This window comes from Pristiophorus japonicus, chromosome 9, assembly GCF_044704955.1.
Source record: "Pristiophorus japonicus isolate sPriJap1 chromosome 9, sPriJap1.hap1, whole genome shotgun sequence".
Lineage (NCBI taxonomy): Eukaryota > Metazoa > Chordata > Chondrichthyes > Pristiophoridae > Pristiophorus > Pristiophorus japonicus.
Genome location: NC_091985.1, coordinates 60424585 through 60496673, shown reverse-complemented (window position 1 = coordinate 60496673; position 72089 = coordinate 60424585). Strand labels below are relative to the sequence as shown.

At 46.9% G+C, this 72089-nt stretch overlaps 1 long non-coding RNA gene across 1 annotated transcript; it reads left to right on the top strand.

Moving 5' to 3' along the window:
• Positions 1-12843: 12843 nt before the first annotated feature.
• On the top strand, positions 12844-59430 carry LOC139272616 (uncharacterized). Its single transcript, XR_011594909.1, has 3 exons — positions 12844-13255; positions 57603-57695; positions 58938-59430. It is a non-coding gene; the product is annotated as an uncharacterized lncRNA (long non-coding RNA).
• The last annotated feature ends 12659 nt before the right edge of the window (positions 59431-72089 follow it).

Genomic DNA, 72089 nt, shown 5'->3' with positions numbered 1-72089 from the left:
AAATCCTGTTAAATGTGCAAACCACTATGTTGCAGAGGAGCACAGATCCACGGCGGATAATGACGAACCAGAGCCTCTAACCAAGGAATGTGTACATGGGGTGCACATATTCACCACAAAGTGTCCCCCGATAATGCTGAATGTGGAACTAAATGGACTCCCGGTGTCAATGGAGTTGGACACGGGCGCGAGCCAGTCCATCATGGGCAAAAAGACTTTCGAAAAATTGTGATGCTACAAGGCTTCAAGGCCAGTCTTAACTCCAATTCGCACAAAACTAAGAACTTACACAAAGGAACTGATTCCCATAATCGGCAGTGCTACCGTAAAGGTCTCCTACGATGGAGCGGTGCACAAACTACCACTCTGGGTGGTACCGGGCGATGGTCCCACGTTGCTCGGCAGGAGCTGACTGGGAAAGATAAGCTGGAACTGGAACGACGTGTGAGTGCTATCGCCCACTGATGACACTTTGTGTGCCCAGGTCTTAAACAAGTTCCTTCCGCTGTTTGAACCAGGCATCGGGAAATTCCAAGGAGCAAAAGTGCAGATCCACCTGTTTCCGGGGGCGCAACCCATTCATCACAAGGCGAGAGCAGTACCGTAATGATGAGAGAAAGGATAGAGATCGAGCTAGACCGGCTGCAAAGAGAGGGCATCATTTCAACGATCGAATTCAACGAGTGGGCCAGTCCGATTGTCCCAGTCCTCAAGGGAGATGGCACCATCAGAATCTGTGGCGATTACAAAGTAACTATCAATTATTTCTCCCTGCAGGACCATTATCCACTACCAAAAGCTGACGACCTCTTTGCAATGCTGGCGGGAGGAAAGACATTCACAAAGCTGGATTTGACTTCAGCTTACATGATGCAGGAGCTAGAAGAATCATCGAAGGGACTTACCTGCATCAACACGAACAAAGGTCTCTTCATTTATAACAGATGCCTATTAGGAATTCAACCAGCGGCGGCGATATTCCAGAGAAACATGGAAAGCTTACTGAAGTCAGTCCCGGGTTCCGTGGTCTTCCAGGACGACATCTTGGTTACAGGTCGGGACACAGATGAGCATCTGCAGAACCTGGAGGAGGTTCTTAGTCAACTCAACTGCTTGGGGCTCAGGTCAAAATGCTCGAAGTGCGTTTTCCTGGCGCCTGAAGTGGAGTTCCTGGGGAGGAGGATCGCGGCGGACGGCATCAGGCCCACCGATTCAAAGACTGAGGCAATCAAGAACGCACCAAGGCTATAGAACGCGACAGAGCTGTGGTCGTTTCTAGAACTGCTGAACTACTTTGGTAACTTCTTACCGGGTCTCAGCACACTGTTAGAACCACTACATGTCTTACTATGTAAAGGGGACGAATGGGTTTGGGGTAAAAGCCAAGAAAATGCCTTTGTAAAAGCAAGAAAATTGTTATGCTCAAACAAATTGCTTGTGTTGTATGATCCATGTAAGCGTTTGGTACTAGCATGTGATGCGCCGTCATATGGCGTCTGGTGGGTATTGCAACAAGCTAATGATTTTGGGAAACTGCAACCGGTTGTGTATGCATCCAGGAGTCTGTCTAAGGCTGAGAGAGCCTACAGCATGATTGAAAAAGAAGCGTTATCATGTGTCTGTGGGGTAAAGAAAATGCATCAATACCTGCTCGGGCTAAAATTTGAATTGGAAACTGACCATAAGCCACTCATAGCCCTGCTCTCAGCAGGCTGCCATTGCCCACCATGGGGGTGGAAATGGCACAGCCCGCAGATTTAGTCATGGTTATGGAAGCATTTGAGAGTGAGCAATCACCCGTCACAGCCCGACAGATTAGAACCTGGACGAGCCAGGACCCCCTTATTGTCCCTAGTCAAAAACTGTGTGCTTCACGGGAGCTGGTGTAGTGTCCCAGTGGAAATGCAGGAAGAGATAAAGCCGTTCCAGCGGCGCAAAGATGAAATGTCTATACAGGCAGACTGCCTTCTGTGGTATAATCGGGTAGTGGTTCCAAAGAAGGGCAGAGACACCTTCATCAGTGACCTCCACAGCACCCACCCAAGCATCGTAATGATGAAAGCGATAGCCAAATCCCACGTGTGGTGGCCAGGTATCGATGCGGACTTAGAGTCCTGTATGCACAGATGTAACACATGCTCGCAGTTAAGTAATGCACCCAGGGAGGCGCCACTAAGTTTATAATCTTGGCCCTCCAAACCGTGGTCTAGGGTCCATGTCGACTATGCAGGCCCGTTCTTGGGTAAAATGTTCCTCATGGTTGTAGATGCCTACTCCAAATGGATTGAATGTGAGATAATGTTGGCAAGCTCGTCCGCTGCTAACCTGCGGGCCATGTTTGCCACGCACGGGCTACCCAATGTCCTGGTGCATGACAATGGGCCCTGTTTTACCAGTACTGAGTTCAAAGAATTCATGACCCGCAACGGGATCAAACATGTCACATCTGCCCCATTTAAACCAGCATCCAATGGTCAGGCAGAGAGAGCAGTACAAACCATCAAGTAGGACTTGAAGAGGGTAACGGAAGGCTCACTGCAGATTCGCCTATCCCGAGTTCTGCTTAGCTACCACACGAGACCCCACTCGCACACTGGGATCCCACCTGCTGCACTGCTCATGAAAAGAGCACTTAAGACAAGACTCTCGTTAGTTCACCTTGATCTACATGAACAGGTAGAGAGCAGGCGGCTTCAACAAAGTACATACCATGATAGCGCAAATGTGTCACGCGAGATTGAAGTCAATGATCCTGTATTTGTATTGAATTATGGACAAGGTCCCAAGTGGCTTCCCGGCACTGTCGTGGCCAAAGAGGGAAGCAGATTATTTCGGGTCAAACTTTCAAATGGACTCATTCACCGGAAACTTTTGGACCAAATCAAACTCAGATTCACGGACTATCCTGAGCAACCCACTTTGGACCCTACTTTCTTTGACCCCCCCATCACACACACCAGTGGCAACCGACACGGCAGTTGACCACAAAGCAGAACCCATCATCCACAGCGGCCCAGCAGGAGTCATCATATCAGGCAGCCCAGCAAGGCCAGCTGCACAGCAATCCAGAGAGGGCCCAAAAGACGATTCACCAATACCATAATTTGCCCCGAGACGATCAACCAGCACAAGAAGGGCCCCAGATCGACTCACCTTGTAAATAGTTATACTGTTGACTTTGGGGGGGGGGGGGGGCGCGGGGGGAAGTGTTGTTATATAAATATAAACTTGTATATACTCTGTACAGCCACCAGAGGGCTCATCCACTGGAGTCCCAAGTGATCCCATAATCCCTTGGGAGCACAGGTATTTAAGGAGACCTCACAGGTTGGAGAGGCACGCTGGAGACCTGAAATAAAAGACTGTCACACTTCACTTTGAGCTCTCAGTATTCAGTCTGACGCCTTCTGCATACATAACACAGAGTCCACCATCAAACGTTAATGCGAGGCAGTTAACACCTTGCCCATCAATGCTGCTTCAAACACTATCCGTGCAAAGGCTGTGAAACAATGGGACACCTCCAGCGAATGTGCAGACGAGCTGCAAACCCTACAAACCACCACGTTGCAGAGAAAGATCGATCCATGGTGGATCAAACTGAACTAGAGACTCGAACCGAGGAGGCTGAAATGTATGGGGTACACACCTTCACCACGAAATGTCCACCGATCATGTTAAAAGTCAAACTGGACGGAATTCCAATATCCATGGAACTGGACACGGGTGCGCATCAGTCTATCATGAGAAAAAGGCCTTCGACAGGCTGTGGTGCAACAAGGCACACAGGCCCAAGCTTAGCCCCATTCATACCAAGCGGAGAACTTACACGAAAGAGCTGATCGCTGTAATTGGCAGCGCAGCAGTAAAAGTCTCCTATGATGGAGCAGTGCACGAACTCCCACTATCGATTGTACCAGGAGATGGCCCCACACTGTTCGGCAGAAACTGGCTGGGGAAAATCCACTGGAACTGGGACGACATCTGAACGCTCTCGTCTATCGACGATGCCTCATGTGCCCAGGTTTTGAGCAAGTTTCCGTCATTGTTTGAGCCAGGCATCGGAAGTTTCTTGGGGGCGAAGGTGCAGATCCACTTGGTTCCCGGTACATGACCCATCCACCACAAGACATATGAGAGAAAGTGGAGATCGAGCGGGACAGGCGGCAGCGAGAAGGCATCATCGCACCAGTGGAGTTCAACGAGTGGGCCAGTCCGCTTGTTCCGGTCCTCAAGGACGATGGTACGGTCAGAATTTGTGGGGACAATAAAGTAACAATGAACTGTTTTTCGCTGCAGGACCAGTACCCGCTACCCAAGGCAAATGATCTATTTGCAACGCTGGCAGGAGGGAAGACGTTCACCAAGTTGGACCTGACCTCGGCCTACATGACGCAGGAGCTGGCGAAATCTTCGAAAGGCCTCATCTGCATCAACATAAAGGTCTGTTCATCTACAATAGATGCCCGTTTGGGATTCGATCGGCCATGGCTATTTTTCAAAGGAACATGGAGAGCCTGTTAAAGTCGGTTCCGCGCACCGTGGTTTTCCAGGACGACATATTGATCACAGGTCAGGACATCATTGAACACTTGAGGAACCCAGAATTGGTCCTAAGTTGGCTAGATCGTGTGGGACTCAGGTTGAAAAGCTCGAAGTATGTTTTCCTGGCGCCAGAGGTCGAGTTCATAGGGAGAAGAATTGCAGCAGACAGCATCAGACCCTCTGACGGAGACTATCAAGAACGCACCGAGACCACAGAACTGCAGTCGTTCCTGGGACTCCTCAATTATTTTTGTAATTTCCAACTTGGGTTAAGCACCTTGCTAGAACCACCTCACATGTGTTGCTATGGAAGGGAGATGACTGGGTATGGGGGAAATCACAAGAGGCTGCTTTTGAGAAAGCCAGAAATCTGTTATGTTCCAACAAACTGCTTGTTCTGTATGACCCATGTAAACGTTTAGTGCTAGCTTGCGATGCGTCTTCGTACGGGGTCACGTGTGTGTTACAACAAGCAAATGAATCGGGAACATTGCAACCAGTTGCGTATGCGTCCAGGAGTTTGTCCAAGACCGAAAAGGCCTACAGCATGATTGAAAAAGAAGCTCTGGCATGCGTTTATGGGGTAAAAAAAAAGCACCAATATCTGTTTGGGCTTAAGTTCGAGTTAGAAACTGACCACAAGCCACTCATATCGCTATTCTCAGAGAGCAAACGTATTAATACCAATGCCTCTGCTCGCATCCAAAGATGGGCACTCACGCTGTCTGCATATAACTATCTAATCTGCCACAGACCAGGCACAGAGAATTGCGCTGATGCTGTCAGTCGGCTACCATTGCCCACCACTGGTGATGGATGCATTTGAAAACGAAAAGTCACCCGTTACGGCCCGCCAGATAAGGATCTGGGCCAGCCAGGATCCTTAACTGTCCCTTGTAAAAAACTGTGTCCTCCATGGGAGCTGGTCCAATGTCCCAGCGGAGTTGCATTAAGAGATCAAGCCGTTCCAGCGGCGCAAAGACGAAATGTCCATGCAAGCGGACTGTATTTTGTGGGGTAATCGCGTGGTTTTGCCTAAGAAAGGCAGGGAAACGTTCATACCGAACTACACAGTACCCACCCAGGCATAGTAATGATGAAAGCTATAGCCAGATCCCATGTGTGGTGGCCCGGCATCGACTCAGATTTGGAGTCTTGCGTGCGCCAATGCAACACTTGCTCTCAACTGAGCAATGCACCCAGGGAGGCATCGCTAAGTTTGTGGTCATGGCCCTCCAAACATTGACTTTGCTGGCCCGTTTCTAGGCAAAATGTTTTTGGTTGTGGTGGATGCTTATTCAAAATGGATTGAGTGTGTAATAATGTCTGTAAGCACGTCCACTGCCACCATCGAAAGCCTACGAGCCATGTTTGCCACGCACGGCCTGCCTGATGTCCTTGTCAGCAACAATGGGCCGTGTTTCATGAGTGCTGAATTCAAAGAATTTATGACCCACATTGGGATCAAGCACATCACATCTGCCCCATACAAGCCCGCATTCAACGGCCAGGCGGAACAGGCAGTCCAAACCATCAAGCAAAGCTTGAAACACATGTCGGAAGGCTCCCTGCAGACCCGCCTGTCCCAAGTCCTGCTCAGCTACTGCACAAGACCCCTCACTCACCGGGGTTCCCCCAGCCAAGCTGCTCATGAAAAGGGTGCTCAAAACAAAGCTCTGTCTTGTCTACCCTGATTTCCATGATCACGTCGAGGACAGGCAGCATCAACAAAGCATGTACCATGATCGCGCAAATTTGTCACACGATATTGAAGTCAATTACCCTGTATTTGTACTCAACTATTGACATGGTTCCAAATAGCTTGCTGGCACTGTCACAGCCAAAGAATGGAGTAGGGTGTTTCAGGTCAAACTCGCAAATGGACTAACTTGCAGAAAACATTTGGACCAAACCAAACTACGATTCACAGACAGCCACGAGCAACCCGAAGAGGACACCACCAACTTCGACCCTCCGACACACACACAAGTGGCAATCAACATCACGGTTGACCACGAAGCTGAACTCACCACCCCCAGCAGCCCAACAAGGCCAGTTGCACAGCAGCCCAGTGAAGAACCAACCAACTCACCTACACCTGCATTTGTACTAAGATGATCGACTAGGCAGAACATTCTGGAGAGGGAGGGTGAACAGCCAGTTGTTGTGGTACATGTAGGTACCAACGATATAGATAAGAAGCGGGAAGAGGTCCTACAAGCTGAATTTAGGGAGCTAGGAGTTAAATTAAAAAGTAGGACCTCAAAGGTAGTAATCTCTGGATTGCTACCAGTGCCACATGCTAATCAGAGTAGAGGGAGCAGGATAGTTAGAATAAATACGTGGTTTGAGCAGTGGTGCAAGAGGGAGGGATTCAAATTCCTGGGACATTGGAACCAGTTCTGGGGGAAGTGGGACCTGTACAAAAGGGACGGTCTGCACTTGGGCAGGACTAGAACTGATATCCTAGGGGTAACATTTGCTAATGCAGTTCGGGAGTGTTTAAACTAATATGGCAGGGGGATGGGAACCTATGCAGCGAGATAGGGCGAAGTAATATGGAATCAGAAACAGATGGTAGAAAGGTAAAAAGCAATAGTGGAAGGCCGAGTAAACAAAGGCAAGAAACAAAAAGGGCCATACTACATCATAATTCTAAAAGGACAAAGGGTGTTAAAAAAAACAAGCCTGAAGGCTTGGTGCAAGGAGTATCCATAAAAATGTGGATGAATTAACTGTGCAAATAGATGTTAACGGATATGATGTGATTGGGATTATGGAGACGTGGCTCCAGGATGATCAGGGCTGGGAACTCAACATCCAAGGGTATTCAACATTCAGGAAGGATAGAATAAAAGGAATAGGAGGTGTGGTAGCATTGCTGGTTAAAGAGGAGATTAATGCAATAGTTAGGAAGGACATTAGCTTGGATGATGTGGAATCTATATGGGTAGAGCTGAAAACACCAAAGGGCAAAAAACGTTAGTGGGAGTTGTGTACAGACCTCTAAACAGTAGTAGTGATGTTGGGGAGCGCATCAAACAGGAAATTAGGGGTGCATGCAATAAAGGTGCAGCAGTTATCATGGGTGACTTTAATATGCATATAGATTGGGCTAACCAAACTGGAAGCAATACGGTGGAGGAGGATTTCCTGGAGTGCATAAGGGATGGTTTTCTAGACCAATATGTCGAGGAATCAACTAGGGGGGAGGCCATCTTAGACTGGGTGTTGTGTAATGAGAGAGGATTAATTAGCATGGTCATGGTACATCAGTCATTGAAGGTTGCCATGCAGGTACAGCAGGTGGTTAAGAAAGCAAATGGCATGTCGGCCTTCATAGCAAGGGGATTTGAATACAGGGGCAGGGAAGTGTTGCTACAGTTGTACAGGGCCTTGGTGAGGCCACACCTGGAGTATCGTGTTCAGGTTTGGTCTCCTAACTTGAGGAAGGACATTCTTGCTATTGAGGGAGTGCAGCAAAGGATCACCAGACTGATTCCCGGGATGGCGGGACTGACATATCAAGAAAGACTGGATCAACTGGGCTTGTATTCACTGGAGTTCAGAAGAATGAGAGGGGATCTCATAGAATCATTTAAAATTCTGACGGATTTAGACAGGTTAGATGCAGGAAGAATGTTCCCAATGTTGGGGAAGTCCAGAACCAGGGGTCACAGTCTAAGGATAAAGGGTAAGCCATTTAGGACCGAGATGAGGAGAAACTTCTTCACCCAGAGAGTAGTGAACCTGTGGAATTCTCTACCACAGAAAGTTGTTGAGGCCAATTCACTAAATATATTCAAAAGGGAGTTAGATGAAGTCCTTACTACTAGGGGGATCAAGGGGTATGGCGAGAAAGCAGGAATGGGGTACTGAAGTTGCATGTTCAGCCATGAACTCATTGAATGACGGTGCAGGCTCGAAGGGCTGAATGGCCTACTCCTGCACCTATTTTCTAAGTTTCTATGTTATGTTTCTATGTAGGGAGCGAAAGGTCCCAGATCGTCTCACCCTGTAAATAAGTGTACTATTGACTTTGGGAGGGAGTGATGTTATGTATGCAGCACCTATGTAACCAGTATTATACCACCACCAGAGGGCTTACATGTTGGAGTCCCAAGGGATCCCAGCAGTATATAAGCAGGTCACCCATGCTGTACCAGCACTCTGGAGTTAGAATAAAGGAACTATGGTCACACTTACTCACATCTACCATACTCAGTTACATTACTTTATTATGAACATAGCACCTATGAAAGCAGTTCCATTGTTCATGATGATCATGATAATCATGATGATTATGCTGGTTCACTACTTCATGGTTCAAGAATGTTTGCACATTTACCCTACTCTTCATTTCTCAAGGACAAATACAACAATTCCCAAACACAACTGGCTTACAACCTCTTCTTCTGCCTGTTCATTATAATTTTTTTCTGACTTTTCATTTCAGTCTTTTGTTTTCTCTCTCTTAATTCACTCTCTTTCTTTCACTCTCTTTATTTATCTTTCTATTTCTAATTTTACTCAAATACGCAATTTCCTTCTCCAGCATTTGCTCTGCTTCTTTCTCTATTAGGGACTTGAGCACATAAATCTAAGCGGACACTCCAGTGCAGTGCTGAGGGAGTGCTGCACTGTCGGAGGTGCCGTCTTTCGGATGAGATGTTAAATGTCTGCTCTTTCAGGTGGACGTAAAATGTCCCTTCGACGAAGAGCAGGGAAGTTATCTCTAGTGTCCTGGCCAATATTTATCTCTCAATCAACATAATTAAACAGATTATCTGGTTATTATCACATTGCTGTTTGTGGGAGCTTGCTGTGCGCAAATTGGAAGCTGCGTTTACCACATTACAACAGTGACTATACTCCAAAAAGTACTTCATTGGCAGTAAAGCACTTTGAGACGTCCGGTGATCATGAAGGGCACTATATAAATGCATGTCTTTCTTTTTTTTATATTCTTTATCATTGGTAAAGGAGATAGACCATTGGGCATGACATTCATAATATTGCCATCGCTGCATCAGTATCAATTTGAAATTCCAGCAATTTGAGGCACAACTGCAGTACAATGTGAAGGGTGAGGTGAAAAGTCCACTTAGCGTTGCACACCACGAGATGCACCATTCCAGCATTTTCTAGGTCATTGAGTGCAATTTCCATCACCCTACGAACAGACACTCCATGCAAAAAAATGTTTCATTACCTCAAAAGGTTGGCTAAAGTAAATGAAGGTACTGTTCCACAAGCACGTCCTTCAGAAATGGTAGTCATAGTTCACCTCCTTATCTCTCTATGTCATTACCTGGGTGACCTGTGAACCTCTGGAAACAATAATGCACCATATTAGCTCCAAACCATTGTATGTAATCATTGCCTGTGACAATGGATTGTGTTGGTCTCGAGGAGAGGTGTTAAAAGGTATCTGCAGCTGAAAGTATAATAATTATGTGATGGATGCAGGCGCCTGAGTGAAGAGATGTGTAATTGCCACTCAGATACCTCTACCATTGTGTTCTCCCCTTGAAAAGGAAAAGATTTCACACAAATACAGACAAAGAAAATCGACTTGTGAAGTAATTGTAGGTAACAGAAAATAGGAGGCAGAGTGCCAAAAGTAGACTAGTGAAAGTAGAGCACCAGGAAACAGTTTATTTTAACGTCATGTGGGAAATGGACATTGACTCAGCCACTGTTTTGTCAAAGAGTCATGTTATTATTCACACAGCTCAATAAGTTTTAATGTTTATAATATCCCAGGTTATGGCTTGGAAGAAGTAAAGTAGCTTCAAGTTAGATAATTCCTACTCATCCTCGCCAACTGTGTAATGACATCTTACGTGTTCCAGCACCAACCCAGAGATATCCACTCGGCAGGAGGTAGTTACTCATCATTATCATCATGAGCAGTCCCTCGGAATCGAGGAAGACTTGCTTCCACTCTAAAAGTGAGTTCTTAGATGACTGTACAGTCCAATACGGGAATTACAGTCTCTGTCACAGGTGGGACAGACAGTCGTTGAAGGAAGGGGTGTGTGGGGAGTCTGGTTTGCCGTACACTCCTTCCACCATCTGCACTTGATTTCTGCATGCTCTCGCCGATGAGACTCGAGGTGCTCAGCGCCCTCCCGGATGCACTTCCTTCACTTAGGGCAATCTTTGGCCAGGGACTCCCAGGTGTTGGTGGGGATGTTGCATTTTATCAAGGAGGCTTTGAGGGTATCCTTGAAATGTTTCCTCTGTCCACCTTTGGCTCGCTTGCTGTGTAGGAGTTCCGAGTAGAGCACTTGCTTGCTTGTGTCAGGCATGCGAACAATGTGGCCTGACCAGCAGAGCGTCGAGTGTGGTCAGTGCTTCGATGCTGGGGATGTTGGCCTGGTCGACGACGTTAACATTGGTGCAGGATCTTGCGGAGACATCGTTGGTGGTTTTTCTCCAGCAATTTGAGGTGTCTACTGTATATGGTCCACATCTCTGAGCCATACAGGAAGGCGGGTATCACTGCAGCCCTGTCGACCATGAGCTTGGTGGCAGGTTTGAGGGCCTGATCTTCAAACACTCTTTTCCTCAGGCGACCGAAGGCTGCACTGGCGCACTGGAGGTGGTGTTGAATCTCGCCGCCGATGTCTGCCCTTGTTGATAATAGGCTCCCAAGGTATGGAAAATGGTCCACGTTGTCCAGGGCTATGCCGTGGATCTTGATGACTGCGGAGGTAGTGCTGTGTGGTGGGGTCAGGCTGGTGGAGGACCTTTGTTTTATGGATGTTTAGTGTAAGGACCATGCTTTCGTACACCTCAGTGAAGATGTTGATTATGACTTGGAGTTCAGTTTCTGAATGTGTGCAGACACAAGCGTCGTCCGCGTACTGTAGTTCGACGACAGAGGTTGGGATAGTCTTAGATCTGGCCTGGAGGAACCTCCTGGACATCGCGCCAACCCTCTTCTCAATCTTCCTCGCTGCAATGCTCCACCTCACACTCAACAAGCTCCCCGCTGGAGTGGAACTAAACTACAGAACCAGTGGGAAACTGTTCACCTGTTCAACCTTTGCCGTCTCCAGATAGTTAGTAAGTCAGAAGGGATATCACAAAGTGAAGCAAAAAACACTAATGAGCAAGAGGAACCTGGAGTGGGAGAGAGGGAGGGTGCTGTAACTCCATAGAGAGTTGAGAGTAGAGAGTTGGTGGAGGAGTCTAGGGACCCAGTAATGATAAAGGAGCATCAATTGCATGTGGAAGCAGTGGAGGTGATTTCCATGTATATAATTGAAATGATGGATAAATGGGAGGAATCTACTATATGGCATCTGCAACACACAGCAGAAAGTTTCTCGTAACAGTCCAGGAGATTCCTGCAGCAAAAAGATGCCAGGAGAATCTCTAAGGACATTGGCAAGTTCCAGTGTGGCAGCAACCACTGCCTCAGGAGATAGCTTTCACCTCAGAATCAACACATCACTTTTGCAGGACTTTTAAGGCTTACTGGGACTATTCAGCCAGTTCTCACACTGAATCAATACCACCCCTGAGCCTGTGCCCAGCACCACTGACCTACAAGGAGTAGTAACAGATGTTCCTGTCTTTCATGAGTGATAATGAACCTACTTCCAATGCCAGCACATGAGGGAGCTTCAGGTCTTGGCCCAGCACCCTTTGACGTGGCAAGTGAAAATGTGGCCCTCAGGGACAGCAGCTTCACCTCAGTCCTTGAAAGCTGCAGGGGATATGTCACAGCCACCCACCTCTCAATCTCATGTCGCTCAGGAAGCACCAGGTAGAAGTAAGAGGTTAGGAACGCAAGTTAGTAAGAATTTAGGTACAAGGAATAGAAAAAATAGTGGTTAGTCTTTGAAATTCTTGTTTAAATTTGGAAACTATTATACTGAAAAGGAAAAATTGTTTGATGACCTACATGGACGGCAGAGTTCATTTTTTTGTATATATGCAATTTAGAGGGTTAAGTAGATGAAATGAGAGAATGTAAGATTTCTATACCTGAGGCAAGGTATAGTTGCCTTTGGGAATTCAGATCTTTTATGAGGCAGTTGGGGTTATCAGGCAGACCAGCCATGAGTTTTATTTCTCTGTACAACATTTTCTATTGAAAGCAATCAGCAATAAGATGCTGGGGCCGAAATTCATGCCCGCCAGAAAGCTGCCACACATTGCATTTTTTTTAAGTTCTTATCGATCGGGTCCGATGATGCTGACTCTCGATCGATTTTCATCTGTTTGTCCTTTTTTTCAGAGCGGACCGGAAGCCGGTCATAATGGGGGCAGAAGTGCGGAGGTAAGTGCTGGTGAGGAGCAGATGTGGGGACGGGATGGATTCTCCGCCACCGTCACTCAGCAGCGGAGCAGTGGTGACATCATTGTGCGTCAGCGTCACCACATATCTTGCCTGCTTTAAAGGGGAGATAATCGGCGAATATTTAGGATCAGCCACTGGGCCACCAGGGAGGGTTTCAGCCGGGCCAGCGGCTGCCTGTTTGTGGTCCAGCCGAACCCAGGGGCACAATAGTCCAATCGACATGGAATTCGGCCGGCAAAAAAATAAAATTGTGACCGTGGCAGTGCGCCCTCACCTTTAATGGCTGCCATGCAGCCAGGGCTCGCAGTGAGAAGAGAAGGTGCACCGACAGAAAAAGCTAGCCGGGGAACCACTTGGCGGGGATTCGATTTTTTGGGCTAAATATGGATGGAGGTAGGTGATCCCGGCGGTGTGCGCACTGATGATGCACTTACGGTCGCTCGGCAGCGGTGGGGCGGAAGTGGCGACTGCCAGAAAAAAAACCCTGCCTAATTTAGCTTGCGGCGGCCATTCGCCCAGAAATCGGCAGCCATTGGATGGCAAAACGGTGGTAACGGGCCTTATCTGGACCCTGATTTTCAGCCCCGCTGTCTCCTTTCTTTGATTACGTCTTCTATCGATCCTGTAAAAGCTCCTTCTGCTGTGCGATGGAGGCTGATCTCCCTCTTCTTCATCACCATCCTCTTCAGCTTCAGGAAGTAGTAATCCTTTCTGGATTGCAACATTATGCAGCATGCAGCAAATTTCTATATTCCTGGACACTTGCTGTGCTGTGCTGCAGGGCTCCAGCAGGAACATCGATGAGACTTCAGAATGCCAATGATCTGCTCTATCAACTTATTGCAGTTCCATAGGCCTCATTAGACTTTTTATGCAGTATTGGAGTCATTAATTATGTCTACAGGAAAAGAGAGAGAATCCCATTGGGAAATCCATTGCCCCAATTCAAAAATTAATTTTCAGCTGTACTCACTATGAATGGCAGAAGAAGTCTTTGTAAAAGCTCCATAGTACCAAACAGCAAAAATTGAATTTTAAGAACATAAGAACATAGAAATAGGATCAGGAGGAGACCCTATGGCACATCGAGCCTGCTCTGCCATTCAATAAGGTCATGGCTGATCATCGACCTGAACTCCACTTTCCCGTCCAATCTCCTTATCCCTTGATTCCCCTAGACTTCAAAAGTCGATCTATGTCAGCCTTGAATATACTCAGAGACTCAGCATCCACAGCCTTCTGGGCCAGAGAATTCCAAAGATTCACAACCCTCTGAGTGAAGACATTTCTCTTCATCTCTTTCTTAAATAGAAACATAGAAACATAGAAACATAGAAAATAGGTGCAGGAGTAGGCCATTCGGCCCTTCTAGCCTGCACCGCCATTCAATGAGTTCATGGCTGAACATTCAACTTCAGTACCCCATTCCTGCTTTCTCGCCATACCCCTTGATCCCCCTAGTAGTAAGGACCTCATCTAACTCCTTTTTGAATATATTTAGTGAATTGGCCTACCTCTTACCCTGAGACTGTTCCCCCTAGTTCTAGACATTCAGCCAGGGGAAACAACCTCTCAGCATCTATCCTGTCAATCCCCTTCAGAAACTTGTATGTTTCAATGAGATCACCTCTCATTCTTCTAAACTCCAGAGAGTATAGGCCCATTCTACACAATCTCTCATCATAAGACAGCCCTCTCATCCCAGAAATCAATCTAGTGAACCTCCAAGGCAAGTATATCCTTCCTTAGATAAGGAGACCAAAACTGTGCACAGTACTCCAGGTGTGGTCTCGCCAAGGCCCTGTACAATTGTAGTGAGACTTCCTCACTCTTAAACTGCAACCCCCTTACAATAAAGGACAACATGCCATTTGCCTTCCTTATTGCTTGCTGTACCTGCATGCTAGCTTTCTGTGTTTCTTGCACAAGGACACCCAAATCTCTCTGAACACCAACATTTAAAAGTTTCTCACCATTTAAAAAATATTCTGTTTTTCTGTTCTTCCTACCAAAGTGAATAACCTCACATTTCCTGACATTATACTCCATCTACCCCCTTACTGCCCACTCATTTAGTCTATCTATATCCTTCTGCAGACGCTTTGTGTTCTCCTCACAGCTTACTGTCCCACCTAGCATTGTATCATCAGCAAACTTGGATACATTACACTCGGTCCCTTCATCTAGATCATTAATATAGATTGTAAATAGCTGTGGCCCCAGCATTGATCCTTGCGACACCCCACAGGTTACAGCCTGCCAACCTGAAAAAGATACGTTTATCCCTACTCTCTGTTTTCTGTCCGTTAACCAATCCTCTATCCATGCAGTACATTACCTCCAATCGCATGATCCCTTATCTTGTGTAATAATCTTTTATGTTGCACCTTATTAAATGCCTTTTGAAAATCCAAATATACTACATCCATTGGTTCCCCTTTATCTACTCTGCTAGTTGCATCCTCAAAAAACTCTAATAAATTTGTCAAACATGATTTCCCTTTCATAAAATCATGTTGACTCTGCCTAATCATGTTATGATTATCTAAGTGCTGTGATACCACTTCCTTAACAATGGATTCCAGCATTTTCCCGATGCCTGATGTCAGGCTAACTGGCCTGTTGTTCCCTGTTTTCTCTCTCCCTCCTTTCTTGAATAGCAGTGTTACATTTGCTACCTTCCAATCCGCTGGGACCATTCTAGAATCTAGGGAATTTTGAAAGATCAGAACCAATCCATCCACTATCTCTGCAGCCACCTCTTTTTGAACCCTAGGATGTAGGCCGTCAGGTCCAGGGGATTTGTCGGCTTTTAGTCCCAGTAGTTTCTCCAGTACTTTTTCTCTATTTATATTAATTACATGAAGTTCCTCACTCTTATTAGACCCTTAATTCCCCACTATTTTAAGTAAGCTTTTTGCATCTTCTACTCTGAAGACAGATACAAAATATTTGTTTAATCTTCCTGCCATTTCCTTATTGCCCATAATAATTTCTCCTGCCTCAGCCACTAAGGGACCAATGTTTACTTTTGCTGCTCTCTTCCTTTTTGCATACATGTAGAAGCTCTTACAATCTGTTTTTATATTTCTTGCTAGTTTTCTCTCATAGTCTATTTTTTTCCTTTTTGGTCACCCTTTGCTGGTTTCTGAAACTCTGCCAATCCTCAGGCTTACTACTATTCTTCACAACATTATAAGCTTCTGCTTCCAATCTAATGCTATCCTTAACTTCTTAAATTTTAGGCAAAGTCTCACAACGTTTTCGATACATCACCAGAGATGGTCTCCTCAATGCTGAATCTGCCTCAAGGATACAACTGTGTGCTTCATCCCACCAATTGTATTGTGGCAAAGTTTCCTGATGTTGGATTAAGTGCAACAATTGGGGAAATTGCAGAGAGACCATGGCCATGCCCATGTGATGGGATGGGGTGGGGTCAAGGTGGGTGGTAATAGTGACTTGTGGATTTTCCAAGGAAAATTTTAGTAAGCAAGTTTTGGGATGAGATTATGGCAGTAAACCACACTACCAGGTTTTTTTTGCTTTTTGTTAGCCACAAAATGACCCCAAAACAAGCAGTTGCAGGAAAGGTAATGTAGCCTTTAATGTCTTAACCCCTCCTCTTTGCATTTATGAGAGGAGCAACTTACTTGATCATCTTAGAAGTCAGCCGTGTAAGTGCTACAAGTAGCATAGCTTCCAAAGTATTGCTAGTTTTACACTGAATAAAATGACAGAAATGGCTATCACAAAGTCAGATAAAAATAGCAAGTACAAAAAATATAAGAACATAAGAACATAAGAATTAGGGACAAGAGTAGGCCATCTAGCCCCTCGAGCCTGCTCCGCCATTCAACAAGATCATGGCTGATCTGGCCGTGGACTCAGCTCCACTTACCCGCTCGCTCCCCATAACCCTTAATTCCCTTATTGGTTAAAAATCTATTTATCTGTGATTTGAATACATTCAATGAGCTAGCCTCAACTGCTTCCTTGGGCAGAGAATTCCACAGATTCACAACCCTCTGGGAGAAGAAATTCCTTCTCAACTCGGTTTTAAATTGGCTCCCCCTTATTTTGAGGCTGTGCCCCCTAGTTCTAGTCTCCCCGACCAGTGGAAACAACCTCTCTGCCTCTATCTTGTCTATCCCTTTCATTATTTTAAATGTTTCTATAAGATCACCCCTCATTCTTCTGAACTCCAACGAGTAAAGACCCAGTCTACTCAATCTATCATCATAAGGTAACCCCCTCATCTCCGGAATCAGCCTAGTGAATCGTCTCTGTAGCCCCTCCAAATCTAGTATATCCTTCCTTAAGTAAGGTGACCAGGTGTGGCCTCACCAATACCCTGTACAGTTGCAGCAGGACCTCCCTGCTTTTGTACTCCATCCCTCTCGCAATGAAGGCCAACATTCCATTTGCCTTCCTGATTACCTGCTGCACCTGCAAACTAACTTTTTGGGATTCATGCACAAGGACCCCCAGGTCCCTCTGCACCGCAGCATGTTGTAATTTCTCCCCATTCAAATAATATTCCCTTTTACTGTTTTTTTTTCCCAAGGTGGATGACCTCACATTTTCCGACATTGTATTCCATCTGCCAAACCTTAGCCCATTCGCTTAACCTATCTAAATCTCTTTGCAGCCTCTCTGTGTCCTCTACACAACCTGCTTTCCCACTAACCTTTGTGTCATCTGAAAATTTTGTTACGCTACACTCTGTCCCCTCTTCCAGGTCATCTATGTATATTGTAAACAGTTGTAGTCCCAGCACCGATCCCTGTGGCACACCACTAACCACCGATTTCCAACCCGAAAAGGACCCATTTATCCCGACTCTCTGCTTTCTGTTCGCCAGCCAATTCTCGATCCATGCTAATACATTTCCTCTGACTCCGCGTACCTTTATCTTCTGCAATAACCTTTTGTGTGGCACCGTATCGAATGCCTTTTGGAAATCTAAATACACCACATCCATCGGTACACCTCTATCCACCATGCTCGTTATATCCTCAAAGAATTCCTGTAAATTAGTTAAACATGATTTCCCCTTCATGAATCCATGTTGCATCTGCTTGATTGCACTATTCCTATCTAGATGTCCCGCTATTTCTTCCTTAATGATAGCTTCAAGCATTTTCCCCACTACAGATGTTAAACTAACCGGCCTATAGTTACCTGCCTTTTGTCTGCCCCCTTTTTTAAACAGAGGCGTTACATTAGCTGCTTTCCAATCCGCTGGTACCTCCCAAGAGTCCAGAGAATTTTGATAGATTATAACGAATGCATCTGCTATAACTTCCGCCATCTCTTTTAATACCCTGGGATGCATTTCATCAGGACCAGGGGACTTGTCTACCTTGAGTCCCATTAGCCTGTCCAGCACTACCTCCCTAGTGATAATGATTGTCTCAAGGTCCTCCCTTCCCACATTCCCGTAACCAGCAATTTTTGGCATGGTTTTTGTGTCTTCCACTGTGAAGACCGAAGCAAAATAATTGTTTAAGATCTCAGTCATTTCCACATTTCCCATTATTAAATCCCCCTTCTCATCTTCTAAGGGACCAACATTTACTTTAGTCACTCTCTTCCGTTTTATATATTGGTAAAAGCTTTTACTATCTGTTTTTATGTTTTGCGCAAGTTTACTTTCGTAATCTATCTTTCCTTTCTTTATTGCGCTCTTACTCATTCTTTGCTGTCGTTTAAAATTTTCCCAATCTTCTCGTTTCCCACTAACCTTGGCCACCTTATATGCATCGGTTTTTAATTTGATACTCTCCTTTATTTCCTTGGTTTCCACGGCTGGTTATCCCTTCTCTTACCGCTCTTCTTTTTCACTGGAATATATTTTTGTTGAGCATTATGAAAGAGCTCCTTAAAAGCCTTCCACTGTTCCTCAATTGTGCCATCGTTTAGTCTGTGTTCCCAGTCTATTTTAGCCAACTCTGCCCTCATCCCACTGTCGGCCCCTTTGTTTAAGCATAGTACGCTCGTTTGAGACACTACTTCCTCACCCTCAATCTGTATTACAAATTCAACCATACTGTGATCACTCATTCCGAGAGGATCTTTTACTCGGAGATCTTATCCTGCAGATTCTTCAGCAACTGAAAGAAAATTCTTTATGATGCCCTCATAACCTTGTTTTATTTTGCCAATGCTGGCAGATCTGCTGTGCACATTCAATCTTTTCTCTTTTCTCTTTTCATTTCAGATTTCCTGCATTCATAGTTTGATTGTATTTCCACAAAAAGTGATAGTTTATTTACACATCTACACAACAGCAGTTCCCAATAGGACAGCATTATAAATCATAATTTTTTTAAAATTGCTTAAAAAGTATTTCTTTATATATTTAAGATTGGTAACTTGGTGCAATTTGATTTATACAGCTGAAAATGGGATAGAATAAAAAAATAAGCATTTTTAATCACAGTGTTAATCCACCACCTGAGAGTAACCTGATTTTAACTTATCTGGTTATCTATCTCTTTGGTGTTTATAGATCTTTGCTGTGAGGGAAATCGCCATACCTGCTGAGTCTTTCCAGTATTTTCTGTTATTATTATAGCAGTTCAACCTAACTGCACTTTACTTCACGAAACAAATGGATAGCATAGCTGTCAAGATCATGGAACTGTCAGGAATGAGATTTCTAAAATCTTAATCTTATTTTGGAGTGAGAAGGCATTATCTGAAGGCTAGGTATGAGAACACATGCTCATATATCCAGAGTTCGGGGCCTAACTTAATTTGAGAAAGAAGAACAAACTTACATTTATATAGGGTCTTTCATGACCTTAGGATGTCCCAAAACGTTTCACAGCCAATGATGCACTTTTGAAGTATAGTCACTGTTGTAAAGTAGGGAAATGTGGCAGCCAATTTACACACAGCAAAGAGCAACAAACAGCAATGAGATAGATAACCAGATAATCAGGGGATAGAGTTTCTGCTCAGTTGCACTCGTTTTATCAGCGCAATTCCACTGAAATCGGCGTATCCTGCAGAAAAGGTTGCGGAATTTTAAGCACAAATTACATTCAGCGCAAATTGAATTTCCGTGATCTTTTGCACTAGTTTAAAAAACACTTCGCTAGAAGCTGATCCCGCCCACAGAACTAGCCATGCCCCCAGGATGAATTAGTTTCCGCTAATGTTTGTTGCAGGCCTTCGAGGAGGCTCTAAAAATACAACTGCTTCTTTTGGGCACAAGGACACTAACAGGCACGTTCTAAAAGCTTTTGGATTTATTTTTTTTTATTTACTAAGTAATTACCCAAATATAAATAGCAAATGGTTCTGTATATTTTTTTTAAACTCATTTTCAGTCATTTAAAATCGGGATACTGACAGGTGGTGGATTAACACTGTCATTAAAAATGCTTATTTTTTATGCTTAACCCATTTTCAGCATATAAATCAAACTGCACCAAGTTACAACTCATAAATATATCAAGAAATACTTTTAAAAGCAATTAAAAACAAAATACAGTTTCAAATGCTGTCCGCTTGTGCTGGTTCATGGCAGATTTTGCTTGCGGCGATATGCAAATGAGTTTGAGCGTAAAGTCAAGAAAAATAAACACTTCTCAAAACGAGCGCAATTAATGGACTATTTCGTCCAAAGCGGAAACTGTTGCTTCAAGTGATATTAGTTGAGGGATTGATACTTGCCAGGACACCGGGGAGAACTCCCCTGCTCTACTTACTACCATGGAATCTTTATCATGCTCCTGACAGGACAGACAGGGCCTCGGTTTAGCACCTCATCCAAAAGATGGCACTTCCAACAATGCAGCAATTCCTCAGTACTGCACTGAAATATCAGCCTAGATTATGTGCTCAAGTCTCTGGAGTGGGGCTTTTGAACCCACAACCTTCTGCCTCATAGGCAAGAGTGTGCCACTGAATCAAGGCTGATACTCAGTTTGGCTTGGAGCCTCTTCAACATGATATTGAGTTTCTGCGTGTGCAATACCATAAAAAAGGAGTGAGATCAATTAGAATAGGTAACATTATTAAATCAAAATGGAGGTAACACTGCCAATGAATAATATTTGAAACTTGAAAATGTAACTATATTAAATTTGGTCAGAGCTCAGCAGCATTGCCAGTATAATGACCTATAGCCTACTAATCTTTCAATGCAGCACTGGCAGGCTCACTGCTGCTTGTCAATGTGGAGCATGTTGCTAAGGTCACAAAGTCATGGAGGATATTCACTTCAAGCTCTGAATTGTTGTTCATTGGAAAGGACTGGTTAGGTGCATCGTAAAACTCTTGCTGGTCTGCCACAACAATCTATCTTAATCCCAACCTTAGAAGCCCCTAGCTGCATCAGTATGAATGATGGGAAATTTTGTTCTGTGGATTTACTGCTATTATTAACTGGGTTGAGACTGAGGAATACCTTTCATATAGGAGTCTTACAACCCCTGAGGTGAAAGGCACTGTGCTTTTACCTCTGGAGTATAGATTCAATCCAGATAACAGACTGAGCTGGATTCAACCAATGCCCCAGAGATCAAAGGACACTAGGGACCCTGAACGAGCAATTTCCTGAGCTGCAATCTCTGTACGCATTGCTTCCAGCTAGGTCTGCCTGATGGCAGAATCATCCTTCGAGTTCGAATCAATAGGTTTGCAAACTGGACCTTAAAGAGTCTACAAGGGAAATTCCAAGGGTGGGGGTCATCAGATTCCTATCCTTCTCTCATCATATTTCTATAATTGTTGACTTATTGACATATAGGGCTCAAAATTTGGCCCCGCCATTTTTGAGGCGGTGTCACTGGCTGAGTGCTGATTTTAATGCCAGGCGGTAGCTGCCACCTCAAACTGCAAGATTCAGTTTTGCTGCCCAAAGGTGAGAGAGCAGTGCTAAAAGAGGTGGTGCACAATTATCCTCGGGCGCCAACCAAGCGTCAGCTCAGGAGGCCCATTGAATTTCCCGACCGTAGGTTGCCGGCATGCACGTTTAAAAAAATGGAAAAAAAAAGTTTCAGACACTTTCCCTCACCCACAGCCACACTTCCCCACTGATCCCATCAATACCTGAATACAAAAAAATTAAACCCCGATGTCCCACCACCTTTCCCAGGCTGTACAGATACCTGCCGGTAAGGCCACTGTACTCACCAAATATCGCATCGGCTGCGGCAAGGGGGCGTTGCAAGCTCGATGACATCACCACGTGTGTGGCGGGCCAAGCACATCGCGGTACGTCTTGCCGCTGCTCCCACCACCCAACTAAATTTCCCGACAGCCCAGGAACCCGGTCGCCGCCGACAGTAAGTACTTAGCTGCCTGTTAACCGCCCCTCTCCGGCAGTAATGGGCAGCGTAAGAAACCAAATTTCAACCCCATTGGCTGGAAATTTGCCAGCGCTCAGAGGACGGGAACGGTGGCGGGTCAGTTGTTAAATTTAAAATGATTGACCACACTACTTTCCCAGATGTCGGGTCTGTCACCGCTGAACAGACCCGACACACAACGGCGGGGAGGCAGTTTAGGTCATTATGACCTTGTTAAGAGCCAATTAAAAAGAATTTTGAGCTGAACTTACCAGGTACTCCACAAGGTTCACATTGCTTGGGGATCACGTCAGGTAAGGACTTCAGGAGTTGTGTGACCATGAATTAATTTCTTTACTTTACAGCTGCAATTGTGCTATAAAAGCTTCCAACTCACAGCTGTTCACTTTCCAAGATCAAAAGCTCTTGCTTACTGCATTTGGAAGGCATAATGATCTTTATGCAGGTTGGAAATGTTTGGAGCAATCTCTCTATGCAGTGTCAACTCTGTCATCTCAAGTTCACCTGCCATCTATTACATTAACATTGGTGCCCTTGAAACTATCTCACCTTGGTTCTCAGAATCCCACCACATGCAGCCGAAACACCAGCAGCACCAGGATCCAGCAACAACACCAACCTTCTCCGCAAGCAACTGATGCTGCACAGGACAAAGGGCATCAGCACCAGACCACATTGCTGCCCGGGATGGCAGGAATGGCCTCATGGGCAGATTTACTTCACTTGATGCTGTACATCCTGGCTGCCAGGTTGGCATCACCCCACACCAGCTCCATAAAGCATCCCTACAATGCCCAAGCCATTCCTTTCACACTCACCACCATTGCGTGGGGTGACGTTATGCCTCACCATTCACTGCAACTCAAAAAACACTTCCAAAGGTGTACATAAATTTGTCCAAGAATGCAAAGTGTTGAAATTAAAGGCTTGACAGTACATTAACAGAAACTTGATATGAACATTGGCAAAAACACTCAAGTGCCTACCCTTGTGTGTTGTTAGTTGGTATGATTGCACTAGGATGAGGGTGAGTGTGAGGGGTGGCTAGTGAGATGGGAAAGTGATAATGTAGATCGAGAGGGATGGCTGGAGGTGCAATTTAAGTTGGTGTGCGTAAGAATGTGCAGGGTAGGGAAGGCAGAGTGATGGGGATGTGATGAGTGTGGCTTTGCAGTAACGTTTTGTGATCCACTAAGATAATTGAAAGGTTTGCACCACTGCAAACATCCCTGCTTGTGTCCTCCTGTCCAATGTGCAACCAGGCTGCGTTGATCTCCTGTGTTGATCTTCCGTCCATTGGAAGGGAAGAGAATCTCCCTGCGTGTTGTGGCTCCCTCCATAAGCAGCGTGCCTTTTGCCTGTTCTAACGCTCCTACAAAGTGCTACCCCATTGTCTGCAGCATGACTTTCAGTGGGAGACTGCAGATGGCCTTGCAGAATGACCTCAAGCACCTCTGGGCCGAGAAGGCCCGGCTGCAGACTGCACCACCTCGGCATGGACGGCAACAGTCTTGGCTGGCTGGCTGACAGGCAACAGCAAGGTGATGGGAGAACGAATGCTGTCATCCTGAGAGGGGACTGCAGGTTTGTCCTCCACTTAGCCACTGCTCCCCCCCGCCCCCCTCCCCCCCTCCCCCCAACCACCCTCCTCAAGGCAGTGCCTCAGCATTCCTAGCCTTCTGTTGGAGGACAGATTGCTGGAATGCTGTGACACACTGCCAGCCCCTTTCCGCACTGGTAAACCCAGCCACGATGACAGCAAGCTAAGCTTCAACTGCAGCACTCAGACATAGAGTGGCTTGTGCTGCAATGGAAGCTGAGACATCAGCCATCAGACGCTGCATGAGGGTTGGGTCCAAAAGTGCGCTAATTGATCTGCTCACCCCTCCCATGCTGGAAAGGATCGGCTCCAAACTCTGTGTAAAGCCCTGTGCAAGGTTGGTGCCGGACTCCTCCAAGCTCCTTAACATTGCATCCATTTCTGTCAGGCTTGCCAATGCACCAAGCAATTTGTTGTGCATACCCATCAGCGTTTTCTGCAGGCCACTCCATCAAACTCCTCATCTGACCCTGTGGAGATGCCGCCTCTAAGCTACCCTCTAAACCCTGTGCATGGCCAGTACCTGAGCTGGTACCTACGACTTTCAGTTCAAGTGACTGTGTTTCTTCATCTTCATCACTCTCCTCTCCCTCTTCTTCTACAAGGACTGGCTTGTTAGGTTGGATTTCTTGGATGTCTGAAATGAGAAAGGCACAAGGTTGGGTTGTGGTGAAGGGCGAGATGGAAAGCAAGAGGTACACACTTACATCGTGTAAATCAGAAGTGAATGTGGGATGTGGGGGAAGTGGGATGTGAGAAGGAGGATAACGTATGATGATACCGGCATCTTGTATTCTTTCAGCCCCGCCACAGACCACGGGCTCAGCCATGCCCCTCCCAAGAATGGCCAGCACTGTCTCCTCCATGGGGTGAGGTGATGCAGGCAAGCTTGTGCCTCGCCGGTTGGGTCTGCTGGTGCAAGTTTTGCGCCACCTTTTCCTGCAAAGGAAAGGGAAGTATCAGTGAGTGTGGTGCAATGTGTTTGGGTGATGTGCCTGTCATGGTTGAATAGCTGACAGTGTGTTCAAGCTGTGAGATGTGGGTGTGAGGCTTGCAGCAATGCTAAGTGTGTGAGGGCGAGATGGAGCATGTGAATGTGAGCTATGAGTCGTGATTGATAGAAATTGTTGGTAGGTGAGTGATGGAGGTATGGTGCTTTGAGCAGTGCGTGAAGCTACTGGTGTAGTTTGTCGGATATTACATTTGAAGATGAATTGACTGACCTTGACCACTCACATGAGGTCATTAAACTTCTTCCTGCGCTGTGTCCATGTCCCCGGGGCTACACTGCTGTGGTTTACTACAGCATCCATTGGCTCCCACTGCACTTCGGACTGTTCGCTGTGGAACGAGGACCTCTCTCTTCCTATTGACCTCCTGTACCAGGGCCTCCAGTGCTGTATCAGAGAACCTTGGTGCATGCTCTCTCCCCTGTTGTGTCATCATTCATTGATATTTTTTCTCAGCCAGTTGAATGATCTGCTGCAGGCAGAATGCAATTCCCCTTTAAGAGATGCAGACTGCCTTTAAGTAGTGCAGGCTAGCTTTAATTGCTGCTAGCCTTGCACGAACTTGGGCACCCTGCTGAGCATTCAGCCACTCAGCAGCACATTCAGCAGTGGATTGAATGCCACCATCATAGAAATGTGTAGGCACCATGAAGTTCGTGTGCTGCCTACAGTCCTCCAAACAGGCATGGGTTGCTAGTGCATTGCGATCCCTGACCCCATTTTTGGGGCAAACAAATTTCTCGGCCTTAGTGTCAGTTAAAGTAGCAATTTAATTCCAAACTAATAAATTATAGTAAATTTCGAAGCACAGCATCTTTAAGATTATGAAGTGGCATGATAGGATAGACATAGTGAAGATGTTTCCACTAGTGAGTCCAAAACTAAGGGCCATAAATATAAGATAGTCACAATAAATCCAATATGGAGTTCGGAGAATCTTCTTTACTCAGAGTGTGGTCAGAATATGAAACTCACTACCACATGGAGTGGTTGAGTCGATTAGCATAGATGCATTTAAGGGGAAGCTAGGTAAATACATGAAGGAAAAAGGACTAGAAGGATATGTTGATAGAGTGAGATGAAGTGGGGTGGGAGGCGGTTCATGTGGAGTTTAAACAACGGCATAGACCTTTTGGGCCCAATAGCCTATTTCTGTGCTGTAAATTCTATGTAAAAAAAAATACATTAGATTTCTCATGACAATCATTATTGATTCTTTAAATTTAGAAATATGTTAATTTATTCTTTAGAAACATATGCTTTCCTCGCTCAGATAATGACAATTGCACATTGTATAACATTGGCCACATAAATTATGCAGGAACAAACTAAACCAATGTACCACATGATACAAATGTTTTAAAGCAAAATCAGATTTCACAATCATTTGGCTAGCTAGAAAGATTTATAGAGTGCCATAGCCATATCCAATTATTTTACTGATTATAATTTTACATAGCAATATGTCAAGAACTTAGCTTCAGGAATACAGAAAACTAGGTCTGGAAAATGAAGTATTCTTGCAGTGAAAAATGTGCTGTTAACTTGCACAAATCACATTATCAATTCAGAAAATCACATATTAGGTCAGAGCACAGAGTCAAAAAGGAATTATACATTTTCTACAACACCACAATATATCAAATTATGAAGGTAATTAACTCAAAAAGTTGATTGCTAAGTTAATTACTATTTATCTGCTCTGAAAATATAAGCCAGTATTCCATCACAGAAGCATGTTGTGAACTACCAAAAATAAGGTCAGATGTTTAAAGGGGAATTGCTAATATAATAGAGGGGTGGCTGCAGACAATTAGTTTTTATATTCTAGTTTTGCGCAACCTAAGGAACATGATGTCATTTTTGCAGTACATTGCTGCATTCGCCAGGTGACCGATGCCCTCCACGGCAAATGAGTGGATTATATCAAGGTCAGCATGTCAAGGGTGTTATGTATGAAGAAAGAGTCTGACTGGATACTGTGAGCTCAAAGTAAAGTGTGACCTTAGCCTTTTATTGCAGGTCTCCAGAGTGCCTCTCCAACCTGTGAGGCCTCCTTAAGTACCTGTGCTCCCAAGGGATTATGGAATCCTTTGGGATTCCAGGAGATGGCTGTACAGGGTATATACAAGTTTACATATATAACACTCCCCCCGCAACCCCCCCCCCCCCGCCCAAAGTCAACAGTGTAACTATTTACAAGATGAGTCGATCTGGGGCCCTTCTTGCCCTGGTTGATTGTCTCGGGGCAAATGCTGGTATTGTTGAATCATCTGTTGGGCTCTCACTGGGCTGCTGTGCAGCTGGCCTTGCTGGGCTGCCTGGTGTGGTGAGTCCTGCTGGGCTGCTGTGGATGATGGGTTCTGCTTCGTGGCCAACCGCTGTGTCAGTTGCCACTGGTGTGTATGTTGTGGGGGGGGGGTCAAAGAAAGTAGGGTCCAATGTGGATTGCTCAAGATAGTCCATGAATCTGAGTTTGATTTGGTCCAAGTGTTTCCGGTGAATGAGTCCATTTGAAAGTTTGACCCGAAACACCCTGCTTCCCTCTTTGGCCACGACAGTGCCGGGAAGCCACTTAAGACCTTGTCCATAATTCAATACAAATACAGGATCATTGACTTCAATCTCGCATGACACATTGGCGCGATCATGACATGTACTCTGTTGAAGCCGCCTGCTCTCTACCTGTTCATATAGATCATGGTGAACTACAAAAGCCTTGTCTTAAGTGCCCTTTTCATGAGTAGTTCAGCGGGTGGGATCACAGTGAGCGAGTGGGTCTCGTGTGGTAGCTAAGCAGGACTTGGGATAGGCGAATCTGCAGTGAGCCTTCCGTTACCCTATTCAGGCCCTGCTTGATGGTTTGCACTGCTCTCTCTGCCTGACCATTGGATGCTGGTTTAAATGGGGCAGATGTGACATGTTTGATCCCGTTGCATGTCATGAATTCTTTGAACTCAGCACTGGTAAAAAACATGGCCCGTTGTCACTCACAAGGACATCGGGCAGGCTGTGCGTGGCAAACATGGCCCGCAGGCTTTCAGTGGTGGCAGCGGACGTGCTTGCCGACATTATCTCACATTCAATCCATTTGGAGTACGCATCTACAACCACAAGGAACATTTTACCCAAGAACGGGCCTGCATCGTCGACATGGACCCTAGACCACGGTTTGGAGGGCCAAGATTATAAACTTAGCAGCGCCTCCCTGGGTGCATTGCTTAACTGCGAGCATGTGTTACTTTTGTGAACGCAGGACTCTAAGTCCGCATCAATACCGGGCCACCACATGTGGGATCTGGCTATCGCTTTCATCATTATGATGCCTGGGTGGGTACTGTGGAGGTCACTGATGAAGGTGTCTCTGCCCTTCTTGGGGACCACTACCCAATTGCCCCACAGAAGGCAAGCTGTCTGTACAGACATTTCATCTTTATGCCGCTGGTACGGCTTTATCTCTTCCTGCATTTCCACTGGGACACTGGACCAGCTCCCGTGAAACACACAGTTTTTAACTAGGGACAATAAGGGGGTCCTGGCTCGTCCAGGTTTTAATCTGTCGGGCTGTGACGGGTGATTGCTCACTCTCAAATGCTTCCATAACCATGACTAAATCTGCGGGCTGCGCCATTTCCAACCCCGTGGTGGGCAATGGCAGCCTACTGAGAGCATCGGCACAGTTTTCTCTGCCTGGCCTGTGGCGGATGGCGTAGTTGTATGCGGACAACGTGAGCGCCCATCTCTGGATGCGGGCCGATGCATAAGTATTTATCCCCTTACTCTCAGAAAACAGGGATATAAATGGCTTATGGTCAGTTTCCAATTCAAATTTTAGCCCAAACATGTATTGATGCATTTTCTTTACTCCATAGACACATGCTAACGCTTCTTTTTCAATCATGCTGTGGGCTCTCTCAGCCTTAGACAGACTTCTGGATGACTAAACAGCCAGTTGTAATTTCCCCAAATCATTAGCTTGTTGCAATCCACACCCGACACTACACGACGACGCATCACATGCTAGTACCAAACACTTACATGGATCATACAACACAAGCAATTTGTTTGAGCATAACAATTTTCTAGCTTTTACAAAGGCATTTTCTTGGCTTTTCCCCATACCCATTCGTCCCTTTATGCAGTAAGGTGTGCAGTGGTTCTAACAGTGTGTAAGAAGTTACCAAAGTAATTCAGCAGTCCTAGAAACAACCGCAGCTCCGTAACGTTCTGTGGCCTCGGTGCGCTGTCGATTGCCTGAGTCTTTGAATCGGTGGGCCTGATGCCGTCCGCCGCGATCCTCCTTCCCAGGAACTCCACTTCAGGTGCCAGGAAAACGCACTTCAAGCGTTTTAACGTGAGCCGCATGCGGTTGAGTCGACTAAGAACGTCCTCCAGGTTCTGCAGATGCTCTAATGTGTCCCGACTTGTAACCAAGATGTCGTCCTGGAAGACCATCGTTCACGGGACCGACTTCAGTAAGCTTTCCATGTTTCTCTGGAAAATCGTCGTGGCTGATCGAATTCCAAATAGGCATCTGTTATAAAAGAAGAGACCTTTGTGAATGTTGATGCAGGTGAGGCCCTTCGATGATTCCTCTGACTCCTGCGTCATGTAGGCTGAGGTCAAGTCCAGCTTCGAGAACGTCTTTCCTCCCGTCAGCATTGCAAAGAGGTCATCGGCCTTTGGTAGTGGGTATTGGTCCTGCAGGGAGAAACTATTGATAGTTACTTTGTAATCACCACAGATTCTGATGGTGGCATCTCCCTTGAGGACTGGAACGATCGGGCTGGCCCACTCGTTGAATTCGATCGGTGAAATGATGCCCTCTCTTTACAGCCGGTCTAGCTCGATCTCTACCCTTTCTCTCATCATGTATGGTACTGCTCTCGCCTTGTGATGAATGGGTCATGCCCCCGGAATTAGGTGGATCTGCACTTTTGCTCCTTGGAATTTCCCAATGCCTGGTTCGAACAGCGAAGGGAACTTGTTTAAGACCTGGGCACACGAAGTGTCATCAGCGGGCGATAGCACTTGGACATCGTCCCAGTTCCAGCGTATCTTTCCCAGCCAGCTCCTGCCAAGCAGCATGGGATCATCGCCTGGTACCACCCAGAGTGGTAGCTTGTGCACCGCTCCATCGTAGGAGACCTTTACAGTAGCACTGCCAATTACGGGAATCAGTTCCTTTGTGTAAGTTCTTAGTTTCATGTGAATGGGAGTCAAGACTGGCCTTGAGGCCTTGCTGCACCACAATTTTTCGGAAGTCTTTTTGCCCATGATGGACTTGCTCGTGCCCGTGTCCAGCTCCATTGACACCGGGAGTCCATTTAGTTTAACATTCAGCATTATCGGGGGACACTTTGTGGTAAATGTGTGCACCCCATATACCTCTGTCTCCTCAACCTGAGGCTCTGGTTCATCGTGGTTCTCCGTGGATCAGTCCTCCTCTGCAACATGGTGATTTGCAGGATTAACAGGATTTGCAGCTCGCCTGCACATACGTTGGAGATGTCCCATTGTTCCACAGCCCTTGCAAACGTACCCTTTGAAGCGGCATGAATGGTAACGATGATCACCCCTGCAGCGCCAACAAAGTGTTTATGGCTTTGCATTCATCACCCTTGATGGTGGACTCTGAGACATCTGCGGACATGCAGCTGCAGGCATGTGTAACCTGCCCTGTACGCTGCAATTTGAAAACAACATCATTTTGTTCACAGTACTTGTAGCAGCACTTGTGTGCTGAGACATTTGTTTAGTATTGTCACTGGTGGCAATGAACGCCTGGGCTATCACTATGGCCTTACTCAAGGTTGGGGTCTCTACAGTCAAAAGTTTGTGAAGTATCATTTCGTGGCCAATGCCAAGTACGAAAAAGTCTCTGAGCATGTGCTCCAAATGTCCTTCAAATTCGCAATGTCCTGCAAGGCATCTTAGCTCAGCGACATAACTCGCCACTTCCTGGCCTTCAGACCTTTTGTATGTGTAGAACCGATACCTCACCATCAGAATGCTGTCCTTCGATTTCAAATGCTCCCGGACCAGTGTGCACAAATCATCGTACGATCTCTCTGTGGGTTTCGATGGAGCAAGCAGATTTTTCATGAGGCCATACATTGGTGCCCTGCAGACGGTGAGGAGAATCGCCCTTCATTTGGCAGCATTCGCTTCTCCTTCCAGCTCGTTGGCCACGAAATATTTGTCGAGTCACTCCACAAAGATTTCCCAATCATCTCCCTCCGAGAATTTCTCCAGGATGCCCACTGTTCTTTACATCGTTGGGTTCGTTATCTGTATCTTATCGCCAGTTGTTATGTATGAAGAAAGAGTCTGATTGGATACTACGAGCTCAAAGTAAAGTGTGACCTTAGTTTCTTATTGCAGGTCTCCAGAGTGCCTCTCCAACCTGTGAGGCCTCCTTAAGTACCTGTGCTCCCGAGAGATTATGGGATCCCTTAGGACTCCAGGAGATGAGCCCTCTGGTGGCTGTACAGGGTATTTACAAGTTTACATATATAACAAAGGGAAGACCAGGATGAGCGCACCCGTTACTTTGCCAGGATACTGGGCTTCCCCAAGGTTCAGGGAGCCATTGATTGTACGTATGTGGCATCGAGGGCCCTGCCCCACATTGGAGAGATCTTTTGGAATCGCAAGGGATTCTACTCCCTCAATGTACAGCTGGTGTGTGATCACAGGCAGATGATCCTCGCTGTCAATACCCAACATCCTGGCAGCTGCCAAGATGCCTTCATTCTGCGGGAGACCACTGTGCCACGACTCTTCAAGCCACCGCATGAAGGCCATGGCTGGCTCCTGGGAGACAAAGGATATGGGGTAACCCCCTGGCTGATGACACTCCTCCGCAATCCCACCACACCTGCCGAGCAACGCTACAACACCAGCCACACCACAACCCGGGCCATTATCGAGCAAACTATAGGGGTTCTGAAGCAGCGTTTCTGCTGCCTTGACCAGTCTAGAGGGGCATTCCAGTACTCACCTGATAGAGTCTCTGTGTTCACCGTTGTCTGCTGCATGCTGCACAAAATGGCCATTATGAGGGGCAGCATTACCACCAGTGATGGATGTACCACCTCAGGAGGACGATGATGATGAGGAGGAAGACAAGGAGCCTCAGCCAAGGAGGAGGCAGCGTGACACTGCTGCGGCTGGAAGGGCTGCCCCTCAGAAACTCATCACTTTTCGATTCCAATGAATCATTCTTGACGTGACGAATGGCCAGCCTATACGCGTGGGCATCAACTCAACACATTGCTACACACCCTGCAGCCTTCCATCTTTAATAATCACTGCATCATCATGTGAACAATCCAAACTTGGTTGATTGAAAACATAAATCATGTGAGCTGATAAGAATCACAAGACACCAACTTCATCACCAACACATCAACATACCCACAAAACCCCTTGAAACATTCTCATAGACATCCAAGTTGACATCAGTTCATTTTGTAACAAGGTAGGCATCTCTGGCAACTACCAAACAATTGTTGTATTGTTCATCCAAGTGCAACAATTTACATGAGCTCACATTGCAACAACCTAGCCATCTCTGTTAACTATCAAGCAAGTGCTTGATGGGTCATACAGGTGCAACTTGTTTTAAAAGCTCATACCTTTCAAGGTGACCTTCACCCAGGTCTTTACTCTGTCTTAAAGAGGGCTTTACCACCCCTTCCCTTCTCCTCCCTCCCACGCCTACTGCTCCTCTTCAGAGTCTTCAGCGAGGCTGGTAGTCGGTTGCTGACTTGGAGCCGCAGCCACACATGATGGCCTAGCAGGACGTCCCCGACCAGCTTTGGCCTTGGATGACCCGGCTGCGGACTGCATAATCACAGCATTAGAACATAAGAAATAGGAACAGGAGTAGGCCATACGGCCCCTTGAGCCTGCTCCGCCATTCAATAAGATCATGGCTGATCTGATCATGGACTCAGATCCACTTCCCCACCCGTCCCCCATAATCCCTTATTCCCTTATCGTTTAAGAAACTGTCTATTTCTGTCTTAAATTTATTCAATGTCCCAGCTTTCACAGCTCTCTGAGGCAGCGAATTCCACAGATTTACAACCCTCTAAAGAGAAGAAATTTCTCCTCATCTCTGTTTTATTCTAAGATCATGCCCTCTGGATCTAATCTCCCCCATCAGTGGGAACATCCTCTCTGCATCCACCTTATCAAGCCCCCTCATAATCTTATACATTTTGATAAGTTCATTCTTCTGAATTCCAATGAGTAGAGGCCCAACCTACTCAACCTTTCCTCATAAGTCAACCCCCTCATCCCCAGAATCCACCAAGTGAACCTTCTCTGAACTGCCAAAGCAAGTATATCCTTTCATAAATATGGAAACCAAAACTGCACACAGTATTCCAGGTGTGGCCTCACCAATATCTTGTATAGCTGTATCAAGACCTCCCTGCTTTTATACTCCATCCCCTTTGCAATAAAGGCCAAGATACCATTGGCCTTCCTGATCACTTGCTGTACCTGCATACTATCCGTTTGTGTTTCATGCACAAGTACCCCCAGGTCCCGCTGTACTGCAGCACTTTGCAATCTTTCTTCATTTAAATAATAACTTGCTCTTTGATTTTTTTTTCTGCCAAAGTGCATGACTTCGCACTTTCCAACATTATACTCCATCTGCCAAATTTTTGCCCACTCACTTAGCCTGTCTATGTCCTTTTGCAGATTTTTTGTGTCCTCCTCACACATTGCTTTTCCTCCCATCTTTGTAGCATCAGCAAACTTGGCTACGTTACACTTAGTCCCTTCTTCTAAATCGTTAATATAGATTGTAAATAGTTGGGGTCCCAGCACTGATCCCTGCGGCATCCCACTAGTTACTTGTTGCTAACCAGAGAATGGGCGGAAGCACTCTGTTGTTGAAGGGTTGCAGAGAGCAGCAGCTATGAAGGCAATAAGATGTAGTTGTCAGAAACAACATATCATCCCAATTGGTAAACAGGCTGATACTCCCCTGGGGCAGAGCATCATCATCTGCAGAAATCTGGGTGAGGTCAGATTCATGCCCTGGTTCAACAAGGTTAGGTCCCCGTTGAACTAATGGGGCCCCAGATCGGATGGCAGCAGTCAGTGCGTCCATTGAATTTATTTGCCTCTGCATCAAGAGCGTCTGTGACTGCAGTATGCCAGAGAGCTAACTCAGGACACCACGCACCAATGACATTTGAGTATGCAGGCCTATAATAGCATCGGCCTGGTGCTCAATGGCCACGGCAATGTCAGCCATAACCCGTGACACCACGTCTGGGAACCCATGGTCACTGTTTGCACCCAGCATCCATTGGCATCTACCAAGGATGGGATCGATGGGTTGCTGAGAGGCATGAGAAACAGTGGCGGTGGACTCCTCCACCCTCATAGCTAGTGCATCAAGACTCTGGGGCACCCTTGTTATTGCACTCAGCAGATCGCTATGCAACTGCAGGGATTGTCTTGCGACAACCTCTAGGCCGGGCTCATCGTCGGAGTGCTGCTGAGCATCACTCAAGCGCGCACTCAGCCTCCGGGGACTGGCCCTCATGGCGTTGCTGGAGGCCACTGGATCCTGGAGCATCACCCACCTCCGCCTCCCACACAACCCCTTCGTCAACAGCGCTGCTGGCCCCACTCTCAGATTGTGCAGCCTCCTTTGTGATGTCGAAGGAGGTGTCGTCCTCCTGCTCCTCCTCTTCATCATCACCACCATCTACACCCCATGGAAAGTGCCCAAGAAGGCCCCGGTGCATCTGGCTGGTCATCTGAAAGCACAAGCACAGAAGAGCAGTCACCAGAGAGAGCCAGGAATGGGAAAAGGTATTCGTGAATGGCAGTCTCATGGAAAGAGCTGCACGATGATGGTGTGAGGGCCAAGTGTCCTGCAGGTCACTGCAGAGGAACTCAACATACCGCCATCACATCAACTTGGATGCCCATCAGGGCAGCTATCCGTTCCTCCAAAAGGAGTGAGCACTTGGAGGTCTGGCTCCTCTCCACCCTTCCGCATTTGAGAAAGTCAAAGTTAGAGGCCTTCTATCAGTGTGCCCCAAGTGCCTTACATTTAGAAATAAACTATAGAACCAATGGGAACTTGTTCAAGCTACCTCACCTCTAGGCTAGATCCAAGTTTGGCCCATTCTCTGTCATTGAACTACAGTATGCGGACAATGCCTGTGCCTGCGCACACTCAGAGGCCGAACTCCAAGCCATCATCAACACCTTCACCGAGGCATACGAAAGCATGGGCCTTACACTAAACATCCATAAGACAAAAGTCCTCCACCAACCTGACCCCACCACAAAACACTGCCCCTAGGTCATAAAAATCCACGGTACGGCCTTGGACAACGTAGACCATTTTCCATACCTCAGGAGCCTACTACTATTAGCAAGGACAGACATCGATGACAAGGTCCAACACCGCCTCCAGTGTGCCAGCGCAGCCTTCGGTTGCCTGAGGAAGAGAGTGTTTGAAGACCAGGACCTCAAATCTGGCACCAAGCTCATGGTTTACAGGGCTGTAGTGATACCCACCCTCCTATATGGCTCAGAGACGTGGACTATATACAGCAGACACCTCAAAGCCCTGGAGAAGTACCACCAGCGCTGCCTCCGCAAGATCCTGCAAATCCACTGGGGAGATAGATGCACCAACGTCAGTGTTCTCGCTCAGGCCAACATCCACAGCATCGAAGCACTGACCACATTCGATCAGCTCCGTTGGGTGGGCCACATCATCCGCATGCCCGACACGAGACTCCCCAAGCAAGTGCTGTACTCGGAACTCCTACACAGCAAGCGAGCCCAGGTGGGCAGAGGAAATGCTTCAAGGACACCCTCAAAGCCTCCTTGATAAAGTGTAACATCCCTGCGGGCATCTGGAAATCCCTGGTCCAAGACTGCTCAAAGTGGAGGAAGAGCATTCGGGAGCGCGCTGAGCACCTCGAGTCTCATCGCCGAGAGTATGCAGAAACCAAGCGCAGACAGCGGAAGGAGCGTGCGGCAAACCAGGCTCCCCACTCACCCTTTCCTTTAACCACTGTCTGCCCCACCTGTTACAAAGACTATAATTCCCGCATTGGACTGTACAACCACCTGAGAACGCACTTTTAGAGTGGAAGCAAGTCGATTTTGAGGGACTGCCTATGATGTTGACATGTTCTGGTACATTTTACTCGATGAGTCTTCACAGTTCGATGTAACCACCATTTACTGTGTGGACTTTTTATGACAATGGTGGGATTAGAGTGGCAGGACCTAACAGTAACGGGGACACTACCATCTTCGAGATGCATATGAAGGCTGAGGAGTCAACAACATGAGGGGTGGGTCTGCAGAACTAAGTAGCAAGATTAACAGCGCATGCAGGCCCTTGCAGTGGGTGAGGCTTCAAATGGGAACCTTGACTGTGGCCTCACCCACATAGAGCATGGATTCCGAGACATTACATTGAGCAGCGAGTGCACAGTGAGGTCAGAGCATAGCGTGTTGAAGTTTGAAATTAAAGATACTCGCCCTCACTAGCCACGTCAGGGCGTTGCACTTTTTTCTACATTCCATATCTGTCCTTGGCACCGTGTCATGCACAGACACTTGCTCTGCTATTTCTCTCCATAGCCTTCAGTATGTTTAGGGTTGTGGTCTTCTCCCAGCCTCTGTCCTCAGCACCTGCCGACGCCTCTCCAGGGCATCAAGGAGTGTACCCAGTGCGGCAACCATGAACCAATGGGCACTCTGATGAGCTGCTGCTGCTGCTGGGTCTGCCATGCTCACAGTCTGAGTGAGTGAGTAGGAAGCGAATATAACCACGAGGCATTGAGGCACCCAATCAACACCTCAATTCAATCCAGGTGGTGCCACAATGTGTGTGGCGCAGCTCCAAATGTTGCCTAACTCCCGAATGTTGAGCCCATGCTTAACGGCCCAATAGTGTAGTGTAGCATCTCCAGGTAAGTGTGCAATGCCATGATTTTACGCTGCTATCCACTATTTACACGTCAACACGGAACTTTGCACTTGGGGACTGCGCCTGAAGTGAGGCACTAAAAGTTTATCTCATGCGGTGACACCGCCTCAAAATGGCGGTACCGAATTTCAACCCCTTTATGTCTAATAACAGCATATGACGAGAAGCGGTCAGACACAAAAGGAGAACGTTTCCAAGTCCCAAGGACAATGACTTGCATGCAGGTCGAGGCTTATTGGAAACTTTGTGATTTTCCTTCCTTAGACATTAAAGGACATCAGCATTTTCCATCAAGCGCCCCCCCCCCCCCCTGCATGTTTGAGGGGGTCTTGAAAATGCCAGCCAATTGATAATCAGGCCCGCTGTCCCAGCTTCCTTTGGGAACAGAGCCTGTTACAGTTAGCATCAGTGTCCCTGTTTTAGGGAAAGAGAAATTTGCCCAGCTTTCCATTTCTAATTGCTTTCAGCATCCCTGCTGGGAGTGCACATGTGAAGACTTTGGTTGAGAATGGGATTGAGCTTGGCTGAGATGCATCTATGGTTGAATACCTTGCTAACATTCAATACCTAGGGACAGAACTTACTGTCACCAGTGAATGAATGGTGGCCACCATTCGTTCAAGTTGCCCTTGCACGTTTAATTTCCAAGAGACTTTGCACTGCAAGTTGCTGTAAATGTGAGATGAAAATGCCATGGCGCCTTCTACAGGGCATCTGGGATCTGAGTGAAAAGGGCAAGCTGTAACTGTGTGTCTCCTTAACCAACCAGATTGAAGTATTGTTGATGAAGTGAAGAGTCCGAACTAGGAACCGTAAGTTAGAATAGTGAATTCGATGTCAAATCAGGTACAGAAAACAAAATAAAGAGAAGGAAAGAAAGAGTGGAATCAGAGAGAAAAAAGGCAGAATTAAATCAGTTTTTTTTAAATTTTTGAATCTTCAACAACAATTAAAAGCTGAAGGAGTGAGACTCCACGCTTGTAATAGTTAACTTTCAGTGACAGAGATTGCTTGGCAGTAATTAAGACTTATTGAGCCAATAATATAGGTTCTTAGACTGACATGGAGAAGCCCTAACTTTCTGTGTCCAGTTTAGTTCGTAACTACCAGGCAGGCATAGGAACTTCACGTCGTTCAATGCATTTCAATGGTGAGGCAGGCAGCGAGATGCCGTTTTCACAAGCATCTCAGACAGCAATCCGGATTTTCGTGTTGAAGTTGCTAGGTGATTTGTGAGTGCTGTTAGACTCGCCGTTGTTCTGATAGTAAATGCTGGCCCTATGTCTCACACATGATTGACAGCTGCGTGGGTTTGAAACCATACACAACCAAAAAACTAATGTCATCGGGAGAGGAGAAGGGAAAAACGGCAGAAAGTGGAGAAAGAATAAATAAAAAAATGAATAAATAAATGAATAAAAGTTGTCTGTATCAACTTGAAATAAAGTTTTTTATGATGGAAATCCATGAAATTGGACCACAAGAACCAAGCCTTTGTTATACTATTGCAAATAAATTATAAATAACTTACAGCGTACCTACTGTTAAAGTAGTATAAAATTAAAAGTTGAAGATTGTCGTTTCGAACAAGGAGCTGGAAGTTTCATCTAACAGAGGTGATTTCATCAGCAGTACCAGTTTTCCCTCTGTAACCCATGATATACATTCCTTACATTGCACCAACACAGGTTGTATAGATACTAATTCCATATATTTTCTTCCTATGTTCTCCCCTTCTCTCTTAAATGGGCAGTAATCTATACTGGAGTAGCATTAAACAGACAACCACTCTCCCTCCCCCACCCTCACCAAACCTCACCGAAGTGACTATTTTGCATGTCCAAATGTTGACAGTGAGTGCAAACAAGCTATCTTTCTTATTTTCCTTTTCTTAAAGCATGAATTCTGTGGTGAAGTGTAGTTTTTTTTTTTATTCGTTCCTGGTAAGGCCAGCATTTATTGCCCATCCCTGATTGCCCTTGAGAAGGTGATGGTGAGCCGCCTTCTTGAACCGCTGCAGTCCGTGTAGTGAAGGTACTCCCACAGTATTGTTAGGGAGGGAGCTCCAGGATTTTGACCCAACGATGATGAAGGAACAGTGATGTAGTGTTCTTTATTATTACCCCAGCTAACGCAGCACCGACTGGAAATTAAAGCTTCTGGTCAGTATTGCTCAGATACCAATCAAGCCATCATGTTGCTCAGTGACCTGAATAAAACCTTAGTTCCAATGTGACTTAGTACATTTTTGACAATCAAAGAAAGTAGAGCACTGCCAGTCTGATTTAATCCCCTCTCTCTAATTATTAGATTAATTGCTGTTTTTATTACTGTGAAATTGAGGTTTAGGGTCAAGATCCTTGATTCAGACATTGCAAAGCTTGATAAGGTTTGGAGAGAAGACAAATCAAAAAAACTTGGGTTTAAAAGTCTGTAGATTGTAGAAGGAAGGAATAAGGAGTTCCACAGGAAAATAGGAACAGAAGTAGGCCATTCAACCCGTCGTACCTGCACTGCCATTCAATGAGGTCATGGCTGATCTGCGACCGAACTCCATATACCCATCTTTGGCCCATATCCCTTAATACCTTTGGTTAACAGAAAGCTATCAATCTCCGATATAAAATTAACAATTTGCCTCCTATCAATTGCCGTTTGCGGAAGAGAGTTAAAAACTTCTTCCACCATTTGGCTGAGATCTTGTCACCCGTGGTGAGTCCTGTGCGGCCGGCATCAGTAGTGTGTGGGGAATCCGCTCCTCTCTGCTGCCCGCCCTCTCGAAACAATCGTCCCTAGATTGGGCTTGTTAAGCCCACGCTGCAAGGTTCCCAGTCAATTAACAGGAAGCGGGTCTGATGACATCAGTTGATGATGCATCATCAGCTGATCTCCTTAAAGGGACCATGCCCACATTCATTTTGCCAGTTGTTATGTCTGTGGTCTACAGCATTGAGGTGCTGCAAACACTGACAAACACTGCACAGAGGTGCACGGCTGCACCCAGGCTCTCCTATCACTCCCTCCAGACGCTTATGGAGTCACAGGATGCAGGGAGGTCCTCTTTACGCATATTGCACAGGAGGGCACAAGCAGGGATGTCATCAGGAGGACCTGGCTGCAGAGGTACAAACCGTTCAATGATCGCAGTAGATCACAAAACATTACTGTAAAGCCACACTCAACCTCATCCTGCTGTGCCACTCATCACAACCCATCACTCTGCCTTCCCAACCCTACTCCTGCACATCTTTACTCACATCCGTCTCTCTCTAATTACATTATCACATCCCCATCTCACTAGCCACCCCTCACACTCACCCTCTTCCTTGTCCAATCATACCAACTAACAACACACAAGGGTAGGCACTTGGGTGTTTTTGCAAATGATCATGTCAAGTTTATGATGCTATGTTGTCAAACATTAGAAACTTTATTTTCAACATTTTGCATTCTTGGACATGTTTGTGTGCATCTTTGCAAGTAGCTTAGTGAGTTGTAGTGAATGGTGAGACATAACGGTACCCCTCACAATGGTGATGAGTGTGAAAGGAATGGCTTGGGCATTGTAGGGATAATTTATGGTGTTGGTGTGGGGTGGTGCCAAACTGGCGCATCATGAAGCAGCCAGGGTGTACAGCGTCAAGTGAAGTAAATCTAGCCTTGGTGAGGCCATCCCTGGCGTCCCGGGCAGCAATGTGGTCAGGTGCTGGTGCCCTGTGCAGCATCAGGTGATTGCGGAGAAGGTTGGTGGTGTTGTTGGTGATACTGGTGTATTTAGTGATGTTGGTGTTGGGGCTGATTGTGGTGGGATTCTGAGGACCAAGGTGAGAGTTTTTCAAGGGCAGCTGGAATAGATGACAGGTGAGATTGAGATGACAGAAGCGATCTGTCAATGGTAAGAGAGGTTGCTCCAAGGAGATGACAGTGGATAGAGAGTTCACTGCAAACACTTCCAAATGGCACACAGCTCAAAAGGGTATTCCAAATCCTGATGGCTTCAGTTTATGATATTGGATTGTGAAATGGTAGCTTCATTCCACTTCTGCAGCTATGAACTAGTCAAAGCAATGGAGAATCATTGAGAACCGGAAACAGTTACCTGGTGTGATCCCCGAGGGACGACAAACTCGTCAAAAACTTGGCACCTGGTTAAAATCCTTTTTAAATACCTTTAAATTACCTTTCAAGCATCCGCACACAGACCCAGCACTTGAGAAACATAGGTGCGGGAGTACGCCATTCGGTCATTCGAGCCTGCACCACCATTCAATATGATCATGGCTGATCATGCAACTTCAGTACCCCATTCCTGCTTTCTCTCCATACCCCTTGTTCCCTTTAGCCGTAAGGACCACATCTAACTTTCTTTTGAATATATCTAACGAACTGGCCTCAACAACTTTCTGTGGTAGAGAATTCCACAGGTTCACAATTCTCTGAGTGAGGAAGTTTCTCCTCATCTCAGTCCTAAAACATAGAAACATAGAAAATAGGTGCAGGAGTAGGCCATTTGGCCCTTCGAGCCTGCACCGCCATTCAATGAGTTCATGGCTGAACATGCAACTTCAGTACCCCATTCCTGCTTTCTCGCCATACCCCTTGATCCCCCTAGTAGTAAGGACTACATCTAACTCCTTTTTGAATATATTTAGTGAATTGGCCTCAACAACTTTCTGTGGTAGAGAATTCCACAGGCTCACCACTCTCTGGGTGAAGAAGTTTCTCCTCATCTCAGTCCTAAATGGCTTACCCCTTATCCTTAGACTGTGACCCCTGGTTCTGGACTTCCCCAACATTGGGAACATTCTTCCTGCATCTAACCTGTCTTAAACCCGTCAGAATTTTAAACGTTTCTTGAGATCCCCTCTCATTCTTCTGAACTCCAGTGAATACAAGCCCAGTTGATCCAGTCTTTCTTGATATGTCAGTCCCGCCATCCCGGGAATCAGTCTGGTGAACCTTTGCTGCACTCCCTCAATAGCAAGAATGTCCTTCCTCAAGTTAGGAGACCAAAACTGTACACAATACTCCAGGTGTGGCCTCACCAAGGCCCTGTACAACTGTAGTAACACCTCCCTGCCCCTGTACTCAAATCGCCTCGCTATGAAGGCCAATATGCCATTTGCTTTCTTAACCGCCTGCTGTACCTGCATGCCAACCTTCAATGACTGATGTACCATGACACCCAGGTCTCGTTGCACCTCCCCTTTTCCTAATCTGTCACCATTCAGATAATAGTCTGTCTCTCTGTTTTTACCACCAAAGTGGATAACCTCACATTTATCCACATTATACTTCATCTGCCATGCATTTGCCCACTCACCTAACCTATCCAAGTCACTCTGCAGCCTCATAGCATCCACCTCGCAGCTCACACTGCCACCCAACTTAGTGTCATCTGCAAATTTGGAGATACTACATTTAATCCCCTCGTCTAAATCATTAATGTAAAATGTAAACAGCTGGGGACCCAGCACAGAACCTTGCGGTACCCCACTAGTCACTGCCTGCCATTCTGAAAAGTACCCATTTACTCCTACTCTTTGCTTCCTGTCTGCCAACCAGTTCTCAATCCACGTCAGCACACTACCCCCAATCTCATGTGCTTTAACTTTGCACATTAATCTCTTGTGTGGGACCTTGTCGAAAGCCTTCTGAAAGTCCAAATATACCACATCAACTGGTTCACCCTTGTCCACTCTACTGGAAACATCCTCAAAAAATTCCAGAAGATTTGTCAAGCATGATTTCCCTTTCACAAATCCATGCTGACTTGGACCTATCATGTCACCTCTTTCCAAATGCGCTGCTATGACATCCTTAATAATTGCTTCCATCATTTTACCCACTACCAATGTCAGGCTGACCGGTCTATAATTCCCCGTTTTCTCTCTCCCTCCTTTTTTAAAAAGTGGGTTACATTGGCTACCCTCCACTCCATAGGAACTGAGCCAGAGTCTATGGAATGTTGGAAAATGACTGTCAATGCGTGCACTATTTCCAAGGCCACCTCCTTAAGTAGTCTGGCTTACCCCTTATCCTTCGACTGTGACCCCTGGTTCTGGACTTCTCCAACATCAGGAACAGTCTTCCTGCATCTAACCTGTCCAATCCCATCAGAATTTTATATATTTCTATGAGATCCCCTCACATTCTTCTAAATTCCAGTGTATATAAGCCTAGTTGATCCAGTCTTTTTTCGTATGTCAGTCCTGCCATCCCGTGAATCAGTCTGGTGAACCTTCGCTGCACTCCCTCAATAGCAAGAATGTCCTTCCTCAGATTAGGAGACCAAAACTGTACACAATATTCAAGGTGTGGCCTCACCAAGGCCCTGTACAACTGCAGTAAGATCTCCCTGCTCCTGTACTCAAATCCTCTTCACCGCCTGCTGTACCTGCATGCCAACTTTCAATGACTGATATACCATGACACCCAGGTTACCTTTTCCTAATCTGTCACCATTCAGATTGTCATGTATGTAACCTTTACGTAACAACACTGCAATACTGTATATGCTTGAGAAATGCACACATTGACCACAGGGGGTGAACTTGTGGGAGACACTCCTCACCTGGTCATCCAGGTATATAAAGGGAGGTCCCACGCAGGGTCATCACTTCTTGGTCCTGTGAATAAAGGTGCAGGTCACAGAGTGACCTTGTCCATAGAATGTGCCTCGTGGTATTGTGTAAGGACTTTACAGTGGCGACGAGAAACGGAAATCAACGACCCACGAGAACGGCCACCGGTAGCACAGAGGAACAGTACTGTGTTGGTGAGGACTGGGACGACTTCATTGAGAGGCTTCAGCAGAGCTTTGTCACGAAGGACTGGATGGGAGATGCAGCGGCTGACAAGCAAAGGGCTCATCTACTGACCAGCTGTGGATTTAAGACTTTCGCGCTCATGAAAGACCTGCTAGCACACGAGAAACCGGCGGACAAAACCTTTGAAGAGCTCAGCAAGCTAATCAGTGCGCACCTCAAACCGGTGAGCAGCATACATATGGCCCGGCACAGATTTTATACCCACCGATGTCGGGAAGGACAGAGCATACCGGACTTTGTTGCGGACCTCCGGCGCTTGGCCAGCCTCTGTAAGTTCACAGATGCCTGCAGGGGGGAGATGCTAAGGGATTTCTTTATTGAGGGCATCGGTCATGCCGAGATTTTCAGAAAGTTAATCGAGACCAAGGACTTGACCTTGGAAGCGGCGACGTTACTGGCTCAGACTTTTATGGCGGGGGAGGAGGAAACCAAGATAATATAAGCGCGCAATTCTGCCTCCAACGTGGCGATGGATCAGGGAGTCAATATCATAAACGTGACTCAGAGCCCAGCAGGCAGGCAAGAGCAGTTAGACACACCCCAGGCAGCAATAGACCCCAGAACAGGTTTTCAACACAGACAATGGCAGGCTGAACGGACATTTAAGCCATCACGGTGGACAATGCGTTCTGGGATGGGGCCATTGACACCCACTAACAGGGTGCTCAAGAGCAGTCAAAGGGACAATCAGCGAGGAATGCCTGGTAACAGCTCTTCTGTTCACAACAATGGGAATCTTAGTTCATGCTGGAGATGTGGGGGCAGACATGGTGCTCGGACTTGCAGGTTTCAACAGTTCGCCTGCAGAAATTGCAACCTCACTGGCCATTTAGCTCAAATGTGCAGGAAGCCTGCGACCAGGCTAATTTACGAGGCAGATGGACTAGAAGAGGGGTCTGCGAGGCAGGATGATGAGTGGGGCAAACCAATGGACGCTGAAGTTCAGCGGGTTTATATAGCAAACATTCACAGCTCATATATCAAAACGCCACCTATGATGATGAAGGTCCCATTAAACGGCATGGACACGGGGGCCAGCCAGTCACTCATGAGTGTTCAACAATTCAAAAAGCTATGGCCACTCAAAGCCAGCAGACCCAAACTAGGACGCAACGAGACTCAATTACGGACGTACACCAAAGAAATCATTCAAGTGCTAGGCAGTGCAATGTTGGCTGTCACACACAATGGATCAGTGAACCGGCTGCCGCTCTGGATTGTCCTGGGCAATGGTCCCGCACTGTTGGGGAGGAGCTGGTTAGCTTGAGATGAACTGGAAATGGGGGGATGTGCACGCAGTGTCATCTGTGGAGCGAAGTTCATGCTCACAGGTCCTACAGCAATTTGAATCGCTATTCCAACCTAGCGTCGGGACTTTCAAAGGCACTAAAGTAGTGATACACATCACCCCAGACGCCAGACCAGTGCACCACAAAGCCAGAGCTGTGCCGTATGTGATGCGGGAGAAAACTGAAAGTGAATTGGACCGTTCGCTGAGAGAGGGCATCATCTCGCCCATTGAATTCAGCGACTGGGCGAGCCCCATTGTTCCCGTCCTAAAAGCGAATGGCTCGCTCAGGATCTGTGGCGACTACAAGGCCACTATCAACCGGGTGTCCCTACAAGACCAATACCCACTTCCGAGAGCGGAGGATCCTTTTGTCACGCTGGCAGGCGGCAAGCTGTTCACCAAGTTGGCCAACATGACTCAAGAACTGGCCGACGAATCCAAACTACTGACCACAATCACCATGCACAAGGGACTGTTTGTTTACAACAGGTGCCCGTTTGGTATTCGATCAGCGGCCACAATCTTTCAAAGAAACATGGAAAGCCTGCTCAAATCCATTCCTGAAACGATCGTATTCCAGGACGATATCCTCATCATGGGTCGGAACACCGAGGAACACCTCCACAACCTGGAGGAGGTGCTACGCCAACTGGACCGGGCAGGCCTGCGACTCAAGAAGCCTAAGTGTGTGTTTTTGGCTCCCGAAGTCGAGTTTCTGGGCAGGAGGGTTGCTGCAGAAGGGATTCGGCCTACCGAATCCAAAACAGAGGCGATTCGACGAGCACCCAGGCCCTGCAACACATCGGAGTTGCATTCATTTCTGGGACTCTTGAACTATTTCGGGAACTTTCTGCCAAACTTAAGCACATTGTTGGAGCCACTACACGTGCTCCTGCGTAAGGGTTGTGATTGGTTTTGGGGGGACTGTCAAGAACGGGCTTTCAATCGGGCGCGGAACCTACTCTGTTCAAATAAGTAGTTGACCCTGTTTAACCCCTGTAAGAAATTGGTTCTGACATGTGATGCATCATCCTATGGGGTTGGGTGCGTGTTGCAGCAGCGCAATGCTGAGGGTCAACTACAACCTGTGGCTTATGCCTCCAGGTCGCTCTCTCAAGCAGCACGTGGATATGGGATGGTTGAGAAGGAAGCACTCGCATGTGTCTATGGGGTGAAAAAGATGCACCAGTATCTCTTTGGCAGGAGGTTCGAATTAGAAACGGATCACAAGCCATTAACATCCCTGCTGTCAGACAGCAAAGATATCAATGCCAATGCATCAGCTCGCATACAGCGATGGGCCCTCATGCTGGCTGCGTATGATTACACCATCCGGCACCGGCTGGGCACTGATTATTGCGCTGACGCGCTCAGCAGGCTTCCATTGGCCACCACTGAGAGGGCAGCGGAGCTAAGCGCTGAGATGGTCATGGCTGTCGATGCCTTTGACAGCGCAGGCTTCCCCATCACAGCCCGCCAGATCAAAATCTGGACCAACAGAGAATCCCCTCCTATCCCTGATTAAGAAATGTGTCCTGACTGGGGATTGGGCGCCCGCACACGGAGCATGCCCTGAGGAGGTCAGACCGTTTCACAGGCGGATGTTTGAGCTCTCCATCCAAGCCGACTGCCTACTGTGGGGCAGCTGGGTAGTCATGCCCCAGAGGGGCAGGGAAGCTTTCATCAAGGAACTCCACAGTGAGCACTCAGGCATCGTGCTGATGAAGACCATTGCCCGGTCACACGTTTGGTGGCCGGGAATTGATTCAGACCTGGAACACTGTGTTCGCAGGTGCACGACATGTGCTCAGCTGGGAAATGCCCGCAGGAAGGCCCTGCTCAGCCCGTGGCCCTGGCCCACCAGGCCATGGTCACGTATTCACGTAGACTACACGGGCCCGTTCATGGGGAAAATATTTCTCATCGTGGTTGATGCGTACTCGAAATGGATTGAGTGCATCATTTTGAATTCGTGCACGACATCCACCACTGTGGAGAGTCTACACGCGGTCTTTGCGACCCATGGTTTGCCGGACATCCTTGTTAGCGATAATGGCCCATGTTTCACTAGCTACAAATTCCAGGAGTTCATGTTGGGTAATGGCATCAACCATGTCAGGACAGCACCATTCAAGCCGGCCTCCAATGGCCAGGCGGAATGTGCGGTCCAAATCATAAAACAAGGCATGCTCAGGATTCACGGTCCCTCCCTTCAATGCCGCCTTTCGCGCCTCCTGCTGGCCAATAGATCACAATCGCACTCGCTCACGGGGTCCCCGCCCTTGGAGCTCCTTATGAAACGTACACTCAAAACTCGGCTGTCCCTCATTCATCCTGTCTTGTCCGACATTGTTGAAGGCAAGCGCCAGTCCCAAAATGAGTACCATGACCATAATTCAAGGGGGAGATGTATAAAAATTGATGACCCCGTATTTATTCTCAATCACGCTTTGGGGCCCAAATGGCTTGAAGGTACTGTAATAGACAAAGAGAAGAATAGGGTCACCATGGTTAAACTTAACAATGGACAGATATGCCGCAAGCATCTGGACCAAGTAAAAAAAAGGTTCAGCATGGACTCTGAGGAACCTGAGGAAGATCATGAGATGGTATTCACACCACCGCCAGTGAGCGAGCAACAAGAACATTCAGCAGCATGCACAATCCCTGCGGTCAGCCCGGACAGGCCGGAATCACCACAGGGGACAGACACGCAGGCCAAGGCTCAACAGCCAGAGTCCCAACTGCGGCGCTCCATGAGGGAGCGCAGACCACCCGAAAGACTTAACCTGTGATCCCAATAAGACGTTGGGGGGGAGGTGATGTCATGTATGTAACCTTCATGTAACAACACTGCAATATGGTGTATACTTGAGAAATGCACACATTGACCACAGGGGGTGAACTTGTGGGAGACACTCCTCACCTGGTCATCCAGGTATATAAAGGGAGGTCCCACGCAGGGTCATCACTTCTTGGTCCTGTGAATAAAGGTGCAGGTCACAGAGTGACCTTGTCCATAGAATGTGCCTCGTGTGGATTTGTGGTATTGTGTAAGGATTTTACACAGATAATATTCTGCCTTCCTGTTTTTGCCACCAAAGTGGATAAACATTTATCTACATTATACTGCATCTGCCATGCATTTGCCCACTCACCTAACCTGTCCAAGTCACCCTGCAGCCTCCTAGCATCCTCCTCACAGCTCACACTGCCACCCAGCTTAGTGTCATCTGCAAACTTGGAGATATTACATTTTAAACTGACACGGAGGCAGGTTCAGAGCGGACTTCTGGTCCGCTGTCAATCAGGGCCATTTTGACAGCGGGCCTGCCTCCAAACCCACACTTGCAGGGCTAATAAGGTTCCGGTCTTCGTGTGTAGAATTAAAATCCTGGGAAAGAATGAGTTAGAAAAGGAGCCAATGCAGCAAGTCTTGACAACAACACGGTAAGGGCTGGTGGAAAAAAATCACACTAATGGAACATTTGTCGTTCATGAAAAACAAGAGGGAACATTTGACTTATCTTATGAAAGCTACGTTTAATAGTATGTGGACACTGCAGGTTGAGGATAATGGCCATCAGTGCTGGATGTCCACCAGTAGAAACATGCTGCATTCCATGATGAATACATTTTTTAAATAGGTCTATATTATCACTGTTTTAGTCACCTCTGCAATTGCTGATACATGAGTACTATTGGTTGTCAAGGTCAAACTAATTGTCAGATTTAGAGCAAGTCTATTCACATCACAAGGACTCCATAAATGGGAAGATGCTGACCAAAATGCATTTGCCTTCTTATAAAGCAACACTGAAAGTTTTCCAGCCTCCAATAATTGTGTGATTAGGCTGCCAGGCAACAGCAGCAGTTTGCAAAAGAACAGCAGGCGATTGCAGAATGGCTTAAAAAAAACAGAGGTTCTGACTGACTGATTAAAGTAAAAATGCACAGCCAGCAGCACATGTGAGGAAATGAAATGAAAAAACAAAAGCCAGTATTGAGTGATTCGGAACACTGTGATTGTAGCCATATGTTGGCTAATAACAGAAGCAGATTGCAGAATGTTATTTGTGATTGATAAAATACAAAGCTAGCATTATGTAATATCTAGGAGCAAAGTATTTTAATTATTGACTAGACATATGTTAAATGAATCTAACAATATAGAGGTATAATGGGGCCAAGTTTCGGGCCACGCCTAAAACGGCGCAGCCCGGACCTGGACGCCCGTTTACGCGCCAGAAAGGGCGCCTAAAAAAACTTACCTATTCTCCGGCTCCCTGGAGGCCCTCTGGAGCTGGGTGCGGCGCAGCATGAGCTGTAGGGGGCGGAGCCAGGTCCCTGCGCTGAAAACAGTGCCGGGACCTCTGCACATGCGCTACATTGGGCGCGCATGTGCAGTAGTTCCAGGCGCCCAAAACTGTGTGGGAGGGGCCCGAAGCACGCAGCCCCTAGCCCTGGCCGAATGGCCTCATAAGGCTCCTCCCACCCGACTGGACCCGACCTGACCCCCGCTCCCCCCCAGACCTCCGCGACTCTCTCTTCTCCCTCCCACTCCCGGACCTCCGCGAATCTCCCCCCGCCCTGGACCTCCATGATCCCCCCCGAGACCCGATGCCACCTACCTGTAAATCCAGCCCGAGGTCTTGGGCCCGGCCGTTCAGCCTCCTTCTCTCCCTTCCCCCCCCCACTCTCCTTCCCTCCCTCCCTCCTTCTCCTTCCCTCCCTCCCTCCTCTCTCCTTCCCTCCCTCCCTCCTCCCTCCTCCCTCCTCTCTCCTTCCCTCCCTCCCCTCCCTCCTCTCTCCTTCCCTCCCTCCCTCCTCTCTCCTTCCCTTCCTCCCTCCCTCCCTCCTCTCTCCTTCCCTCCCTCCCTCCTCTCTCCTTCCCTCCCTCCCTCGCTCCTCTCTTCTTCCCTCCCTCCCTCCCTCCTCTCTCCTTCCCTCCCTCTCTCCCTCCTCTTTCTCCTTCCCTCCCTCCCTCCCTCCCCTCTCCTTCCCTCCCTTCCTCCTCTCTCCTTCCCTCCCTCCTTCTCTTCTTCCCTCCCTTCCTCTCTCCTTCCCTCCCTCCCTCCCTCTCTCCTTCCCTCCCTCCCTTCCTCTCTCCTTCCCTCCCTCCCTCCCTCCCTCTCTCCTCTCTCCTTCCCTCCCTCTCCTTCCCTCCCCTCTCCTTCCCTCCCTCCCTCCATCCTCTCTCCTTCCCTCCCTCCCTCCTCTCTCCTTCCCTCCCTCCCTCCTCTCTCCTTCCCTCCTCTCTCCTTCCCTCCCTCCCTCCTCTCTCCTTCTCTCCCTCCCTCCCTCCTCTCTCCTTCCCTCCCTCCCTCCCTCCTTTCTCCCTTCTCCCCCCCCCACCCCCTCCCCCTCCCCTCGATGTCAGAAACACAGACACTGACAGACAGAGAGTGAGAGACACACACACACACACAGACAGAGAGATAGAAACACTGACAGAGACACACTGGGGAGGCCGTCCCAGAACGCTGTTGGAGGACTCCCGGTGCTGCAGTCGGTAAGTAGAAAATGTTTTATTTATTGATTTTTTAAATTTTTTTTCTTTTTTATTAATTTTTTTTATTGATTTATTGGTTGATTTATTGATGTATTTTTCATTTATTATTGATGATAGCTCTTTATTTGTAAAACTGAAGTGTTTAGTGTTTGTAAACTTCCCTTTAAACTCCCCCCCCCCATTCCTTACGCCTGATTTGTAACCTATGCCTGATTTTCTAAAGTGTAGACAAGGTTTTTTCGAGTGTACAAAAATCTTCACTTACTCCATTCTAAGTTAGTTTGGAGTAAGTTTTCACTGCCTAAACTTTGAAAACAGGCGTAAGTGGCCGGACACGCCCCCTTTTGAAAAGAAAATTCTGTTCCAAAGTGAAACTGTTCTAACTGACGAGAACTGGAGCAAACTAAATGCCGAGAATTCAAATTTCTAAGATACTCCATTTTAAACCAGTTGCTCCAAAAAACAGGAGCAACTCAGGCCGAAACTTGGCCCCAAGGTGTTGAATTGGATCCACTATATTACACCCTTTAGTATGTTGTAAGAATCGGACTGAACAAAGCCATTTAGTCTCTCCACCTCAATCGAACTGAAATCATGGATTTGTTGGCTGATGAATTGTTCTATCTCCAACCTGCCGCAGGTTCTAAGCCAATATTCTTTCCTCGAGCCCCAAAACCTGCACCTCTGCATCCAGCCCCAAAGCATGCAGTCCTCCCTCCAGTCCCAATACCTGTACCTTTCCACTCCATCCCTTAACAGGAATTTGCCAATTTGCTTTTTAAAGAGTCATGGGTTGAACACTGATGGGGGCTGAAATTGCCCCTCTCCTTAAGGCTAGTTACCGCCGCAAATCGGCGGCCACGCTATGGAGTGGCGAGGCCGCTGACTTTTCTTGGAATGGCCGCTGATAGCCCAATTGCCCTTCCGAGGTTTCCCGGCGGTGCCCCGATCCCCCCCCACCCCCACCGCTCCGCTGCTGCCGATCCGTCTTAAGTGCTTCATTCCCGTGTCCACCGCCGATCTATCGCGCCGCCCCCCCCGGCGACCCCTCTGAAAATATTCGGCCCGCCTGCCCGGCAGTGCCAAAGCCTGTTTTTTCCCGGTGGTCCAGTGAGGCTGTGGCCTTCTGCAACAGTGGTGCAGCTTCCCTTAATAGGGAGGATGCACTGTGCTGCCGCCATGTTTTTTTTGTCGGCCGACTGCCATGTCAGCCCGTCAATTATGCTCCAGGGTTCGGCCCGGCCGACAACAGGCAGCCTGACACCCCTTCTTGGGTGCCAGGCTGCTGAACCGGCTGGTGGACCAGTGGACCGAAGTTTTTAAATCGCGAAGGCTCTCCCCTTTAAGTGAAGGAGAGAGCCGTGGGGACGCGACGCTGTGATGACATCACCGCGGCGGTCACTCTTCACCGCCCCCAACTTCCGCCCCTCAGGTGTTGCCACCACCGCGTATCCACCTCTCTCGGGTAGTTACCGCTCCCATTAAGAGCGACTTCCGGACCCAAATAAAAAAAAACAAAGAGCGCAATTTTGCTCAAGAGGCGACCTCAACCACCGCTGTGGTAAAAACCACTGAAAGGGGGTGCGCGCAACCCGTTTCAGGCGGGGGGCAATTTTGGCCCCGTGATGTTTAGAGGCATTTTACTCTGGTTATGTTTGAAAACTAGCACATGCAGCAACATTAATCAGGTTTGAAAACTACCAATTCAACAGCTGAGAAAACAGCTCTTTTGTTCTCAGGGGAGAAAAAAAGTGGTTTAAAAAAATTATATTATATACAGCAAGATTATAGTTCCACAAAACAGGAATCTTTTTATGTTGCAGTGAAACTCTTCTTTTCCAATTAGCTGCCCCATTATATCAATAATGCTGCTTAAGAAGCTACCATGTCACATGATGTGGAACTGCATGAAAAAATGTGTCAGCTATTAGCAACACTTATACATATCTGAATGTGAACGGTGTGAAACCGCATTGATTATAAAATTGAAAAGAATTGCAGTAGCCATGTTTCTGCTGCACTGTTTCTAAAACTATTCCGCAGCATAAACTGTCATTTCAATAACAGGAGGGAGAAACTTCAAATGTTCAGTTGCGTAAGCAGAGTATAATACCGCTTTAATACAAGTAACATTTGCTTCCGTCTTCGAATCGGTGAGCCTGATGCCGTCCGCCGCGATTCTTCTCCCCAGGAACTCCACTTCAAGCGCCAGGAAAACGCACTTTGAGCATTTTAATCTGAGCCCCATGCGATTAAGCCGACTAAGAACCTCCTCCAGGTTCTGCAGATGCTCGACGGTGTCCCGACCTGTAACCAAGATGTCGTCCTGGAAGACCACGGTGCACGGGGCCGACTTCAGCAAGCTTTCCATGTTCCTTTGGAATATCACCGTGGCCGATCGAATCGCAAATGGGCATCTGCTGTAAATGAAGAGACCTTTGTGCGTGTTGATGCAGGTGAGGCCTTTCGATGATTCCTCCAGCTCCTGCGTCATGTAGGCTGAGGTCAAGTCCAGCTTCGTGAATGTTTTCCCTCCTGCCAGCGTCGCAAATAGGTCATCTGCCTTTGGTAGTGGGTATTGATCCTGCAGTGAGAAACGATTGATAGTTACTTTGTAATCACCACAGATTCTGATGGTGCCGTTTCCCTTGAGGACTAGAACAATCGGCCCACTCATTGAATTCGATCGGCGAAATGATGTCCTCTCGTTGCAGCCTGTCCAGCTCGATTTCCACCCTCTCTCTCATCATGTAAGGTACTGCTCTCGCCTTGTGATGGATGGGTCGGGCCCCCGGAATCAAATGAAGCAGCACTTTTGCTCCTTGGAACTTCCCGATGCCTGGTTCGAACAGCGAGGGGAACTTGCTTAGGACCTGGGCACATGAGGTGTCGTCGACGGACGAAAGCGCTCGGACGTCATCCCAGTTTCAGCGTACCTTTCCCAGCCAGCCCCTGCCGAACAGCATGGGGCCATCGCCCGGTACCACCCAGAGTGGTAACTCGTGCACTGTTCCATTGTAGGAGACCTTTATGGTAACAATACCAACTACGGGAATCAGTTCATTAGTGTATGCTCAGTTTAGTACAAATGGGAGTCAGAACTGGTCTTGAAGCCTTACTGCACCACAATTTATCGAAAGTCTTTTTGTTCATTATGAACTGGCTTGTGCCCGTGTCCAGCTCCATGGACACCGGGAGTCCATTTAATTCAATCTTCAGCATTATCGGGGGACACTTTGTGGTAAAAGTGTGCACCCCATATACCTCTGCCGCCTCGGTCTGAGGCTCTGGTTCGTCGTGATCCACCGTGGATCTGTCCTCCTCTGCAACATGGTGGTTTGCAGGATTATTAGGGTTTGCAGCTCGCCTGCACATACATTGGAGGTGTCCCATTGTTCCACAGCCCTTGCAAACGTATCCTTTGAAGCGGCATGAATGGAAACCCCTGCAGCGCCAACAAGGTGTTAATTGCCTTGTATTCACCACCCTTGATGGTGGACTCTGAGTCATCTGCGGACGTGCAGCTGCAGGCGTGTAAGTCCTGCCATGTACATTTCGATTCGAAAACAACGTTACTTTGTTCACAGTACTTGCAGCAGTACTAGTGTGCTGAGAAATTTGTTTGGTATTGTCACTGGTGGCGATAAACGCCTGAGCTACCGCTATGGCTTTACTCAAGGTTGGGGTCTCTACAGTCAAACGTTTGCGAAGTATTACTTCAAGGCCAATGCCAAGTACAAAGAAGTCCCTGAGCATGTGCTCCAAGTGTCCTTCAAATTCACAATGTCCTGCAAGGCGCATTAGCTCAGCGACATAGCTCACCACTTCCTGGCCTTCAGACCTCTTGTACGTGTTGAACCGATACCTCGCCATCAGAACGCTTTCCTTCGGGTTTCGATGCTCCCGGACCAGTGTGCACAACTCAACATATGACTTGTCTGTGGGTTTCGCTGGAGCGAGCTCATTTTTCATGAGGCTATACGTTGGTGCCCCGTAAACAGTAAAGAGGATCGCCCTGCGTTTGGCAGCATTCGCTTCTCCTTCCAGCTCATTGGCCACAAAGTATTGGTCAAGTCGCTCCACAAAGATTTCCCAATCATCTCCCTCCAAAATTTCTTCACAATGCCCACAGTTCTCTGCATTGTTGCGGTGGGGTTCGTCACCTGTATCTCGTCGCCAGTTGTTATGTCTTGAATAAAGAGTCAAACTAGGTACTACAAGCTCAAAGTAAGGTGTGACCGCAGTCCTTTATTACAGATCTCAGAGTGCCTCTCCAGCCTGTGAGGCCTCTTTATATACAGGTGCTCCCAAGGGATTGTGGGATCCCTTGGGACTCCATTGGATAAGCCCTCTGGTAGTTAGACATGGTATTTACAGGTTTAGATACATAACACCCATGGTACAAGGCTCCATTGTTTGCACACATATGGCAATGCGGGTGCCATATATAAATGGTGAGATGTACCATAACCGAAACGGGTACCATTCATTTAATGTGCAGTTGATGATGAATGTCTGGTCATGATGCCTTCATCCTGTGCCAAGGACTCTTCGCTCTACACCTGGCTGATGACTCTCCTCCGCAATCCGACATTTCTGGCAGCAATTGTATAAAGACAGCCATGCTGCCGCGAGGAACATCATTGAGCAGACCATTGGGGTGCTGAAGCAATGGTTCGGCTGCTTTGACCGGTCGGAAGGAGTCCTCCAGTACTCACCGGAGCGGGTGGCCCAATTAGTGGTGATCTGCTGCATCTTCCACAATTTGGCCACCATGAGGGCACAGTCCTTGCCACCATGGGTTCCACGACCACCTCAGGAGGAGGAGGAGGAGAAAGAGGAGGAAGAGGAAGGGAGGAGACAGCCAGCAAATCCCTGTTCCGGACGGTGTATCCGTGAGCGCATCATCAGACTCCGGTTCCCCTGGAATGAAACCCCAGATCCCTGTTGCTCAACACTTCCCCATCTTACCATCCCTCTGTCACGGAACATCATAGTGTCTTCTTGGCCACAATGCTGAAATGAAAGCCACCACAAAATAAAACACTCCAAACAATTTATAAATGAATAATTCAAAAACTACGTTACAAAGTCAACTAATCACCCTTATGCATACCCTTATGTCTGTCTTTTGTGAGCCTTTGCTTATTCTAGCGCTCCTACGAAGTGCTATCCCAGTGACTGCGACATGGCTGGTGGAATACTGTTGACTTTCCGTGAGAGCGACTGCAGTTGGCTTTGCAGGATGACCTCAAGCAGCTCTGAGCCTAGAAGTTCCGGCTGTAGACTGCACCACCTCAGCATGGGTAGCAACAATCTGGGCTGGCTGGCTGGCTCAGCAAGGGTACTGGCAGAGTGGCAATGATGGGAGTATGAATGCTGTCATTCTGAGAGAGCCACTCCTACTCCTAATTCTTATGTTCTTATGTTGTCTTTGACTGGCCTACCAATGCACCAAGCATTTCTGTGTGCATGCCCGTCACCCCTCTTCTGAAGGCTGCCCAATTGAAGTCTTCATCTGAGTCCTCTGTAGCAGAACCCATGTGCGGCCTCCCCTCCAGGGAGCTGGCACCTGCGCTACCCTACCCCACTGGCCTGGCTGCAGCCTATGCATGCCCGATGATTCACCATGTGCGGATCCCGCCCCATACTACCCTCTAAAGTTCGCGCTGTGCCATTTTCTGAGCAGGTGCCTGGGAGTGTCAGATCAAGTGACAGTGTATCTTCTTCTGTATCACTCTCCTCCTCTTGTTCATCCACAGGCTGGGCTTGTTGGAGTTCTTGGATATCTGAAAGAAGAAAGGCACAAGGGTAGGGTTGTGGTGAGGGGAGGAGGGAAAAACAAGATGTGCATGCTTACATCATTAGCAGCTTGTAAGTGAGAAGGGACTGTGGGATGAGGGGCAAGTAGGATGTGAGAAGAAGGATTAGATATGAGCATACCGTCATCATCAATGCGTTCAGCCTCTCCGATCGCCACGGCTTCAGTGATGGCCCCTCCAATGATCTCCAGAACTATCTCCTCCAGCTGGGTCAGGTACTAAAGACGGGCTTACCCTTCCCCACCTGTTACCTGCTGCTGATGCTGGTTATACGCCTCCTTAGCCTGCAAGAGAAAGGGAAGTGTGTCAGTGAATGTGGTGCAATGTGTTAAATAGCTGGCATTATGTGCAAGCTCTGAGTTGTGGGTGGAAGGCTTTCAACAGTGGTAAGTGTGTGAGGGTGAGGTGAAGCTATGATTGTGAGGTATGAGTTGTGATTGATAGAGATAGGTGAGTAATGGGGGTGTGCTGCATTGAGCAGTGTGTGAGGATAGTGGTGCAGTTGGTGGGATATATCATTTGAAGATGTATTTACTGACCTTGACCACTCGTGTGAGCTAATTAAACTTCTTTCGACACTGGGTCCGTGTCCTGGAGAAAAGATTGGTGGCGCTCTGCTCCCATTGCCTTCGTACAGTCTGTCTGGAGGGCCTGCTGGAAGTCAACAGTGCAATCAGTGTACTCTATCTTTCCCCTCAGGGACCTGGGTTCAAACTCAGTTCATACTGATTGGATGAAAGTCTTCTTTGTCTGCTGGCTATAAATGTCCCATGTGAAATGAATTTGGGATGTCTCACTTTAATTTTTACTGCACAAAACAACCTCACTCAGATGGTTGATGTGGGAAATAGAAAAAGTTCCACACTGGGTGCTAATTTGAGACAAGGGGCCGTAAATTGTGGCCTCTCCGGGTGCATACGATGTGCGCACACATCCAAAGAAGCCCCTTATGTTTTAGGTTTAGGCGCATCCCCGGGAGAAGGACCTTCACGGGCAGAGAGTTGGACTATTCGCCCAACTCCTGCCCAGCGAATGTCCTTAAAACTCTTACGCCTGGTAAAAGCAGTATCAGCGAAAGAGTTTTAAAAGATAGAAAAATTAAATTTTATCACTAATTTTTATATTAAAAACCTTGTCCATTAAAATAAGTTTATTTTTAACTCTATTAAAACATATTTAAAAACATTTCAAACAAAAAAGATTTTTCCAAAACATTTAATTTAATTCAATTTCAATTAATTTTAAATATGTGAGGTGTTTTTTAAATTTATATATTGTGTTTCTGTGTTTTGGGGGGTATTCTCAGTAATTGGAGCTCTGTACAAATGGAACTCACCATTACTATCAATCCCAGGTTGCCCGTACACTCCTGGGAAACGTGGACCTCTGAGCTGGGCTACGCATCTAGGCCTCGGAGCCAAAGTGTTCATTCTTCCGGGACCTCCAGGTAATCTTCCGGGACCTCCAGGTACTTTCGTTAAAAAAAATTTGGTCAGAAACGTCCAACCACAATTTCTGGCCCTAAGTCACACTACAACTGCACTATACACCTGGGTGAGAGCTTGCAGCTAACATTAGGTGCCTGAAATGGAAAGCATTCTATTACCCAACACTAATAGCCCCTCATTGGATATATTCAAGAGGGAGTTAGATATGGCCCTTACGGCTAAAGGGATCAAGGGGTATGGAGAGAAAGCAGGAAAGGGATACTGAGGTGAATGATCAGCCATGATCTTATTGAATGGTGATGCAGGCTCGAAGGGCCGAATGGTCTCCTCCTGCACCTATTTTCTATGTTTCTATGTTTCTACATAGAAAAACAAAATACTGTGAATGCTGCAAATCTGAAATAAAAAAAGAATATGCTGGAAACACTCAGCAGGTCAGGCAACATCTGTAGAGAGGGAAACAGTGTTAACATTTCAGATCGATGACATTTCATCAGAACTGGAAAACAGAAATGCAACAGATTTTAAGCAAGTACAGAGGCAGGGAAAGGGGTGAGGAGAGGAACGAGCAAAAGTAAGATCTGTGATAGGGTGGAAGGCAGGAGACCAAAGGGATGATGGTGCAAGGCGAAAGGAGACAGTAATGGGGCAATAAAGAGACAAAAGATGGGTTGAGAGAAGGTGTAAATGGGAATATTGGAATCATCAGCAACAACTGCCATCTAAAGAAATGGGGGCAGAAGTTATGATTTGAAATTGTTGATCTCTATGTTGAGTTTGGAAGTGCCTAATAGAAAGATGAGGTGCTGTTCCTCAAGCTTACTTTGAGCTTCATTGGAATAGTATAGGAGGCTAAGGACAGAGAGGTCAGAGTCGGAGTGGAGTGGTGAATTAAAATGACAGGCGGCTGTAAGCTTTCAATCAAATTGATCATTCAATCTGTGTTTGGTCTCCCCAATGTAGAGGAGACCACATCGTGAGCAGCGAATATAGTATACTAAATTGAAAGAAGTACAAATAAATCACCATGCTAATGTCCTCATACCTTGGGCTCAATATTCCCCAGTGATTTGCGTCGTTCTTTTGGCACGCACCGCTTATTTTAGCATTAATTTAAAAATCCAAGTTTCCCCAAAGATTGTGCGCCAGCATAACTCAGTTAGTTACGTTTTTTTAGGTTAGTTTTGTCTGTGCCAGTTTTTCACAATTATGCAAGTTTTGCCAACTTATATTTCTCCTAGACGGCATATGTGACCACTCCCAAAAAACCTTCTGGGCACTAAGAAAAACCAACGCACATCAAAAAAATCAGTGCAGAAAGACGCCATTGTTTTCGCTGAAGTTTTGGAGAGAGTCAAGAACAAATAAATATGCATCATCAAGTTTACATTTTTCCAACTGAAAACGCAGAAAATGGAAGTTTAATGCAATTCTTTAAGTTTGGATTTTTTTTAAGTGCCACGCCACCACCAATCGTCTCCAAACCGGGCTCAAGGATCAGAGCATCGGTCGGCAAAATCGGTCCCTCGCCCGGACACAGGGCTCGGCTTGAAAGGAAGCCCAGGGGAGTGGGGGGTGGAGGGTGAGAGGGTGTGGAAGCCGAACTGAAGGGATGAGAAGCCTTACACTATTCAGCAAGCAGCATCAAATGAAGCCCGGGAGTGGGGTGAGTGGGATGTAGAGGCTGAACTGAATGGATGAGAACCCTTACACTATGCCACTATGCAGTAAGCAGCATCAAATGAAGCCCGGGGGGTGGAGGGTGGGGGGGGGGGCGTGGAGGTGTTTCCAATCTAAACAAGTCCATTGCACATGCTCAGACCTGGGTGTGGTCCATACTAGGTCGTCGACTTTGGGAGAGAGAGACAACAAAGAAGCTTGTCCTGCCTGCCGTTTTGAGTTCTTGCAAAGCTACAATTTAATCATGGGGGCAATACTAACAATGCCATACCTCATGCAAGCCTTCTGCATGATGGTTGCTGCGGAGCGGACAATTGATTCGACATCATCGTATGAGGAACCTAAGAGCCCGTAGGTTGCTGGGCAGGAGACCTTACCCACTTCGGGTATATCGAGACAGGCATTCGTATCTGCACCTGAGTGATGCAGACTGTGTGAGAAGGCTGCATTTCCGCAAAGAAGTTGTAAGTGAGATCTGTGAGTTGGTGAAAGCAGATCTGCAACCTCGAAGCATCAGGAGGACTGCTTTGTCAGTTGAAGTGAAGGTTGCAGCTGCACTTTCATTCTATGCATCTGGATCGTTCCAAGCCACAACTGGGGATGTGTGCGCCATTTCTCAACATGCAACACATAATCTGCATTCAGCAGGTGACTGCTGCACTCTATGCCCGCAGGAATGACTACATAAAGTTCCCCATGACCACCCAAGCAATGTGTGAAAGGTCTGTGGGCTTCTCCAGGATTGCTGGCTTCCCAAAATACAGGGCTGCATTGATTGTACCCACATCGCCTTGCGAGCACCTTTGGAGGATTCCGAGATGTACAGGAGCAGAAAAGGCTTCCACTCCATTAATGTGCAACTCGTGTGTGATGCATCGCATCATGTCAGTTGATGCAAGATACCCTGGGAGCACCCATGATGCGTCACCCTATGCGAGAGCACTATATCTGTCATGTTTCAGCAGCAGCCAGAAGGGCAGAGCTGGCTAAGGGAGACAAAGGGTACGGCCTCGCCACCTGGCTCATGACGCCCCTATGCATAACCCGGATGGAAGCTCACCGGGAATACAACATGTCGCACATTGCGACGCGCAGCATAGTAGCGAGGACCATTGGCATCTTGAAACATTTCCGATACCTGGACTATTCCGGAGGCTACTTGCAATACTCCCCTGAGATTGTCGGTCAGTTCACTGTTGTGTGCTGCATGCTGCATAACTTAGCCATCATGAGGCAGCAGCAGCTGGTAGTAGAAGACTCACATGAGGTGATAGTGGCTGATGATGAGGATGAAGATGCAGATGAAGAGGAGGAGGAGGACGAAGACAAGGAAGTCATGCAACTACCTGATCCCAGAGCATGACGGTGGAGGAGGGCGGGCTTTGTGCCCCTTTAACGATTGCTCGAGCCTTGCGCCAGCAGCTCATCCATGAACGCTTTGCTGCCTGAAGGCTCAGCGGCAACTATTCCACATAGACCATGTTTACTGTTTGGACCTGTTCCGTAATGTTGTATTGTGTTAATGGAACAAATTATGGAAATGGTTTTTGTATTCTTCAAAAATTTGTATTAATAATGGAGCAAATAATGTAAACGATTCAGTTATAATTGAAAATATATTTTATTCAAAAGTTTAACAAACATTTGTTTGTACTTAACTTAAATTTAATAAAAATATTCTTGTATCAAACTTAAAGTTTTCAATTAAGATCACTTACAAACTTTAAGATCACTTACAAACTCTAAGATCATTTAAAAACGTTAAGATAATTTACAAACTTTTAAACTTGTAAATTTACATAACTTACAAAAAACTTTTTATTTGAGAACAGTTACAACAGTAATAACAATAATAAGAAGAACAACAGCAGCAGCAAAGAAAGGCTGCACCCATCTCTCCTCCAGCTTATTCTAAGACTGCCCGCTGCTCTTGGTGTTGGTGACTTCACCCCTGCCCGCAGGCGATGGCACAGCGTTTCTCGGATTTGTATCAAGCTTATTCTTTCAAACATCTCGGGTAATGCGCACTTCTTGATGGGGGGGTGGGTGAAGGGTGGGGGGGGGGGGGAACTAGGCGGTAATGTGGAAGGCCCAGCTTGGACCTCTTCAGAGGCTGGCCTGGGAATTGGAGTGGGAGTGGCAGTCGATTCTGTCAATGGGCGCGGGGTCTGGCTGTGTTCCCTTATTGCAGCAGCTATCTCTGACATTCCCTCCCTCATGTGCCCTGACAGTGTGTCAACTACCTGCAACATTCCCTCCTTCCTGTTCACTGACAGCACATCAGCTACCTGCAACATTCCCTCCTTCATGTGCCCTGACAGTGTGTCAACTACCTGCAACATTCCCTCCTTCCTGTTCACTGACAGCACATCAGCTACCTGCGACATTCCCTCCCTCATGTGCACCAGCATTGTATCCGCTGCCTGAGACATTCCCTCCCCCATGTTCCCGGACAGCGTTCCCATTTCTCATGAGAGTGTTGTTACTTCTCCCGGCAGTCCCGATACCTCATCACCCACCCCACTGATGGTATCCAGTAGTGATCGCGTAAGGTCAATGCTCTCCGCACTCATTGCCATCATCTGAACTACATCTGTTAGATCCTGCACCTCAGGAGAGTGTTGTCGAGCTCTCTTTCCCCTCCTCAACTGGGGTGTGGCTCGTTGCATCCCACTGGGACCCGCAACCTTGGATGGTGGGACCTTGGGTGTGCCTTGCTGCATCCCACTGGGAACTGCAGCCTCGGATGGTGGGGCCCTGGGTGTGCCTCGCTGCACCCCACTGGAATCCCCAGCCTCGGACTGTGAAAAACCATGGAATGTCCCAGCAACATTCATACCACTCAGAAGAGGGGCTGCCCCTCAATGGGTGGCACCTACACCTCCTCCAAAGTGAGTATAACAGTGGGTGCTTCATCCATCACCTCCCACTTCCCCTCCGACTCACCCTCAACCCCATGCTCTTGGTCTGAAATATGGGATTGGAACATGTTCTCCTCTTCAGGCTCGTCCACATTTGAATCTTCTTCTGCATCGTCAGGGTTGGCCTTAAGTTCTGCAAAATATAACAGAACAGACAAATGGTTAGCAGCAGAGGAGGGGGCAGGTGGGTGGCATGAGTAGGCTCACACAGCGCAGGCAGGAGGCTGATTTGAAGGACCATGATGAATGATAGCACAATGCATCAATCGAAGCGTAGCTGACAGAGACATCCCCATGAACCGAAGCATGGCTAGGCCGCACAGTACTTAACATTCAACAAAGCCAGACTGTGGAATTTGCAGGACTTACCCTCTCTCTAAAATGTGGGCCCAGCTTGTGCAGTGGTGGTTGCTTTTCTCCAGGCAGGACCTATCAAGGCAGCAACCCTCCCTTCCAAGGGTGTCAGTGGGTGCAGATTTGCCGTGCCTCCTCCTCCTGTTCAAGTTCTTTCTCGTTTATTGTGTGCCACCTTCCTCTGCAAAGATGAAAATATCACTTTTTAGAGAGGGTGTCTTTCTGCTGGGTGGGACATATACAGGTGGTCACATTTACAATTGCAATTCCATTAAATAAATGATAATATTACTGTCATGTATGTATGCTTGGGGTTACAAGCCACCAGGGGTCGCCACTATCGGAGGTCATTGGGCTATACGCACGTGTGTGTGGGCCAGGTATATAAAGGAAGCCACCATGTAATGCAGGCACTTTGGGCCCAAATAAAGTTGAGCCAGATTTGCACCTGAGTGAGTTTACAGTATTCAGTCTATCGTGTTATTACATACATAACATTTGACGACGAAGATGGGATTCTGGAGAGATTCGTGGCGGGGCATCTTCAGCGAATGTGTCCATAACTAAGCAAGCATGCTGCGACTCACCACGTGGATGATTATGACCAGTCCAGCGCGGACCAGGATATGCAACCCGAGATACCCGAGGAGGAAGTATACGGACTGTATTCATAACTGACAAAGAGCCAACCGATAATGGTTAATGTGAAACTAAATGGCATGCCGCTTTCGATGGAATTGGACACGGGTGAGAGTCAGTCGATAATGAGCCAAAGGACATTCGACAAGCTGTAGGACACTAAGGCTGTGAAGCCTAAGCTGAGTCCAGTCAATGCCAAGTTCCGTACTTATACCAAAGAACCAAAGAACTCATACCGGTGATTGGCAGTGCAGTTGTCAAGGTATCATATGATGGTATGGTTCATGATCGACCATTATGGATCGTTCCAGAAAATGGTCCAACGCTGTTCGGCAGGAATTGGCTCAAAAAATCAAATGGAATTGGAATGATATCAAAGCGTTGTCATTGGTGGATGACACTTCATGTGCTCAAGTGCTGAGCAAGTTTCCCTCGCTGTTTGAACCAGGCGTCGGCAATTTCATGGGAGCCAAGGTGCAGATTCACCTGGACTCGGGTGCAAGACCCATCCATCACAAAGCTCGGGCGGTTCTGTACATGATGAGCAAGAAGGTCGAAATTGAGCTGGACAGACTCCAATGTGAAGGGGTCATATCACCGGTTGAATTTAACGAATGGGCCAGTCCCATTGTTCCTGTGTTGAAGAGTGATGGCACTATCAGGATTTGTGGAGACTGCAATGTCAACATCAACCGATTTTCGAAACAGGATCAGTACCCGTTACTGATGACCTGTTTGCAACGCTAGCCAGTGGGAAGTCATTCACTAAACTGGATCTGACGTCGGCCTTTCTGACACAGGAGCTCGTCAACACGTCGAAGAAACTTGCGTGCATCAACACTCATAAAGGACTGTTTATCTACAACAGGTGTCCTTTTGGAATTCGCTCAGCTGCAGCCATATTTCAGAGGAACATGGAGAGTCCACTAAAGTCCGTCCCTAGATGTTTCAAGATGACATTCTGGTCACAGGTCATGGCACTGCCGAACACCTGAACAACCTTGAAGAGATTCTACATCATTTGCACAAAGTGGGACTCAGGCTGAAATGTTCGAAGTGTGTCTTCATGGCACCGGAAGTTGAATATCTGGGGAGGAAGATTGCTGCTGATGGCATCAGGCCTACGTACTCGAAAACCAAGGCCATCAAAAATGCGCCCAGGCCTCAGAATTGGTCTACTCAACTACTTCGGTAATGTCTTACCTAGATTGAGCACTTCATTAGAGCCACTGCACATGCTGTCAGAAAAGGCGACAACTGGCTATGGGGTGTGTCTCAAGATAGAGCTTTTGAGAAAGCTACAAATCTGCTTTGCTCTAACAAGTTGCTGGTACATTATGATCCGTGTAAGCATCTAGTATTGGCCTGTGATGCTTCATCATATGGGGTTAGCTGCGTGCTCCAACAAGTTAATGAGTTGGGTAAACGACAACCTGTTGCATATGCTTCGAAAAGTTTGTCAAAGGCGGAAAGAGCCTACAGCATGGTAGAAAAAGAAGCTTTAGCCTGTGTGTATGGGGTTAAAAAGAATCATTAGTACCTGGTTGGTCTTCGTTTTGAACTCGAAACGGATCACAAGCCACTCATTTCATTGTTTTTGGAAAACAAAGGTATCAATACCAATGCATCGTCCCGCATCCAGAGGTGGGTGCTGACATTATCTGCCTATGATTATGTCATTTGCCATAGACCTGGTACCGAGAATTGTGCCAATGCACTGAGCCGTCTGCCTTTGCCCCCACCGGAGGTGGAGACACCACAACCTGCAGATCTACTGTTAGTTATGGATGCTTTTGAGAGTGAAGGATCCCCTGTCACTGCTCAACAAGTTAGATCCTGGACCAGACAGGGCCCTATTTTATCGGTTGTGAAACATTGTGTCCTTAGTGGTGATTGATCTGCTATATCTATGGAAATGTGTGATGAGACCAAACCTTACAACTATCCATTCAGTCAGATTGTTTACTGTGGGGTAATCATGTTGTTATGCCTAAGAAAGGCAGAGAGAAATTTGTATGTGATCTACATAGCACTCATCCCGGTATAGTCATGATGAAAGCCATCGTCAGGTCTCACGTATGGTGGCCTAGAATTGACTCTGATCTGGAATCATGTGTGCATCAGTGCAACACTTGCATGCAGCTAAGTAAAGTACCAGCAGAATCTCCGCTGAGTCTGTTGTCGTGGCCATCCAAACCATGGTCGAGGATCCACATCGACTTTGCAAGTCCTTTCCTGGGTAAGATGTTTTTTGTTGTGGTGGATGCATATTCCAAGTGGATAGCGTGTATAATCATGTTATCCAGTACATCCACAGCTACCATTGAGAGCCTTCGTGTCATGTTTGCTACTCATGATCTGCCTGACATCGTTGTGAGTGACAACGGATCTTGCTTCACAAGTTTGGAGTTTCAAGAGTTCATGAAACTCAATGATATTAAACATGTGAGATCAGCACCATTCAAACCTGCTTCTAATAGTCAAGCAGAGCGTGCTGTCCAAACAATCAAGCAGAGTATGAAACGTGTAACTCAGGGTTCACTGCAGACTCGCTTCCCGGGGTCTCCCCTGCTGAACTGAAGAGAGGTCTCAAGACCAAGCTCTCTCTCGTCCATCCTGACTTGAACGATAGTGTTGAATACAGACGTCAAAGTCAGCAGTGGTATCATGATCATGCTGTTGTGTCACGCAACATCTCTGTTAACGATCCTGTGTATGTACTAAATTATGTTCAAGGTTCCAAGTGGGTTGCCGCTACTGTTACGGCCAAGGAGGGCAACAGCGTGTTAATTGTCATGCTCAAAAATGGGCAAACATGCAGGAAACATGTTGATCAGATAAAGCTGCGGCACACGGATGAACTGGAACAAGTTGAGGAAGATACGATCAGTGACCAACCAACCTATATTCATTCATCAGAGGACTCCGCTGTCATCAATGAATCTGGACTTTCAATCTCTGACATGGTCATTGCCATTCCCATCAGATCGGCTACCCAGCCTCCAGTCATAACTGACTCAGAACGCTCGCCCAGCACTGGAATTGAACTGAGACGATCAATTCGTGAGCGGAAAGCCCCAGACCATCTTAACTTGTAAAAAGACTAATACTAAGATCTTGAAGGGGGTTGTTGTCATGTATGTATTCTTGGGGTTACTAGCCACCAGGGGGTGTCACTGTCAGAGACCACTGGGCTGTATGCACATGTGTGCAGACCAGGTATATAAAGGAAGCCACCATGTAATGTGAGCACTTTGGGCCCGAATAAAGCTGAGTCAGGTTTGCACCTGAGTGAGTTTACAGTATTCAGTCTATCGAGTTATTACATACATAACAATTACTTACACTAACTACTTGACCAAGGTCCTGCCACTTTTTGCACTGACCTCCAGACCTCGGGGTAGTCACCATTGCACAGTAATCTTCTGCAACTTGGTTCCAGCGTTTCTTCATTTCTTTTGGTGAAACTTTTATGTGACCTCTGCTGGTGTCCAGCTCATGCCATCCGGCCTCAATTACAGTAACCAGTGTTTCCTCTTTATCCTGTAAGAAATTCTTGGTCCTTGAGCCGCATTGCATCTTGTATTGCAGCTCTGATTTTTCCACTGAGAATTAAAGTTCTCATACACAATTGGCTCCTTTAAAATGGCCAAATGCAGACCGGGAGCTGTACTGGGCATGTGCGCCCACAGCAGTCACGTCAAAAACGTCCTTTCTTTTTTCGTGCATGTGCAGAAAACTGGGACATCATGTTTTCGGCACAGACATTAGGCTCCACCCCACCCGAAGCTACAGGACAGGCTGCACAGTGCCAATTTCAAAAAATAGAATGGGGAAACTTGCTATTTATTTTTTTTGAGTAGTTGGGACCAGAAAATGGGCGTAACTCTGGCAATACGCCAAAAAATGGCATTGGGGAAAATTGAGCACCTTGAGTGGCATTAAAAAAACGTTTTTTTAGTAAGATAAGTACCAGCTTTCTGCAGAATCTTTTAAATCATGTTTTCTCCTCGGGTACGAAAAAAAACAAAAACACGACATTTTGTCAAACATAGCGATAACATTAAACCTGAATTAGTGTCCATATTATAACTCATATTGTTGGAAATTCAAGATGGTTCTCAGAGCTCTATGAGGGCTCCTCCACATGAGCGATGGTTTAGCAATACCTAAATGAACTGTTAGGCTAGGAGCATGCTGCCTGGGGTATACCTTTTGAAATTGAAAACTGGGTGACAGAAAAACCTGAAATTCCTGGGAACCCAGCTCTGGTGGAATTCTACCCCATTCCCATTGCCCCCCGTTAAATTCTAGTGAGTAGGGCTGGTGTGAACCCCTTTGGAGGCCTTTAGTATCAAAATCTTTACTGGACACGGTAATTGATTTCCTTGGGACCGATTACTTTAATCTACAGGGACAAAGGCTCCACTGGAAGCAAAGACTTTCTTGACATCTTTTCTTCAGCCCAGAAGAGACTCAGGTCAAAGCCAGACAAAGCGGCTTGGTATGCTCCACATTCTAGAAAGCAGATCAGAGCAGGCTCTGCTAAAGCATCCTTGGCGGCATAATGCATCTGCCCCAGTCATGCAAATGGCTCTGTTTCCAGGATTTGGAATGGGGTCTCTGTCTTCAGGCTGGGATGGGAGAGGGCTCCAATCTGCTGCACTTTCACCAGTGGAGCAGAACCCCGGGAATTCCACCACCAAGTTGTCTCCTATAGTTAAACTGAGACTGTTTTTGAAAATGCATGTGATGGTTTGCTGGATTCCACCCACGTTTGAGACCCCATGAACCAAGCACTTTACCTTAATTTGATAGATTTCAGGACAAAGCAATTGATTTTTCCTTACTTTGCAATGGAGATCTATTTTCATAGGAATAATAACTTTGAAATTACATTTTGCTCAGCACACAGTAATGTCCATTTTCTCCAGCGGTAAACAATTTTAAAGCGCCACATCTCTTCTCATAGAGAACTATGAAAAATATTTACTATTTATTGTGATTTGAGTTGTAACAAATCCCCTAGTTGATACAATTCCGTCCTTGTAGCTGCAAATTAAGGCACATTTATTGATCATCACAGAAGGTTTGCTCTGCAGCTCTGGCCTGTACTTAACCTGACCTGAAAATTCTCTGTACTGATAGTGGGAACCAAAAATGGAAAATCTTCAATTCCAAACCACTGATATCTCTCAAATAAACCTTCATCAAAAAAATGATTTAAGTATATCATACGGTTTAGGATCCCCTATTTTATACAATTCCATTCCTATAACATGTAAGTGCCCTTTGTCTACATGGTGGAAAATCATGGTTTTTGTTTTGCGATTCTATTTTATTCTTAAATAAAGAAAATGTAATGAAGGAAAAAGGAATAGAAGAATATGCTGATAGGGTTGGGTGAAGTCGGGTGAGAGGAGGCCGATGTGGAGCATAAACAACGGCATAGACAAAGCAAATTATTATTTAAATGGGGAGAGATTACAAAATGCTGTGGTACAGAGGGTCTTTGTACATGAAACACAAAAAAGTTAGCACGCAGATACAGCAAGTAATTAGGAAGGCAAATGGAATGTTGGCCGTTATTGCAAGGGGAATGGAGTATAAAAGTAGGGAGGTCCTGCGACAACTGTACAGGGTTGGTGAGACCACACCTGGAGTACTGCATTCAGTTTTGGTCTATTTATTTAAGGAGGCAGTTCAGAGAAGGTTCACAAGGTTGATTCCTGAGATGAAGAGGTTGTCTTATGAAGAAAGGTTGAGCAGGTTGGGCCTATACTCATTGGAGTTTAGAAGAATGAGAGGTGATCTTATTGAAACATATAAGATTCTGACGGGGCTTGACAGGGTAGATGCAGAGAGGATGTTTCCCCTCGTGGGGGAATTTAGAACTAGGGGGCATAGTTTCAGAATAAGGGGTCGCCCATTTTAGGAAATGAGGAGGAACTTCTTCTCTCAGAGAGTCGTGAATCTTTGGACTTCTCTACCCCAGAGAGCTATGGAGGCTGGGTCATTGAATATACTTAAGTGGAGATAGACAGATTTTTTAATGATAAGGGAGTCAAGGGTTATGGGGAGTGGGCAGGGAAGTGGAGTTGAGATCTAATCAGCCATGATCTTATTGAATGATGAACAGGCTTGAGGGACAAAATGGTCTACTCCTGCTCCTATTTCTTAAATTCTTATGCTTATAGACCATTTGGGCCAAATGGCCTGTTTCCGTGCTGTAAATTCTATGGCCCGGAACTTGTGGTTGTAATAACGGCAAAACTCTTAGTGTTGTTTAAAAATTCATTCCTGGGATGTGGCCGACGCTAGCAAGACCAGCATTTATTGCCCATCCCTAACTGTCCTTCAGAAGGTTTGCCGTCATTACAACTGTGAATCTGACAGAAACTTCTGGAGTCCGCACATGCGCAACTAAACACAGAAATCCAGAAATTGTTGTCAGTCATTCCCTGCTCCTCCACAAGATGCACTGTTGAACTCCGCAGACAGCAATCAATTGACATCACTGAACTGACGAAAACTTTTACACTGGAATATCATGCTGATAAGCTCCCGAAAAAGTAAAGCCATGTTGAATGAGGTGTAACTGGATTTTTAATTGCGAACTGACTCAGAATTACTGCTGGACAACTGTTCTGGCCCTGAAAAACTAATATTATATTTGTGGAATGTCAATTATACTAAAAATTCCATGGATTTTAATAATATTTTTTTTAAGTTTGTTTTTGATATTTCAGTTTCTATCTTAATCCCATGTGTATGTCCCAATCTTTATTTCGCTCTTTGTAAAATGATTAAAAAGTGAAGGATAAAACCTGCTCTTTACTTCCTGGTTTACCGTCTGTGAGAATTCTTCAATGTGATTGGCTGCTTAGCCAGATTGATGACATCACTGTTGCTGAACACTGGAGATCCCCAGACATGGCGTCAGCTTCAAATTAAATCGATGCCACAGAGATCGCTAAATCTTTCTGGGCCGCTTTCTTCAAGGTCAGCAGCGCCACTGACCACAAATTCCTGACCCTTGTGGCCGGGGTGGGGGGGGGGGGGGGGGCGGGGGCAGGGGGGGGGGGGCTGGAGCGGCGGGGTTGAGGGTGGTAAATTTTGGGGGAAACCCTGTTTATGCACAAGAACGTGGTGGTACAGCAGAAGAAGCCCCGAAGAAATTCCCTCCATGGTATTCAGCACCTTCCTTCTTCTTCAGTTTTGCAAATGTAATGAAAGGCATTGTGCCATTGTTGTATATATATTCCATACGAAGTTGACACAGGCATCATATAGTAGAGCTAAAAGGTTTACAACAAACAACAATCACGTATTTATATTGCACCTTTAACATAGTAAAACGTCCCAAGAACTTCACAGGAGTATGAGAAGACAAGAAATTTGACACAGAGTCATATAAGGAGAAATTAGGGCAGGTGACCAAAAGCTTGGTCAAAGAGGTAGGTTTTAAGCAACATTTTACAGGAAGAAAGAGAGGTAGAGAGACGGAGAGGTTTAGGCAGGGAATTCCAGAGCTTCGGGCCAAGCAACAGAAGGTACGACCACCAATGGTTGAGCGATGGTCAAAAGGGCACAATTAGAAAAGCACAGATATCTCAGTAGGTTGTGGGGCTGGGGGAGATTAGAGAGAGAGGGAAAGCGAGGCCATGGAGGAGTTGAAAACAAAGATGGGAATTTTGAAATAGAGTCGTAAAGTCCTTACTCAATGGCACAAAACCCACAGGAGGCACATTCTATGGACAAGGTCACTCTATGACCTGAACCTTTATTCACAGGACCAAGAAGTGATGACCCTGCGTGGGACCTCCCTTTATATACTTGGATGACCAGGTAAGGAGTGTCTCCCACAAGTTCACCCCCTGTGGCCAAGATGTGCATTGCTTAAGTATATACAGTATTGCAGTGGTGTTAAATCGAGGTTACATACATGACATCACCTCCGCCGCAAAGTCTTATTGAGATCATAGGTTAAGTCTTTCAGGTGGTCTACACACCCTCGTGGAGCGCCGCAGTTGGGACTCTGGTTGTTGAGCCTTGGCGTGAATGTCTGTCGCCTGTGGTGATTCCGGCCTGTCCGGGCTGACTGCCGGGATTGTGCCTGCTGCTGAATGTTCTTGTTGCTCGTTCACTGGCGGTGGTATGAGCACCATCTCATGATCTTTCTCAGGTTCCTCAGTGTCTATGCTGAACCTTTTTTTTACTTGGTCCAGATGCTTACGGCATATCTGCCCATTGTTAAGTTTAACCACGATGACCCTGTCCCCTCTTTGTCTATTAAAGCACCCTCAAGCCATTTGGGCCGCATGCCATGATTGAGGACAAATACGGGGTCATTTATTTCTATACATCTCCCCCTTGAGTTACAGTCATGGTACTCGTTTTGGGACTGGCGCTTGCCCTCAACTATGTCGGTCAGGACTGGGTGAATGAGGGACAACCGAGTTTTGAGTGTTCGTTTCATAAGTAGCTCAGCGGTTGGGACCCCCGTGAGCGAGTGCGGTCGGGACCTATAGGCCAGCAGGGGGCGCGATAGGCGGCATTGAAGGGAGGGTCCTTGAATCCTGAGCATGCCTTGTTTAATGATTTGGACCGCACGTTCCGCTTGGCCATTGGAGGCCGACTTGAACGGTGCTGTCCTGACATGGTTGATGCCATTGCCCGACATGAACTCCCGGAATTCGTAGCTTGTGAAACATGGGCCATTATCGCTAATAAGGATGTCCGGCAAGCCATGGGTTGCAAAGACCGCACGTAGACTCTCCACAGTGTGGATGTCATGCA